At 45.6% G+C, this 62381-nt stretch overlaps 1 protein-coding gene across 1 annotated transcript; it reads right to left on the bottom strand.

Annotated features, from left to right (window-relative positions):
* Positions 1 to 10014: 10014 nt before the first annotated feature.
* LOC124692339 (DNA repair protein RAD5A) lies at positions 10015 to 19562 on the bottom strand. The gene is made up of 20 exons (XM_047225690.1): positions 18869 to 19562; positions 18644 to 18777; positions 18416 to 18551; positions 17889 to 17942; positions 17669 to 17815; positions 17434 to 17585; positions 17259 to 17343; positions 16884 to 17153; positions 16547 to 16693; positions 15532 to 15687; positions 15289 to 15356; positions 14195 to 14317; positions 14033 to 14132; positions 13792 to 13904; positions 13340 to 13615; positions 13045 to 13245; positions 12310 to 12403; positions 11622 to 11693; positions 10618 to 10716; positions 10015 to 10521 (listed from the first exon to the last, which is right to left on the bottom strand). Exons 1-20 carry the CDS (start codon positions 19364 to 19366, stop codon positions 10399 to 10401), a joined length of 3048 nt encoding a protein of 1015 aa, XP_047081646.1. The 5' UTR covers positions 19367 to 19562; the 3' UTR covers positions 10015 to 10398.
* Between the last annotated feature and the right edge of the window lie 42819 nt (positions 19563 to 62381).

Genomic DNA, 62381 nt, shown 5'->3' with positions numbered 1-62381 from the left:
CATTGAGTCCTTTCCGTATGTAATCAAATACAAGAAGGGCAAGGACAATGTAGTGGCGGATGCTCTTTCCCGCAAAAACACCTTTTGCTTACTCGTTTGGATTTTCATGTCTTGGGACTTGAGGAGATCAAAGAACTCTATCCTTCCGATTCTTTCTTTGCACCAATATTTGAGAAGTGTTCCGTTGAACGAGGATTCAATGACTTCTACTTGCACGATGGCTACTTGTTTAAAGCTAACAAAATTTGCATACCTGAGTCTTCTCTTCGAAAGTTACTTTTGCAAGAGTCACATGGTGGTGGCCTCATGGGACACTTTGGACGAGAGAAGACATATGCAATGCTTTCAACCCACTACTATTGGCCAAGAATGTACCGCGACGTGGAACGCCTTTGCCGACGGTGCACTACTTGCTTACAAGCTAAGTCTACCTCCAATCCCTATGGCCTTTATACACCGTTGCCTATTCCTTGTGCACCTTGGTCGGATATAAGTATGGATTTCGTACTAGGATTACCTCGCACAAAACATGGTCATGATTCAATCTTTGTGGTAGTGGATAGGTTCTCTAAAATGGCTCATTTCATGCCATGCCATAAGACCGATGATGCTTCACACATTGCTTCGTTGTTTTTAGGGAAATTGTTCGCCTACACGGAATACCGACAAGCATTGTGTCGGATCGAGACGTTAAGTTCATGAGCTATCTATGGTAGTCGCTCATGGCAAAGTTTGGAGTAAAGCTCTTGTTCTCATCATCCTTGCACCCGCAAACGGACGGACAAACGGAAGTGGTCAATCGAAGCCTCTCCACTCTTCTACGCACACTAGTGAAGAAAAACTTGAAGTCATGGGAAGAGTGCCTTCCGCATGCGGAGTTCGCCTACAATCGAGCCACACACTCTACAACATCACGGAGTCCCTTCATGATCGTCTACGGCTTCGACCCTCCCACGGCACTCGACATCCTCCCACTCCCCCTTCATGAGAGGACAAACATGGACTTCGACAAGCGCACCACCGCCATGAATAAACTACATGAAGAAACAAGAGCAACCATCCAAGAACATGTGTTTCGTCAAGCTACCCGCCTCAACGCCAAGAAAAAGGAAAGGATATTTGAAGAAGGAGACCTCGTTTGGATTCACCTTCGCAAAGAGCGGTTCCCTCTTGAACGCAACTCCAAGCTAAAGCCCCGAGGAGATGGACCTTTCAAAGTCCTCAAACGCATCAACAACAACGCTTACGTCATCGACATACCAACCTCAAAGTACTTGGTGAGCAACACGTTCAACATCTCGGATCTCTCCCCCTATCATGGAGATGAGGAGGAACAAGAGTCGAGGACGACTCTCTCCCAAGGGGGGGGAGATGATGCGGGGTGGCCTTTAGACACCTCCTCCTCAAGACCGTCAAGCCCTCCTCGTGGTCCAATGACACGAGCTCGGGCCAAAGCCATACACCAAGAGGTGAACTCGCTCCTCTCTACACTTACCTTGAACTCTTCATTGGATGGAATGCTACCTCATGCCGATATGCTTTGTGTCATTAGGTACGAGGTGCGTCAAGGCCCCGGAGAGGAGGACACACCATGGTCAAGAGAAGGAGAGGAGCAGCTGGACGTGAATATGGGCATGGAGCTGGACTCGACGTCATCCGAAGCGCGCGAAGGAAGGAAGGGAGCCAGCCGGCCCAGGACCCGGCCGACCGGGCCACCCGGTCCCAGACCCGGCCAACCGGGCGGCACACCGGACCCCCTCGACGTCAACCGGGCGGCGCACCGGGGCCAACCGGACGGACATCTGCGACACTTCCGGTTGGCGCCCGGTCCCCGGCCCGGTTTGGACCGGACACGCCGGCCCCAGGTCCAGTCTGACCGGACCCCTGACCGGATTCGTCGACCTGTCTCTACCAAACCTGCCTAAGTCGTTCACTTATGTACCTTTCCGACCTGCGGGCCATGTAGACCTATATAAGTACACAGGACGCCCCCTTTTACTCTTCAGACATAATTTGAGCTTAAAACTACTTTTGAGCTTTGTCTCCCTAGGGTTAGATCCCCTTTGTAACCAAGGCTACTCTTGTTGAGGATTTGGATGCTTGTGAGTGAGTGAGATTCTAGTGTGCTCCACTCTCTCTCCCTCACCGGTCTTCGTCTCCAACCCCAATCTCTCATCCGGAATTCTACCTCACGTCTCTTCCGGTTGATTCTATTGGCGTGGTCCATCGAGCCACGAGAGTAAGAATTCGATTGTATCGGGTTGGTGTGCGTGTGCTTGTTCTTCTTGTTCTTCGCGTTCTTCATCTTCTCCCTCTTTTCCCCTTTTGGATTTGGGTCAATCGCGAGATCGGGCCACAACCTAGGTCTTAGACCTCATCATATATAGTCTCCCATTAAGATTTTGCATGATTGTAGGATACATCACTTTTTACTACATCAAAAAAATCAGGGTTTTTTAACCTGTAAATATAACTCTAAATTTTAAAAAATAAAAAGCTCCCTACATGTGGGCTCCATTTGATTGCCATGAGAATGTGGCATATCTTGGCATGTGTGATTCCTAGGACAGGAAAACCTAGAAATAGGAAAAATGTGAAGATTACAATGTCATGCCCACTCCAATTCTATAGAAATTTACATCAACCAAAATTTGTTCAATTCCACAGAAAAAGCAAAGGATTCTGAAAGAAGGTATGAGTGGATGTTAGATTTCCTATAAAATCTAGTACAAATGATTTCTTAGAAATTATTTATAGGAATCAACCCTACAAATCAAACAACCATTATAGAAATAAAATCTATAAAATTTAAATTTCCTAAGCAAATCCTTTGCATCAAACAAGCCATAACTTTGTGAGCTCTCGAGAATGTAGCATCATGGCATATCTTGTTTTGCATATCTTCTTTGCTAGTAAAAGTGTGGCATGCGCAAGGTCTGCACGGCGCTGATACCTCTGGACTCATTTGGAGCTAGCCAAGTAATAATGCTTATGTAATATCGTGCATTGTTGATCTTGTAGTAACCCACTTGTATATATTTTACCTCCTCCGATATATAATAAATATTGAGGTTTTAGTTTAAATTTTATGGACTAGAGGGAGTATACTTGAATTTTTTTTGAGATGATTTTTACTTGAGTTATTGAGACTAGTTGGTTGAAATTGTGCAAGTGACCAGGCCCATGTAAGTCATGTATATAAGGCTGGTCTGTGACCTAAAGGCTCTGTGAAAAAGATAGAGAGCACGAGTTGCTCCTGTGAGCAGCCGCCAGGAACAAGAAGCTACAGGTACCTTCCCTTGAACAACATAGTATCAGAGCTAGTGGCGATGGTGGCGGCTGTGGAGGTGCTGGTGTAGCTGTCGGCGACAGGGCGACGTAGAGGGGGGCAGCTGCGCGTCAGGGGGAGAAGAAGCTCGGGATGGGCTGCTGTTGCTGCTCACCAGGGAGAGGAGAAGCTAGGGAAGCCCGAGCTGAGCAGGGAAGAAGAAGAAGGGAGGCGGAGAGAGAGCTGCTACCTGCTGGAGGAGCTGCTCTGTGGCTGCTGGTTGTGGAGAGAGCTTCCGCTGCTACTGATTGAGAAGGACAGAGGAGGAAGAGGTGGAGGCTGTCATGGGGACTGACATTACCTCTTTGCTAGAGAAACTTGCGGATCTCATGACCGCAAAAGCAGGGTCATCTCCTGTAGGTGGCGAAATTGTTGCGCCCCAAGAAGATCCGGTGTTCAAGATTGAGCTCATGCCAAATGAGGTCAAGTTGAATGGCGTGAGTAGTTACCTGAGTTGGTCGAGGCGGGCTTTGCTGATCCTGAAGACAAAGGGCCTGACGGGATATGTTCTCGGAACGATTGAAGAACCGACTGACAAGGAGAGCTCGGAATGGAAGAAGTGGAGTGTCACTGACTCCATGATATTGGCCTGGTTGTTGACCTCTTTGATTCCAGCCATTGCGGCGTCCGTTGAGGCATTGCCGTGTGCCTCGGCTGTGTGGACCATGTTGTCCAAGAGATACTCTGGTAAGGGAAACCTGATGCTCATTTCACAAATCAAAGACAAGATACATGATGTTCGTCAAGGGGACAAGAGTGTGTTGGTATATGTCAATGAGCTACAACACCTTTGGGCAGAACTGGATCAGTGTGATCCTCTTGAGCTTCCAGATGCAGAGTCCATGGAAATTGCAAGGAACTGGGTTGAGCGTAGATCGCGTGATGCAGTTTTTGAAGGGCCTCAATCAAGGCCTGGAGAGCAGACATGTTGCACTACTACATCTGACAACACTTGTGTCTCTAGATGAGGCCATTGCTGCAATGTCTCAGGAAGAGGTACGCTTGCAGTCTAGAGGAGGAGATGGAAATGAATCTGCTTACAGAGTGGCTGATCAGCGTGGTTCTAGGGATTGCTATAATTGTGGTAACCCAGGACATATCAGTCGGTTTTGTACTGAACAACCCCGAAGAGGCAGAGGCTGAGGGTATAGTCGTGGCAGTAGCTACAGAGGTGGTCGGAATGGGTGTTGTGGTTATTGGAATGCTCCTCATTGGAATGCTCCCAGGGCAAATGTTGCTGCCTCAGCTGAGGGGAAGCAACCTGCAAGTGGGCAGGAGCCTGCTACCAGTTATGCGAACTTTGTCAACACAAATGAAGGTAACATTGAACACGCGTCAATAGCAGTCCATAAACAAAATTCAGAATGGGTGCTTGACTCTGGAGCATCACAACATGTTGCTGGAGACTTTAATGAGTTTACATCATATACTCCACACCCTCTCACACGTCCGAAAACCATTTACACAGTAGATGGCACAGCCCAGCCTATCATAGGTGTGGGGACAGTCAGCTGCACACCGAGTATTAAATTATCCTCAGTGTTACATGTGCCATCTTTTCCCGCCAACTTACTATCCTTGAGTGCTTTGGTTGACCAGATTGATTGCTGACTCATTGTTGATAGATTTGTGTTCTTGATCCAGGGCAAGAGTCTTGGGACTGGAGCGAGGCGTAGGGGCTTGTGGTACATGGACCGCAGCATGACAGACCAGGAAGGGATGCACATGCTGGCTGCAGCCGCTGAGGATAAGGAGACTAGAGCCATAATCCATCACTGTAGGATGGGGCATGTGCCTTTTGAAAAAATGTATCAAGTATTTCCTGATGTAATGAGTGGTGTGGACAAGAGCAAGCTAAGTTGTGATGCGTGCGAGTTTGTTAAACATACCAGAAGCTCATATGTGAGCAAGGGGATCAGGAACATAACCCCCTTTGTCTTAATTCATTCTGATGTATGGACATGTCCAGTGTTATCTATCAGTGGTATGAAGTACTTCGTTACCTTCATTGACTGCCATTCTCGAATGACTTGGGTCTATCTTCTGAGACATAAAGATGAAGTGTTTCGGTGTTTCAAAACATTTTATGCACTTGTTGAAACTCAATTCAATGTGAAAATTCAAGCACTCGGATCATACAATGGCACTGAGTATGTTAGTAGGGACATGGGTGCTTTTATGTCGAACAAGGGCATCTTGCATCAAACATCTTGTCCGGACACACCTCCTCAAAATGGGGTAGCAGGGAGGAAAAATCGCCACCTACTGGAGGTGGCTCAGGCATTGATGTTCACCATGAATGTGCCCAAGTTCATGTGGAGTGAAGCTGTCATGATGGCCACCTTCCTGATCAACCGCACGCCATCTCGGGTGATAGGTATGAAATCACCTTGTGAGCTGATTTTCACAGAAAATAAATTTCCAGTTCCTCCCAAGGTGTTCGGGTGTGCTTGTTTTGTTCGTGATCATAGGCCATCGGTCAACAAATTGGATCCTCGAGCAGTCAAGTGTATCTTTATCGGGTACTCTTCAGGACAAAGAGGGTACAAATACTGGAGTCCATCTGAAAGGAGGAAATTTGTGAGCATGGATGTCACATTTCGTGAATCGGAACCATTTTATGGTGAGAAAACTGATCTTAGTGACGTGTTTGAGGGACTTGACCAATCACCAGCTGATGACGTTGGTCAAGAGGCGGAAGGACACTTCTTGAGAACTCGTGTGGCTCTCACATTGATGTGCAGGTTGTTGACTCTCACATTGGTGTGCAGGTTGGTGCACCTAGTGCATCCACTCAAATTGATGCAAAGGTTGGTGCACGGCCGAAAAATGGTAGTGTTCCAAGATGGACTGCAGCTCAAGAAGAACAGTTAAAGGTGTATACACGGAAGAGAGGCATTGGTGTTGCACATCAGGGGGAGAAACTAGAACAGCCACATATAGAACAACAGAGTAGTACTGATGTGATATCAGTTTCCTTAGATGGGGATCAGGTTGAACATGAGTCAGTGGCTACAGAAGGGTCAATTGATTTGCCAATTGCCTTGAGAAAAGGCGCTCGAGCAGCAACAACAAGACCGGTTGACCGGTATGGGTTCAATGTGAATGATATTGGAAATTATGTCTCCTATGAATCATTATCTCCATCCTACAAAGCATTTGTTGCTTCTCTTCAGTCCGTGGTAATTCCGACTGATTGGAAGAAGGCAAAGGATGACTCAAAATGGTGCATGGCCATGGTGGAAGAGCTGGAAGCTCTGTGTAAGAACAAGACATGGGTTCTAACCCATCTTCCAACAGGAAAGAAGGCAACTCCACACACGTGGGATACACCGTAGCAGCGGAATGCGAAGCGAAAGATTGAAAGGTACAAAGCAAGGCTTGTGGCGAGGGGATACAGCCAGACCTACGGCATTGACTATGATGAGACATTTGCTCCAGTAGCAAAGATGAGCACGGTAAGGATTCTGATCTCTTGTGCTACAAATTTTGGATGGTCTTTACATCAACTCGATGTGAAGAATGCTTTCTTGCATGGGGACCTACATGAGGAGGTCTACATGGAGATCCCACCTGGATTCTCCACTTCTGAGACTGCTGGCAAAGTATGCAGGTTAAAGAAAGCTCTTTATGGTCTGAAACAATCTCCAAGAGCATGGTTTGACAAGTTTAGACGCGCCGTATGCGGTATGGGGTATGGGCAGTGAAATGGTGATCATACATTGTTCTATATGCATAAAAAGGGGGAAATCACTATACTTGTTATTACAGGAGATGATAAAGAAGAAATAGCAAGACTGAAAGAGTGCTTAGGTAAAGCATTTGAAGTCAAAGATCTTGGCCGACTCAAATACTTTCTGGGCATAGAAGTGGCAAGGTCTGCCAAGGGGCAGGCTCAACCCCAATTGATAAAAACCACAAATTGACAGCCCAGTCAGGAGAACTAGTAGATAAAGAGAGATATCAAAGACTAGTTGGGAGGTTACTGTACTTATGTCATACTCGCCCAGACATTGCTTTTGCAGTTAGTGTGGTAAGCAGATACATGCATGAACCTAAGAGTGGTCATCTTGAAGCAGTGTATATGATTTTGAGGTACTTGAAGGGGACTCCAGGAAAGGGGTTGTTATTTGAGAATAACAAGCATCTCGTGATAGATGGGTACTATGATGCAGATTGGGCAAGTTGCCTAGATGATCGTAGATCCACCTCAGGTTTTGTGTCTTCGTGGGTGGGAACTTAAGAAGCAGAATGTTGTGTCGAGGTCGACTGCTGAGGCAGAATATAGAGCTATGGCTCAAGGACTAAGTGAGATGTTGTGGACAAGAAATTTACTTGACGAATTGAAGATATTGAAGACTAGTTGTGTGAATGTGTGGTGTGATAACAAATCAGCAATCAACATAGCAAACAATCCAGTGCAGCATGATAGAACCAAGCATGTGGAGATAGACATGTTTTTCATCAAAGAAAGACTGGATGCTCAGATTATCAAGATAGAGCATGTGAGTTCAGGGCAACAAATTGCGGACTGCTTGACTAAAGGTTTGGGGACTAAGGAATGCAGTCTAGCAGTGTGTCAAGATGGGAATGATAGATATCTATCACCCCTCTTGAGGGGGAGTGTTGTATGTGAGGCCCATATAGCTCAGGCCCATGTAAGCTATGTATATAAGGCTGGTATGTGACCTAAAGGCTGTGTGAAAAAGATAGAGAGCACGAGCTGCTCCTGTGAGTAGCCGCCAGGAACAAGAAGCTACAGGTACCTTCCCTTGAACAACATGACGCGACTACGAAACAGTATATTTTAGATTTGTTTGGAAAGCTTACATTAAGATATGAGGAAATAGATGGTGAGATTTGTTTGGAAAGCCTACACTAAGATACGGGGAAATGGATGGTGTGATTTTGAGTGTGTGACGGTGTGCAACGGGATAGGTGAGATAATGCTTTTGTAATTAGTAACACATGTGTGACACCAACTAAGCTGTCAAGCAGGATCTTGTGAAAATCTCACATATAGGTCACTTGAAAAAAAAATAGTTCAAATTGGATCAAAATTTAAACTAAAAAACACCAAATCTGCTATAAGTAGATTTTTAATGGGATCTTGCTTGCATATCTAACACCAACTCCACTATGATACTCTCTCGGTCCTAATCAATATGGGACCGAGGGAGTATCAAATAAACAATGTTATTACCAAACTATATTGATGTGGTAGTACTTTTATTTTGTTTTAGGCAGTATGTGGATGTTTAGTAAAAGTGTGTTAGGAAGCCACCCCTAATCCCACAACAAGTGTGATACTAGTTTACATCTCATGATTTTCCTAAGCCTCTGCATGGGTCATCAATTTTTCTCCTCTACATATTGATCCCTAGAACGATTGCGTTCACTGGACACCTAATGCCTTCTGGAATCCACTAGGACTAGGTGTCTATAGGTTTGGAAATATCATTCTTCTGCTTAGGGCGTGTTCGGCAATCGCCTGGCTTCTCCGAAATCCTGAAATCTAGCTTCCTGACCCTGTGCCAGCTTCGCCTGCGGCGCTGAGAATGTTCGGCAGCGATGGATCGCTCCGCTCCCGCTCGGCTGGGCTGAGGCCCGTTTAATAGCGAGGCGATTTTCAAGCCCAGATCGATTCGGTCCCTTTTGAGGAAAACAACCAACCCAGCCCAACATGTACCAGCCGCTTACAAGCAGACGGTGCAGACCACATCCATCAGGAACGTCTTCCCCAAAAAAATCCCCATCCACGCATGCTGCACTCACCAAATCCCCACCGATTCCGGCCGACCGGGATCCCAATCGCCGGCGGCGATGTATCACGCGGGTTCCTCCCTCTCCGCCACCCCTTTTGTCCCCGGATTCACCCTCCCGTCGTGCACTAGTCGTCGTGGATGTGCCCGGCGCGATGTCTACAGCGTTCGGTGGTGGTTCTGACGAGAAGAGATCTGGAAGGCGGCGGGGCACAGGCGGGTTCCTCCCTCTCCGCCATCCCCATCCGTTTGGGAGGCGGCGGCGGGGCACAGGCGAGATCTGGGAGGCGGCGGGGCACATGGTCGATTGGGATGGGGAGGAGAGAATAGAGAGCGAGCGAGGGAGAAAGGAACCGTTTTTCTCACTACGCGGTGGCATGTCCGTGTAATTTCGAGCTGCTCCACGGTTTGCTGATCCGCGAAACGCCGAAAGTGGTGCTCCCTGATTTGTACATGAAAATGGTTTGGCTCGCGGATCTGGCTTCGCGGAGTTGGAGTGTTCGGCTCAGCTTCTGCGCGGATCTGAAGAAGCTGGGAGCCGGAGAGCTACCGAACACGCCCGCTTAAAGAGAATCGGCCATGTAGCTCCGCAAATAACCGATATCAGTTAGCAACGAATTAGTCAAGTATAAGTATCAAACAACTCCGGTTTTGAACTCCACAGCCTTAGCAATACGTGAAAAACTTGCAAAAAAAAATCAAACATCTACAGCCACGGCCTTGACCAACGATGGTTATTGTTTGCAAATTAAACTGCTGATAGATTAATATTTGAGGAATCAGTAATTGGTACCTCTTTTTTATTAGCAATTTTTTGTGTCTACGACTGTACAGTCCTGACCACATGGTCTACTCTATGCGTTCTTGAACTAGGAACATATGTATTTCATCTGCCAACAACTTCAGCGTTGGAATGCGTGAAAATACGAGTATGACTACAGCTGGACTTGGAATATGTGGCGTTTTGGTTATTCATATACAGTTATATGTAGAACCTTTTCTCTTGTCAACTCTCAATTTCTTTCAAATCCATCAGCATATATACACAAAATCAAGCCTACATGAACTCAGATTAAATTTTCTTTTGTAGAGCAGAAGAGCTACATTGGGTTGTAAGAATTTCCATACAAAAATACATGGACGGCAACCTGCAGGATTTTCTTACCGCCTCGTTCTTGCCTTCCTCTCTTGACATCTGGGCAAAAAATCAGCAAGCATCCCATGTTACTGTGTTAGGTTGTCAGATATGGATGCAAACGCCCCAAGACGTGTGGATATAGAATGCTCATGGGTAACCCTTGTGTTTCCTTAAGAGAAAAGCATCTTCAGTTCTTCTAGACGTGAAGTGCGGAATTCGTCATCCGTCAACGCTCCAGAAATCATTCGCTGCTTACGAGCCTGCACAGATTCCATTCGTTCCTCAACAGTGCCCTGTGCAATGGTAGGAAAATTAATACAGTATGATGAAAATTTTCACATAAGGTTGCCAGCTGCCTTCTATTCCAATAACACCCTCTTATAATGTACCTTGACAATAAACCTTTTGATAGAAACGCTCTTTGTTTGACCAATTCGATGGATGCGCATGACAGCTTGTTCTTCCACAGCAGGATTCCACCAAGGGTCCTGAAGGAAAAAAAGATTGCACTAAGAAAATAGGATGAAAATGCATAGATTAATGTGCCAGTATAGCATCACAAAACAGTAATGCCAGCACCCCATCTAGGCTACATGCAAACCCATAAATAAGGAGCTTCACCCCCAGACTGCTGGTAAGTTGTATTGTTTTCTACCTATGCTAACTTAAGTACATTACAACAGGAAGATAGCTTCTCTATTTCATACCACGTGTAACGTTTACAAGGATCATAAGTTTCGTACTTTTTGTGTGCCCATCAGAAAAGGAACATATTATCAACGCATTACTAAAAAATTGTCAGATTTTCTTATGCATTAATGAGTATATGCATTAAGTTCCACGAATCTATACAGATCTAGAGAAGCGATTCTATTCTTTTACACAGAATCTATAGTAATAAGGCAGTAGTAAGAAATAGGCGTTGATTGGCTCGCTGTACTTTTCCTTTTTGTTTTAACAACTTTCCTTACTTTCCTAGCTGTGCTTCAATGGTATTGTTTTTGCAGGCTTAATCTGTACAAAGTGTGAAGTCTGCATTAACTTTGCATAGTCACTGATAGCCTAGAACCAACTGCTATAAGAAACAATAGTACTATTCAAAAATGGATAGCACTGAATTAATGGTCCTTATTAGTGTAATTGCACCATAAAATGCCCCCATGCTCATTAATAGTGGCCTTTCCTCCAAGATTCATGAACTTCTAATAAAAGGGTGTACCAAAGCAAAACTTTTAGTAAACTATAAACAGTGAAGATAGGCATACAAAAACAATGGATTAGAACCTGAAGGATTAAAAACTTGGACCCCTCTTATGAAGGATGTTATAACTAGGCAATGTAGTGAAAAATGTTGCAATCTATAAGTTCAGACAATAGTTTGATGGAAATATACCATGACAAATGCATTAGATGCAGCAGTAAGGTTTATCCCAACACCACCGGCCTTCAGGGACATTAGTAAAACCTGTATACATTAAAAGCACGATGTCTTAACATTTTTAGACTAGCCATAGACTATCCACAATGGGGGTATCGTAGGCATGCATGCAAAAAAGCTGATGTATCAATTAATGATGAGAGAGATCATAGTGGTATCATAGGTACTTCCTCCATCTCGGTTTAATAGGCGTGCACATTGTTCAAAAAATTAGTTTAACCATTATTTTGGTCAATTAAATATGAAATATATGTTAAAAAAGTTATATTATTCAAAACCTTTTTTGAATATGAATCTAATGGTATAGATTTTGCAGACATATAATTTATATTTTGTTGACCAAATTAATCATCAAACTTTGTCTTAAACTACATGCGCTCCTGTTAAACCGAGACAGAGGGAGTAGATAGTGTATCCACACGTAGAACTAGAAAAATAAATATCCAATATATTGCATTGAGATTCTACAAATTAATAAATACAAGGAGACTGATACTACTACATGATACCATGCGTTATAGAGGTGGTATAATATACTAGCTTCATTGCATGATACTACTATATGATACTGCCCATACATTTCAATTTATCACGAAAAACTTATATAGAAAGGACCAAGGTCAAGAAACAGAAAAGAACATACCAGAATGCTCTTGTCATTAGAAAACTCATTGATTACTTTCTCTCTCTGCTGAAGAGTTAAGGTCCCATCCAGTCTAGTAAACGAGAAGCCATGCCTGTCATACAAAAGCTTCGTGAATAAATCCTACAGTAAAGACAGAACTGAAAAATCTGCAACAGATCATGAGCACGTTAACCCTAAGTAATCCACAACTGCATGCAGCACCGTAATGCAGATCAACACCTTTAAGAAACATGTCTTACAACGGCTGATGATTGTTTAGTTCAGGCAAACCTTTGAAGTCTGAACCTTTCCTGTAATTGGTTGAAGCTGATCATTAACCCTATAATTTACAATCCAATTACAGCATCCAAGGACCATATCCTAAAATATGTAGTGTTGTACAGTACACTAACATCATATATATAGTTGATACTCCAATGAGTTTTTAAAGCAGGGAGACGTGATTGTGCCAAACTACAGGAAACTAGGTCTTTAGCAGCCCAGAATAGATAATCTGCATAATAGACACCAGCAGAAGAACTCAGGGTTGTTGGCCTGACCAAATTTCATGATCTTTATAAGTAAACAGTAACACCAACTCATTTCTTTGTGAGTAATTGCTGAATATTTCTTGCTTTCAGAAACATGCATAAGACTTGCATGTCTTTGGGTTCAGATTATGAGAAGATTAAGTATATCCAATTATCCATACTACAATCCCTGGGAAAATTAAAAGGCAAACAACAATCTTACCTGGAAAGTGGAATTTGCAAGAGATCTAGAAATGCAGTCCACTGGCTAAACACAATGCTCTTGGCACCTGAACTGCGAAGAGATTCTAGTTCCTGTAGAAGAAAGGATATCTTGGAAGATTCAACCCAGTTCTTCTCGACATCAATTTGAAAGCGACTATTTGTTGGAGCAGTTATAAGATCTTGCTTGCTCATCGACTTTCTGCAAGTAAAATCAAAGAGACAGACAATATGAAGCACGTTCAGGAAAATAAAAATGCGTCGGAGGGACAACTGAAGAGTGAACAGTAAACTACCTACAGACAGGACAAAGACCTGCTGCCGGACTCTGCCAACTAGAAAAAATACACTCTCGGCATAAACGGTGAGCACAGGGAGTTAACACAGCATCCTCAAAGGCTTCCAGGCAAATAGGGCACTCCCCTTCACCCTTCCGCAGTTCTTGGACAACCTCTTCAATGTAAGCCTTCGAGGGAAGGGATGAAGAATCCCCGTTAGCAGCATTATTACCACCATGCAGGAAACGCTTTGCAAGCTTATTGAGATCCGCAAACTCCTGTGTATCTCCGCGACTGATAACAACAAAACTCCATCATCAAAGGAGACCAATGGTAAATGAATAAATTAAATAAGAAACCAAATGCCAAATGTTAGATGAAACTATTTGCTCTCATTTGGGGCCTTTTTTTTTTTTGCTGAAAGACAGGTTGAAAACAGGATAGATATGATTATGCTTCCACAAACTAACCTCATAACAAGAAACGGATGGTCACAACATTGCCTAAGGCGTAAAAGCAACTCCAGAATTGAAGCGTAATTATGCAGGACTTTTCCTTGCTCCACAAACTGATCAAATTTCACCTATAAAAAGAGCGCATGCAATCAGTTAGTCCCTCTGAACGAACATGTTCCTTGATCAAGTTTTACCAGAAGCTGGAAATTTGCCTCACTACATGGACATGATTATTCTTAAACTGAAAGCAGAGTACCTTAGATCGTCGAAATAGAGCTTCATAGAAATCCTTCTCAGTCTCTGATAGATCACAATATTTCACTTCAATATTCACAGGAGGTAAAGTGAGGATTGGTCTGCACAAAAACCACGGTCAGTTAATCACCTAAGATGCTCCATAAGTTAAAGTTGAGCGTACCTGCCCTCCTTGTCTGTGCTATTTTTTGTTCTCCTCAACATTACTGGCTTTAAAATGGTCTGCACTAGCTTTAAGCCTCTTTCATCACCTTCTTCAAATGGTTTTTGTACAAGTTTATTCCACCTATTGAACATATGGCCAACAAAAATTAATATAGAGGAAAACAATAACCTTTCAAATTTGTCACGGAAATAGTCAACTCTGATAGTTTCCCCGAAAAATAGTCAACTCTGATAGCATCATCATTCACATGGTTGATTTGCACAAAAATGGAAGATCCAGCTGAGCAGAACAATACTGAATTGCATAGCCATCTTACTACCCCCACTCCTACTTCATAAATACATAACAATTTAGAAAAAGTAAACTTCCAAATTTTGACCAATGATATACACAAAGTATTTAGATTGAAACGATATTCTGAATTTTCATCACTATCTAAAACAATTATGAATTTTCATCACAAGTACTTCATAGCTTCTCAGAGCAAGGAGCAATTTCATGGGTCCATATAAACATGTTTTTTAGTAAATTTTGAATAACATGTTTAGAAATACTCCCTCCGTCCCATGAAACATGTCAAAAGTTTGTCAAAATTTTGAATAACATGTAATTAGAAAATACTCCCTAGATACATTAAAATAGACAAACTTCCGACATGTTCCACGGGACAGAGGGAGTACAATGGATATATATCTGGGAGCATGTCGATGTTGTATTTTTAAGGAAGAGTGTCAATCACTGAAACAACAGAAAAAGAGAATAGAAGTGGTAACAGATCCAAACATACTGCGCTGCATCTTGCACGGATAAATTCTCACAACTGAACTAGGATGACGACATTATTGAACAAAAGAATTATGTACACATTAGACAACAGATGAACCACTACTATGTGATTTACAGGAATTTGACGGTAAAACATGTTAAAATCCTTGATTTTCACTCTGCAGCAGTCCAACAACTTCTATCCGGTTAGATGATTTTCAATTTGGAATGGTTTTTTAAATGATTCTAAGCTTTACCAGATCTGCACAATTATACCAAAAATAGAACAAGAGGGCAAACGAAAGTAAGTGGATGATAAAACTTACAAAGCCCAGTTCCTCCAAGGTTCAACCCTCAGAAACCTAAAAAGGCTGTATATGTCCTCCAATTTGTTCTGCCATTAAAGTAGAGCTCATAAACTAAATGCATAACTTATATGGATTTGTGCAGGAAAACTAGGAGTGCACATTCTTAAAATTTATCTGACCAAACATACTGGTTTGGTAGGGACAAAGTGTTTGGTTCAATTAATTAATACAATGTAACATTAGATCTACAATAAAACTCACCTGAATTGGTGTACCAGTAAGACACCAGCGCCGATCAGCAGTGAGGGCAGCAGCAGCTTGGGATATTAAACTTTTTGATGATTTTATCATGTGTGCCTCGTCAAGCACAATCCTAAACCAGTGAACAGAGTAGAGGCCACCCTTTTCCGTAGAACCCTAGTAGTAGGTATCCATTGCTCAGTAAAGAATATATTGCATAATGAGACCAAAGATAAAATGGCAATAGTGTGAGCTAGTGGTGGTAAATATCTGTCATTCACATGCCAATATGGTCCATGTGGTTTGCACATTCTTTATACTTCATGCAATTTTTTACCAAGTGACACTTTATATTAAGAATGCAATCATAACGTGACCAAACAACATGCACTCAGTCATGACAGGAACTTAGCACGAGGAACATAAATGAAAGGTGGTATTTGTCAGTGTTGATGTACTATTTATAAAACAGGACACAAGATATAAATACTGAACAGTAAAATATACCAAATTCCAACAAGGAGACACGATGGAAAAAACATTCAAATAAGTTGTGTACCACATGGACAGATTCTATTTACAAACATAGTTTAAAATTAGGATCGCAACAGCACTACGACCAGGAAAACTTGGAGCCAGAACCGTATCTAGTTTTATAAGATCACAAGATTGACTTGGCAGAAAACCAGAACCAAAAACTACATAAATACCTCAACCCACCAGCAAGGCAGCAAGCAGCACCAGCTAAAGGACCAACACCAACTGGGCCGACCTAATTTTGTGGTATATTGATGGAGTTGAACTTATATAATGTGTACACGTCAGAAATCAGGCCATTTTTTCAATCTACCTTGTAATACAACGGGTATTGTTCGCACTGAACCGGCGATCCGATGGATGAACCACTGAACCATGGCCTCAGCGATTCAATCACCGGTCTGGATTTTCAAACTATGCTTACAAGTTACAGCCAATAGAGTAAAGTACCAGTAATGCACTGAAAGACAGGTGAATCCTACTAGTTCTCAGAGTTCACCTCAGTCGAAAATTCTGATGCCACAACACCATAGGTGGTCAGGACAATTTCATTCTGAGCAATAAAGTTTGCTTCTTTTGGTCTGCTTTGGCCGTAATGAACATATATATTCACAGAATTCGGTTCAGTATGAGCTTCAATCTCTGCCTGTTATTCAAATATCAAATACAGTATTATTAACATCACTTATAGTATTGCACTTAAAAAGGAAATTAGCAAAATAAATTTGAAATGTGCTAACTCTGCTCATCTTCCAAGTTATCACAAACACTAAATGTGTATACTTGAAATGATACAACATAGAAAAAAGTATGTGATGCCACTGTTAAAACCATACCTTCCACTGACTAAGTAGCGTCATTGGGCAGATAATTAGACTTCCACCTCCAATCAGTGGGGCCTTGGGTTTCCTGAGCTTGCTAAAAGAGAAAGGGCTAGCTAGATTCTTGACAGAATCATGAGACTGGGCAGAAATTTCACCCAACCCATTAGCTTCTCCAGAGATCTGACTACTATGCTGAGATGTGATGCATCCTTTGCCCGAATCAGAAAGAAGAAGAGCTATCGTCATAATAGTCTTCCCTAGACCCATTGCATCTGCCAGGATCTTGTAATTTACTGACTCAGTTAATAAAATGCATCACAAATTGAATTCTATAAACTAGGATTGCCGACAGACATGGCAAAGATGGAGTATTTATATTATCCTTACCCCTCCTCTAGCAAGCTGCAATGTACTAGGAAATTCAGTGGTGGCATCCCCTGAAAATACATTCAAGTATAAAACAAGCTCCCTCCTGAAACAGATGAGTAGGATTATAATGTAAATTTAAAATTTGAACAGTCATAATAAAACGAAATGGCACATGCATATAGGCCAGCTATACTTGTCCTCAAGTTTATATGCCTCCCAGCAAGGGTGAAGGGTTGTAGCTGCATCCTGGGAGGAGCTGCCTTTCTCAAGCTGCAGCATCCAGTGAAGGGCCTGCTTCTGGTAAGGGCGTAGATCGCACTGCAGAGCGTCAGGTGGAGCCCTCTCCTTCATGGATAAATGGAGCATTAATGAAGTCAAGACAAGCCAACTTATATCTGAACTGGAAAAACATAAGGTTGTTGAACTACCTCCAGTGCAGAACTATCTGAGATTCCAATTATATCATCCAAATCAGTATCTGAAACAGTCTCTTCACCATGGTCATCTTCATTTCCACCAGAAGACAATTTCAATTTCTCAGATGTCAACTTTGTGGCTGTCTCGCCAGTACTGCTCTGTTTAGGCAGATGTGAGGCCAGCATTTACTATGATAATAGCAGTGTGGAGTATAAACCACTAATAGTTTACCTTTCTATCAATTGGTCTCTTTCTGGAATAGAGATCTTCTGGAGTAAATGCTGCCTGGTATTCACGTAGAATGAAATAAAAACAGAATATGAACATGCGATTCTGGCACAGAAAATATTTGAACACAGGTAAGACAATAGCCTAATTTCATATGAAACTCCTTTTGTTTTCGCTATTGATGCCTTCACATTCTGTATCTCTACAATTCTATGATACATGGTTATGAGGTAAAATATATCAGTTCTACTTTATTGTGCAGCATTCGTTGACGTTTATTTTATCCAAGGCCTACTGATGATATTTCACAATACAATTTGTGCTGGAATAAACAAGAGATCATACCAGCTTGCAAATGATCATACTAGGTGTGCGCACCATTTAATGTAATTGTGTTTGTGTATAATTGATGTGGTTACTCGTACTAATCGACTCGTGTGCTTGTAAGTAGAAGTTTCATCTTATCCTTTTGTGTTTTCTTGAAAAGCAAAAGGAACGAGGAAGAGATACAACAAAATGAGACCACTCACCTTCTTAAAAGGGGAAAGCCCAATGACCTTGAGAAGTGCAGGCAGTGGATGGAATGTGGAATCCTCACTAGCAACACGCGCTGCCTTGAGCAATGATTGCTTTTGATCTCGGAACATTGCGCTGTCAATATATACACTGCAAAGGACACAACCACACTGAATGTAATGTACATCGACCAACAGAAATGGGTATGAAAGAGATTTTCTTATGGGTGAAAAATCAAACACCTTACAGACAGGAGGACGGTGTCCATGATGCTAAGAACCTCGGGAGCAGATTTGCACAGGCCTTCAACTTTTACCTTCCCCTCCTTGAGAAGGGGTAGCAGGCACCGCGCCCACTCGTTGGGGATGCGACCCACCTGAAAAACAAGAACATGCTGTTACACCACTATATACATGGAGCGACCACGATGCGAGAACCAGCGAAGGGATAGTGATGCCATGATGTACCTCCCCCTGCTGCGGTGTTGAGAAACGCATAATCTCCGAGGTGCAGGAAGCGAGGGCGAAGCGACCAGGACGGCCCTTGCCTGAGGCGGCCGCGGCCGCGGAGTTGGGGATCGAGAAGCTGACGGGTTCCCCGGCGGCGATGCGCCTGCCCTTGCAGGTGGACAGCCCCGCCATCTCGGCGCTCCCCACCAGCCACCAGTGGTCGCGGCCGCCGATGGTCGCGGGATTGGGCCTAGGTTTCTCTGCCGCCGGCTTCGACTGCGCAGGGGTTTTGGGTGGCCGGATCGATTCGGCGGTGGGTTTGACCGGCGGGGGCGACGGCGACGGGGAGGGCGGCGGCGGCAGCTTGTGGTGGAAGTCGAGGAGGATGTTGATGGCCTTTGTGGGGTCGTCGCCGGCCATGTGGAGGGCGCGGATGATGTCCATCTCCGGCGTCTCCTCGCCGAGCACCGCGCGCACCGTCGCCACCTGCTCCCCTCTCCCAATCTCCTTCCCCATCTCCCCGTGACTCGGCTTGCTCGCGAAAAATTCCCGCAAATGAGTCTTCCCCGCTTCGCGCCGCCTATACAGCTTTCGCGGGAAGAGGAGCCAAATTGCCGCCTTTTCTTTGCCCCTCTCCTTTGTGCCCGTGCTTTGGATCTGCTCTTCTCTGCTACTGCTACCTCTTTTTTTTATGAAGCTTTTTTTTTTGTTTTGAAGGAGCTACTGCTACCTACAACACGATGGAAGGACGGCCCAGTTGCATCCCCAAACCGGTTAAAGCGCTACGCCGCACCTTGTGTGTGTTTGGCGTGCGTTCCGTTTCCACTCCCATCCATCCACCAGACAGAAATTTAAAAAAAAAAATTGAACGGAACACTCTAATTCATTCAAATTTGTTATGTATTACAAGGATTTGAATAAAATTTGACTAAATTAAACTAAAATAAACTAATGGCGCCTATGGCGGCTGGAGCTATCGCAATACCGGAAGTTGTAGTCCTCGTCGACGAGCGGCTTGCCGCGAGGGTCGGCAGGCTCGTCCTTCACCGCGTCGTTGGGACCAGCTTCATCGTCGTCGTGCGTGAGGTCGACGAGCGGCCTGCAGCTGTCACGGATGGAGAGGGCGATCACACCCTCGATGTTGCCCTCCCATGCGGTGTGGTCGTTCAGCGACGACATGAACGCCGCGTTGAATTCCGGCGTGTTGTCGGGGTCGCTGCTTGCGATGAGGCGTTGTTGGCGGAGGAGCGACGTCATCTCATCCTCTTCCTCCTTCACCTTCGGCTTGGGGACGAGGAGAGCAACACGGCCACGGGTAGCAGTCTCGCGGATCGAGATGTCGTCGTTGGCACGCCTGCGCTGGGCGCTGGCATATGGTACCCCTCATTCACCTTGTGCTTCGGCATGTGGTCATGGTTTTAAAGGTGTCGCTAAGTGCCGCATTAGCGTCGGGGTGCTCGGGAACCTCAAGGCGTCGTGCTCGTCTTGGACTACGGTCGAAGGCGTTCAGATTGGACAGCCTATGTGTCCAGGTCATCGCTTAGGTGAGGAAGGCGTCGCTCTAGGCGATTTTGGACGTTCTGGTAATACGTGTATTTTGCATCATCATTATTGCTACATATAGGGTTAGTTTTCATTGTTATTTGCCTTCATACATTATTATTTATGCATTTTTAGATGATTTTCGGGATTTTCCTACAAAGTCTCCTTCTTTGGTATTTAATTCCTGGGAGGCAGAAAACCTCATATCTTGTATTTTATTTGTTTCAGAACTTTCTGGATCGCAAAATTCAAGGAAAAAATACCTAACCAGTTTTTCACCCGAAGAAAGGTCGTGAGCGAAAGAAGCACGCGAGAGGGGTCACGAGGTGCAAATGGCACCAGGTGGCGCGACCAGGAAGTCAGGTCGTACCACCCGGGCCCGTTCGCACCTCGCATCGTTTCGGCCGCACCTTTTATTCCAGACGCTCCGTTTCGCCAAAAAACCTAAGCCATATTTTTCCCGAGATTTATTGAGGCGGCGGCAGAGGCGAAAGTCCTATCCTACTCCGGGAGAGGGCAGATCATGTTGCACCAGTGCTTCCGGTGAAGGGGAAAGCGACGCCATCGACATCTCCACTCCTCCTTGGCTTGGGAGGAGGCATCTCCATCAACATCTCCACCAGCACCATCATCACCACCATCTCCATCTACGAGATCGACGTCATCCCTCTCATAATTTGTGTTGAACTGAACCCCGGATATTGTTTTTAGTGCTATTGCATGTTCGTGATTGGTACTTTGTCATTATTTGGTGGGGAGATTATATATTCAGATTGTGTTGGAACCATTATGCCTCTGGTCCATATCACGTTTGATACTTGTAAGTAGTTCCCCACGTTCCTGGGAGCATAGGATGATTTGGATATGATTCTATATGATGTGCAATGAGTATTTGGTCAAGTTGTCTATATTTTATGTTGTTCTATGGTGGTTTTATGCGAACGTCGACTGTATAATACTTCACCTATATGGGCTCATAGGGCTGCACTTTGATGTAATGCATTAGTGTTGGAGGGGTCGGAATGACAGAACCCGTCTTCCAACACTATGGGTTGCATTAGAGGGGTTTATGTCGGGAACCCTAAATCTTATGGCTATGATGAGAGATTTATGTCTTAATGATTCCTATACCTACACATGAAAATGGCTCTAGGACCCATCATAAGGGGTGTATTTGCACTTGAGGGCTGCATGTAACTAAGGCTCCGCCCCTAATTGAATAAATCTTGACGAGATATTTACCATGTTGTCTAGAACTCAGATGCTAGTGACTCATGCCGCCCTCGGGAATTTTAGTCTCATATAAACACGCACACACTTGAGCTTGTCCTCTTGCTGCATAGAGGATTGGGCTTTTCTCTCATCAAGAGTTTTTACTTATTTGCTATTTACTTTCCGCACTTTATTTTTATTGCAAACTATATACCCAAAATACTTTATTATTATTGCTTTATTTTTATTTTTGTTAACCAATACCTTTAGCTCCTCGTGGGTTCGACAACCTTTCTTAATTGAAAAGTACTACAATTTATCTCATGCACTTGGGAGCCATCACATGGCTTGGTCGAGCGGGACACATAGCAGCCCGAGCAGGAATCCAAAATTGGAGAGGGAATTGGAGAAATTGGTCGCATGAAGTGAGGGGAATAGAGAGAGAAGACAAGGTGGAACCGAGTACTCATAATAATCGACTGACTGAGAGAGAAGAGAGATACTTGGGAGCATGGAGGGAAATTGGGGGCCGCGGACAAGGGAATGAGAGGGGAACATACCAGGGGAATTAGATTAGGGGAGAAGAGAGAGGAGGGAGCTGCTCTCAACCTTCTAGCGACTCCTCCCCCTGGCGCAACCCTCTCAAAGGCGTCGCCTTGCAACCCGCCTTGAGCGCCTAGGCGTTTAGGCGCCCCCAGCGCCTTAGGCCGTCTGGCCGCCTTTAAAACCATGCATGACGTAGGGGACACGCGGTGCGACGAGGAGGACGGTGTCGAGCGTGTCGGGCATGAGGAAGAAGAATGCGAGGATTACAAACGCGAGGTCGTCCCCCTCGGAAGCCAGCACGCCGGAGACGACGGTATCTCCAACGGGGAGGCGCTGCTGCAGATTCCCTCGAGGACGGCGGAGATGGTCCGCCCTAGAATCGGGCATGTTCGTCCTTGTTTCAGGACGTGAGCGGCCTGATGAGACAGTCGGTGTTGTGCAGCTCTTCATCGCGGCGCGCGGCGAAGAAGTCCACCCACCAACCGTCGTTGTCGTTGGCGGCCCAGGTTGTGTAAGGGTATTTTACCCTTATCCATTATTTTGGTAACAATGACACCGTGCTAGGGTGTTTGGTCTAATACATGTTTATAAGGTTAATCCCATGTATTAGCCAAAGAGGCATAAATGGTGTATCAATGGAACAAGAAGGCTAAAGGAGACCCCCCACTTCGACAACAATCAAAAGGGGTTCTTCTGCAACCTGCCGGTCATGGACCCGGTCGGACCGGCCCCTGCGCCGGCCACGCCCGGCGCAGACCGGCCCCTGTGCCGGTGCCAGCCGGGGAGTGTACTGTGAGACACAGAGACTCCCCGGTCAGCCGCCCGGTTTGGACCGGCCGGTTCCGGTCAGGCGCCCAGTCGGACCGGGTGTAGGGCCGGGCACTCCGGCGCCAACCGGCTCCTGCGCTGATTCCCCCTTGTATTCATCAAGGAACTTGCTCTCTAGGGTTCCTTCGAAACCCTAGGTGGGCAAGATAGGTCCGGAAGCATCCGTGCTGTGGATTTTCTCCTGACAAGATTGTGAAGGTTCGGAGGCTACCTCAAATTCGACCACAAGTGAGTGAGCTATTCCTTCGTGGGATAGGCTCCGGAGAATAGGGTGAGCCTTCGTGGCGTGGGGAATCCTTCGTGGGACCTCCACCCCTCAAAATGTGACGTACCTTCTTGCAAAGGAAGGGAACACGGGAATAAACCCTCGTCTCCGCGTGCTATCGGTTATCTCTAACTGAACTCCTTACTTGTGATATAACTGCCTGTGAGAGCCTTCGTGCTTGAGTTACTTGTATCCTCATATAGGTTGCTTCACCTAGTTTGCATTAGGCTCATCTTTATATTCCGCAAAGCCTAATATTGCAAAGAAAGAATTAAAATCTGTAGAAACCTATTCACCCCCCCTCTAGGTTTACCATCTCTGAACTTTCAATTGGTATCAGAGCCTGAACTCTTATTAAGGGCTTCACAGCCTTAAGAGTAAGATGGATAAACTATTCGAGGGTCTGGACGAAGACTCTAACCTTTCGGTTAGAGAAATGAAATCCAGATTCTTGGCATATGATGCCGAGAAAAACAAAAAGGAGGATGAAGTACAAATCCAAATGGCACAAATGTCTGCCATGCTTAAGAACCTGACTAGTGGAACCTCTAGTGGGACTTCGGTTCCTCCGGAAGGTTTCCATCAAGTAAATCATGACTATCCCAAAAACACTTCACCCATGCCTCATATAAACCATAGTGGGAATGTTCCCCATTTTTTGGAAATCTTCTATGGAATCTCATATTCGCAGCTGCAGTGCGGAGCTATGGGAGATCATTGTTGATGGATACCGGAAGCCACAAGATCCCGCTCGGTTGACCTCCACCGAATTCTACAACCGTCAACTCAATGGCTCCGCACGTGACAAGATTAGAAGGGGCATCAACCGCAAGCTCCTTGATCAAGTCAATGACATTGACTCTGCTAAAGAGTTGTGGGATCGGATCGTAGTACTCCAAGAGGGAACCGATTTAATCCAATCAGCTCTTTACGAGTCCGCAAAGCAAGAGGCCACTATGTTCATGATTAGAGAAGGAGAATCTGTGGCCGATGCCTATGCAAGGCTTGGTGCTCTTAGAGTGAAGGTCAAGGGACTTGGATGTGAGAAGTACAATGACGGCTTTGAGATGAATGAAGCATTCATAAAGTCCAAGGTCATTGCCATGATTGCAACCAAGCAAGAAGACACCAACCTTGCACTCAACTTGCAAATCATTACCAAGAGTGCTGATTTGAACTCCGATGATCTAGTCTCCTATGTGGCAGCCAATGAAAACATGGCCAAGAAAGGAAAAAGGCTCATGGCAATGAACCGTGTTGATGAAGACTCACACAACCTTGCCCTCAAGGCTAGGCCTGTCCATGAAAGAGAAGAAGTCTATGAAACTGAAGAAGATGAAGAGATGACTTCAACTAGTGACATAGCTACAGACTTTGCTTTCTTTGCCAAGAAGTACAAGGCAAAGTTTCCAATGCTACTCAATGAGAAGAAGAAGAGAACCTGCTACAACTGTGATGAAGATGGTCACTTTGCAAATGAGTGCCCTTATGAGAAAAGGGTAGACAAGCCAAAGTTTGTCAAAGGGGTCAAGCCAAGATTGAAGCCAAACCCAATCAACGATCGATGCAAGAAGAACAAGGGAAGAGCCTTTGTTGGGGCCGAGTACATGTCCGATGAAGAAGAGGAAGATGAGGATAAGGAGGCCAGAGTGGCCGGTTTGGCTTTCTCCAAGCCCGGGTCACTCTTCACATATGACTACTCCAAGGATTACTCCATGGAGAATGATGTTGGTTCTTCCTTCATGGCAAGAACAACTCAAGATGATGACTCTGATGACTCTCCCTCCTCTACAATCGTTGGCTCTTGTCTAATTGAAAGAGAAACAAAGGTAATGGAATCCCCACCTTCCTTATCTAGTGTTCTTGATGATGAAACTGAAAATCAAGAAGAGTTAGCTATGCTTAAGGAACTTTACAAAGTAAGATGCACTCTTCGTGGTGATGCTCTCGTCAAGTTTGATTTCTTGATGGACCCCCTCAAAGAAAAGGATGAGTCCATTGAGGAATTAGAATATCATTTGAATGATAAAGAACGGAGATTCAATCTCCTAAGACAAGAGCTAAAAACCGAAAGGTGCATATCTCAAGGCCTTAAGCAACAAATTGAAACATTTGAACTTGATAAAGTTAAGGACCTAGAAACTATTGAAAGGGCTCAATTATTGGCCCAAGAGCTCGATGCTTCAAAGACGGAGCTTGAAGTTTCTCATGCTTCCCTCACTAGGGATCTTGACCACCTTGAAAGGCTAACAAGCTTGTCAAGGATGAGCTCAAGAAACTTGGAGAGAACCATGACATACTTCAAGAAACCTACAAGAAGGCTCTTGGATCAATGAATGATCCCATTGTTCTTGAAAAGGTTGCTAGTTCCTCCACCTCTTTTACTAGTGAGCATGCTAAGCTTGTTGCGGAACATGTTCGTTTACAAGAGGAACTATCTTTGCATGTTGAGACCAATGCATATCTTGAATCTTTGGTGACCAAATATGGTCTCAACTATCATCCTAATGAATCTTCTTGTGAGCAAGCAACTATTCTTGAGGAAAATGTTAGGTTAACAAAGGAACTTGCAAAGTTCACCACCGCCAAGAATAAGATGGGATTGGATGACCTCTTGAGTAAGCAAAGGTCAAACAATCAAAAGTTTGGACTTGGATATGTTCCCAAGTCCTACAAGAAGAACAACTACAAGAAGGAGAAGCCCGCTCAAGAAAAGAACAAGAAGGTCACTAATGATGGCAAAGCCTCAAAGGGCAAAGCCACTAATGGTGATCGCACGGGGCCAAACAATCACTATGCTTTATTTATTGATTATTATGGTGATGTTTATGCTAACTATGTTGGCCCTCGTAATGGCTATGCTTATAGAGGGTACTCAATTTGGGTACCAAAAGATATTGTTGCCATTGCAAAGGAACCCATTAATCAATGGGTTCCTAAATCCTCTACTTGATTTTGTAGGGGTATTCCTCCGGTGGTCCAAAATGGGTGTTTGATAGTGGATGCACCAATCATATGACCGGAGGAAGAGGTGTGCTTGACCAATTCATTGAAGATATAAACAAGAAGTCAAGCATCACCTTTGGTGACAATTCAAAGGGAAAGGTACTTGGGTATGGCAAGGTGGCAATCTCTAAGGACTTGTGCCTTGAGACGGTCATGCTTGTTGAATCCCTTGGCTATAATTTGCTTTCTATATATCACCTTGCGGATGCCGGTTATAATTCATATTTTACTAATTATTGTGTGAAAGTCTTTAGGAGTGACAATCTCAAATTGGTCCTTGTTGGATATGTGGAGAACAACCTTATGTGGTTGACCTCTTGAAAGAGAGCCCCTCTCCCTCTACATGTCTAATGGCGGCCAAACATGACGAAGGTTGGTTGTGGCATCACCGCCTTGGTCATGATAACATGAGAAATCTTAAACAACTCCTAAAGGGTGAGCACATTGTTGAACTAACCGGGATTTCTTTTGAGAAAGATCGTGTATGCAGTGCATGTGTAGCCGGAAAGCAACTCAAGAAGAAAAATCTTATCAAGAGCATCGTCACCACATCTAGGCCTTTGGAGCTCCTTCATTTGGATCTCTTTGGGCCATCACATTATGATACTCTTGGTGGGAGCAAGTATGGACTTGTCATTGTTGATGATTACTCAAGATACTCTTGGGTCTTTCTCCTTAAGTCTAAGGATGAGACCCATAGAGAGTTCATCACCTTCGCCAAGAAGGCTCAACGTATGTATGAATCCGAGATCAAGGCGATTAGGACCGGCAATGGCACCGAGTTCAAGAACTACACCATGCAAGAGTTTGTTGATGATGAGGGCATCAAGCATGAGTTTTCAGCGCCATACACCCTAAACAAAATGGTGTTGTTGAAAGGAAGAACCGGACTATCATTGAGATGGCAAGAACCACGTTGAGTGAATTCAACTCACTCCACAACTTTTGGGGAGAAGCCATCTCTACTGCTGTCCACTACTCCAACCGGCTCTTCCTCCGCCCCCTCCATAACAAAACTCCATACGAGCTTCTCACAGGTAACAAGCCTAATGTCATGTACATTCGTGTCTTTGTATGCAAATGTCTTGTTAAGAACAATAAATGGAAGCTCGGTAAATTTGAAACTAGAACCATTGAGGTCACATTTGTTGGATATGCGGAGAACTCCCATGCCTATAGATACTACAACAAGTCCACTGGGGCTATTGAAGTATCTTTGTTGGCGTCCGAAACCCACCGGCGAGTAGCGGCTGGCAACACGAAGAGCCGGGAGGCTCCCAGAACTGCGGCTGGCCCTGGTCCCTCGAGCGACGGCCCGCAAAGCCTCGGCACGCACGTCCGATGCTGGTGCAAGGGCGTGCCACCGACCTATACCTGGTCAGGAAGGTGATGGATTTGCTTCGCTTAGTTTCCTGCATGGCATACACGTAAACATTAAATACGAGCCTCGATCGGCTCTCAGGTTGTCCTGTGAATCAGCTCAAGGAGCCGATCCACCCATGATTCGTATGAGGTCTACGATCACATGGTGGTCCTGCTTGATCAAGATAAAGCTAAAACGACCTACGACGATTTAGGGTTTTCACCACATAATCGGAACATCCTACGCGTGATTGAGCCGGCAGCCACGCACGGTGATAATAAACCAACCCTAGACAAGGCCTAAAAACCAACATGAAGTTGATCCCGGAACATCTTATCTAGGGCTAGCAAACTACACCCTACGTGCTCTTGGATCCTTCAACCCGTTTGCAAGGCCTAACTATGCGAGATATTAAACTAATCCTTGAAGAACAAGGAGCAATCATAACGGATCGGATCTACTAAACAATGATCAAGCGAGGTGCCGCCCTTACACCTAAGATATGTGTAAGGGCGGCTAGACGTCTAAGGGTTGCATGGACAAAAGCATGTGACACGATGAAACAATGCTAACCCTAACACATCTATGATAACTACATTGCTCGCCATCAACAAGGCTTCAGCACGAGCAACGCATGAACAACGAATAAACGTATACTGCCTAGATCGCAAGGCAGCATGATGCTTACCCGGAAGAAACCCTCGAAACAAGGGGTTGGCGATGCGCCTAGATTGGTTTGTGATGAACGTGATTGTTGTCTTTCTCAATAACCCTAGATACATATTTATAGTCCGTAGACTTTCTAACGTGGGAATAATCCCAACCGTGCACGAGCCAAATTCTATCTAACCGAGCACGTATCCTACTATATTTACGAGATACACGGGCAAACTAGCCCAAACTTTGTATACAAGGCCGATTCATGTATATCTTCCGTGTATATTCTTCAAGCCCATCTTAATCGCGGCCCACCTCCGATCCGGTCAAATTCGGTGATAACACATGCCCCCCTGGTTTTGGAAATGATAATTCCAAAATCACTCACCTTTTCTTCGTCGGGTCATGTCGTGGCGGAAGCGGAGACCGTCGCAGTACCCTTCATCATGATGCCTTGCCTTCTCAACTTCTCCGCGTGACCTGGCAAATTTTTTCTTCCTTTGGGCACCACTTCCTCGGAAACTGCTGTGGCATTGAATCTCCACTATATCCCCTTTTATTTAACCGCTCCAAACAGTTCACCACTTCATCCCCTTGCTCTGTTCTGGCCATCGGCACCAAGAAACCCCAATCTCAGAGCAATGTCTTCCTCCTCTTCCTCCTCCGCCTCGTCGGATCTCTCCTCCCAATCCTTCTCCTCCTCCTCCTCCTCCTCCCGCGAACCCTCGCCAGAGTGGGATCCGATGGCGGCTCTGATGGCGGCGCACGACGAGCGCGCCCCAGAGGAGTGGGACCAGGAGGACCACGCCTCCTCCGTCTGGTCCGAGGACGACAAGTCCTTGACCGGCGGAGATGAAGACCTCCGGTTCCTCGCCGATGGGAGGCCGGAATCGGAGAGCGAGGACGACTCATTCTCCTGGGACGATTACACCTCCTCCGAGGAAGAGGAGGAGGAAGACGACGACGACTCCCTCGAGGATTACCCGCCGGCGAAGCGCTTCCGCGCCGGGTCCGACGACGACGACAACGACGATGATGAAGATGAGGAGGCCCCCAATGAGGGCCACTGGAGCAGCGACGAGGAGCCCGTCGGCAGCAGCGCCGACGAGAGCTCTGATGACGACGACGAGGGCAGCGACGGCCCGTAGACTAGGATCTACTAGTACAAGCCTAGTACTAGTAGTAGCAGATTGGTCAATAGACCTTTCTTTTGTTCTTCCTCCCTTGAGCAATCGACTCTTTCTTTGTAAGAAATCCTATTATTAATGAAGAAAATATTCCCCTATTAATTTTGCTTTCTTGTCAATTTCTGTCGATTGTCAAACGAAGTCGCTGCACAAAGAGCCGATGGCAGGGCATCGGCCTGCACTATAAACATGATTTGAGGCCAAACAGTTGCCTATTCACACGGTCAAACAGATCCAGTCCATGTCCAAACCATCCTCCAACCTCAAACGCGCAGATTCAACTCCTCAGCAAATCCACTGGGAGATTCATCTCAGATGTCATGATCTACGGCACTGAAACCGATCCGTTAACTCTGCTCAATTGAGCTTGTTCCTCTAGAGTCGATGGCAATGCATCGACTTTTGTTATTCGAAGTCGATGTCCATGCATCGGCTGTACTAGTATACTTATTTCTCAAGTCGATGTCCGCGCATCGGCTGTGATTTGTATAAAAAATTCTTTTCGCGGCGATTTCATGAATCGGCCCCCACATTTCATCGTTCGTCATCCCACATGCTTGGGAAATATTTCTTGAGATGTTGACCATTGACAGTCTGCTGGGAACTTAGCGCCAGTCCATTTGCTCCAGGCATGTATGCATTACCCTTCAAAACACAGGACGACTTTGTAAGGACCGTGCCAATTAGGAGACCATTTGCCATGTGCTTTATCCTTGGTTCCTAGTGGCAACACGGCTTCCCATACTAGATCACCAACTTGAAACTCCTTTGGTCTCACCTTCTTATTGTATGCACGAGCTACCCCGGCTTTGTTCTCTTTAATCTTCTCCAACGACCAAAGTCTAAGTTCCGTTGCATCCTCAATAGTGTCACTCATCGGGGCTGCATATTCTTCGAGCTGTCGGGTCATTCCGAAACGTGACACGTCTCGATCCAGCCGTAATTTCCCAAGGTAATACGGCTTCCCGCCCATAGACAAGCTGGTATGGCGAAGTCTTTATAGCTCCATGGCATGACATGCGATAGGCCCACAAAACTTCTGACAATGTCTCATGCCACACCCTAGGGTTCTCGTCAATCTTCCTCTTAATCAGCTTGATCAGGCTTTGATTGGACGCTTCAGCTTGCCCGTTGGCTTGAGCATAGTATGGAGATGATCGGATCGGCTTAATCCCCATGTCATCGCAGAACTTTCTGAATTCTTTAGAAATAAAGACCGAACCTCCATCGGTCGTGATGGTTTGGGGAATCCCGAACCTATGAATGACGTGTTCTTTGACAAATTTGATAACATCTTCCGATTTTACCTTCTTCATAGGAACGGCCTCCACCCATTTGGTGAAGTAATACGTAATGGCGAGAATCCACTCGTGGCCTTTGCTCGACGCAGGATGGATTTTGCCGATCATATCCATGCCCCAACCTCGAAATGGCCAAGGCTTGATGATGGGGTTCATCGCTGATTCGGGTACCATCTGAATCCTCCCGAACATCTGACACGCTTGGCATCCCTTGTAGTACTTGAAGCAGTCCTCAAGCATGGTGGGCCAATAAAACCCTGATCGCCTAATCAGCCACTTCATCTTATGAGCCGATTGGTGAGTTCCACGAGCGCCTTCATGCACCTCATGTAAGAGCCGATTAGACTCGGTTGGTCCCGGGCATTTGAGTAGTAACCCTTCCAACGTCCTGTAGAACATGTCATCTCCTATAAGGACATATTTCATAGCCTTGTATCTTATCCGTTTAGGTGCCCCCGAGCCGAATCCTTCAAGTAATTGAAGATATCGGCTCTCCGATCATCCTGTTCCGAGAACCGCACCGAACTTCGACCCGTCACGGTATGTCCTTGTATCCGGACGCCATCTGTGCGAGATCATTGGCGTCGGTATTCTGAGACCTTGGGACCCAATTGAAACTGATGTACCGAAAATGTGATATCAGCTCACGACATTCCATCCAATATGGGAAGAGTGACTCACTCTCGCACTTGTATTCGTCCGTGAGCTGGGAGATCACTGATGCGTGTAATTGACACGTCCGTTGGGAACCCCAAGAGGAAGGTGTGATGCGCACAGCGGCAAGTTTCCCTCAGTTAGAAACCAAGGTTTAATCGAACCAGTAGGAGTCAAGAAGCACGTTGAAGGTTGATGGCGGCGGGATGTAGTGCGGCGCAACACCGGAGATTCCGGCGCCAACGTGGAACCTGCACAACACAACCAAAGTACTTTGCCCCAACGAAACGAGTGAGGTTGTCAATCTCACCGGCTTGCTGTAACAAAGGATTAACCGTATTGTTTGGAAGATGATTGTTTGCAGAGAAAACGATAAAACAAGTATTACGAGCGATTTGTATTTCGAGTATAAAAGAATGGACCGGGGTCCACGAGTTCACTAGAGGTGTCTCTCCCATAAGATAAAAGCATGTTGGGTGAACAAATTACAGTCGGGCAATTGACAAATAGAGAGGGCATAACAATGCACATACATGTCATGATAAGTACGAGTGAGATTTAATTGGGCATTACGACAAAGTACATAGACCGCCATCCAACTGCATCTATGCCTAAAAAGTCCACCTTCGGGTTATCATCCGAACCCCTCCGGTATTAAGTTGCTAACAACGGACAATTGCATTAAGTATGGTGCGTAATGTAATCAATAACTACATCCTCGGACATAGCATCAATGTTTTATCCCTAGTGGCAACAACACAACACAACCTTAGGGGTTTCGTCACTCCCCAGGTGTCAATGCGGGCATGAACCCACTATCGAGCATAAATACTCCCTCTTGGAGTTACTAGCATCAACTTGGCCAGAGCCTCTACTAATAACGGAGAGCATGCAAGATCATAAACAACACATAGGTAATAACTTGATAATTAACATAACATGGTATTCTCTATCCATCGGATCCCGACAAACACAACATAGAGTATTACGGATAGATGATCTTGATCATGTTAGGCATCTCACAAGATCCAACAATGAAGCCGTTGCGGTCGAGAAACCCACCGGCGAGCGGCGGCGCGGCAACACCGTAGAGCCGGGAACAACTCGGGGCTGCGGCTGGCCCCGGTCCCTCGGAGCGACGGCCCGCAAAGCCTTCCGGTCACACGTCCGATCGCTGTCGCAAGGGCGTGCCACCCGACCTATACCTGGTCGGAAGGTGTTGGATGATGCCTCGCTTAGTTTCCCGCATGGCATACACATAAACGTTAAATACGAGCCTCGATCGGCTCTCGGGTTGTCTCGTGAATCGGCTCAAAGAGCCGATCCACCCATGATTCGTACGAGGTGTACGAATATATGGTGGTCCTGCTTGATCAAGATAAAGCTAAAAGCGATCTACGACGATTTAGGGTTTTCACCGCATAATCGGATCATCCTACTCACGATTGGGCCTCGCGCTCGCGTACGGTGATCGTAAGCCGATCCTAGACAGGGCCTAAAAACCAACACGAGGTTGATCCCCGGACCATCCTGTCTAGGGCTAGCAAACTACACCCTACACGCCGCTGGATCCTCCAACCCTTTGTAAGGCCTAACTATTGCGGATATTAAACTAATCCTTGAAGAACAAGGAGCAACCGTAACGGATCGGATCTACTAAACAATGATCAAGCGGGGTGCCGCCCCTACACCTAAGATAGGTGTAAGGGCGGCTAGATGTATAAGGGTTGCACTACGACGAGCATATGATACGAAGAACAATGCTAACCCTAACACATCTAAGATAACTACGTTGCTCGCCATCAAAAAGGCTTCGGCACGAGCAACGCATGAACAACGTAATAAGCTTGTGCTGCCTAGATCGCAAGATGCGATCTAGGCAGACATGGTGCTACCGGAAGAAACCCTCGAGACGAAGGAGTTGGCGATGCGCCGAGATTGGTTGTGTTGAACGTTGGTTGTTTATTCCATAAACCCTAGATACATATTTATAGTCCAAGGGACTTTCTAATTTAGGCGTGCACCTAACCGTGCACGGGTAAAACTCTACCTCCTAACCGACACGTAATCTAATATGTTACAGATACAAGGGCAAACTAGCCCAAACTTTGCATATAAGGCCGATTCACGTATTTCTTCCGTATATAATCTTCAAGCCCATTTTGATCGCGGCCCACCTCTAACTTGGTCAAATTCCGGTGATAACACATGCCCCCCTGGTTTTGGAATTGATAATTCCAAAATCACTGCTTTTTCTTCGTCGGGTCATGTCATGGCGGAGCGGAACCGTCGCGGCATTCCTCATCATGATGCCCTGCCTTCTCAACTATTCCGCGTGATTTGACCGCTGTCTTTGGGCACCGCCTCTCGGAAGCTGCTCTGTGGCATTGAATTTCTACTATAGCCCCTTTATTTAACCGCCTCGAAGCGGTTTGCCACTTCATCCCTTTGCTCTGTTCTGGCCATCGGCACCCAAAAAACCCCAATCTCCCGTAGCCATGTCTTCCTCTTCTTCCTCCTCCGCCTCGTCGGTCTTCTCTGACTCTTCCTCATCTCGCGAGCCGACGCCGGAGTGGGGCTCGTTGGCGGCGCACGACATTCTCGCCCCGACGACGTGGGACAAAGAAGAACATGATTCCTCCATCTGGTCTGAGGATGACAAATCCCTGACCGATGGAGAGGGCGACCTTCAATTCCTCGTCGAAGGGGAAGAGGAGGCGGAGAGCGAGGACGACCGCTTCTCCTGGGACGATTTCACCTCCTCCGAGGAAGAAGCGAGAGGAGGACGACGACGACTCCCTTGAAGGTTACCCACCGGCGAAGCGCCTCCGCACCCGGTGGGACGACGACGGCGATGACGATGATGAGGAAGATGAGGCTCCCGTAGAAGGCTACGGAAGCTCCGATGAGGAGCCTATCGGCGAGCTGCGCCGGAGGCGGCGACGACGAGGGCAGCAATGGCCCCTAGATTAGGGATCAGTAGTAGTAGTTGGCTTTTGCCCTCTTCTTCCCTGAGCAATCGGCTCTTTCTCTGTAAGAAATCCCTCTATTAATGAAGAAAATATTCCTCAATTAATTTCGCTTCCTTGTCGACTTTGCCGATCGTCGAATGGAGTCGCCGTACAAAGAGCCGATATCAGGACATCGGCTCGCCTTGTGATCTGAGGCCAAGCTGTTGCCTAACCACGCGGTCCAACAGGCCTCACTAGGCCTAATTCTCGTCCACACCATCAGATTGAACTCCTCAGCAACCCATTAGGAGATTCGTCTCACACATCATGACTCCTGGTCTGAACCGATTCCGTTAACTTGCTAATTTGAGTTTATTCCTCTAGAGTCGATATCAGCGTATCGGCTTTGTTATTCTGAAGTCGATGCCTGTGCATCGGCTGTATTTGCATACTGTTATCTCCGATGTCTGCGCATCGGCTGTGATTTTTTTTTTACTGGCCGATTTAAAATCGGCCTCCATACCTTACTGCCCATCATCCCACATGCTTGGTAAATAATTCTTGAGGTGTTGACCATTGATGGCTACTGGGAACTTCTCGCCGTCCAACTCTTCCAACATTTATGCATTACCCTTCAAGGCCTGGACGACTTTGTACGGACCGTGCCAATTAGGAGACCATTTGCCATATGCCTTGTCCCTGGTTCCTAACGGCAACACAGCTTCCCATACTAGATCACCAACTTGAAACTCCTTTGGTCTAACCTTCTTATTGTAGGCACGAGCCACCTCGGCTTTGTTCTCCTTAATCTTCTCCAACGACCAAAGCCTAAGTTCTGTTGCGTCCTCAATAGTGTCACTCATCAAAGCTGCATATTCTTCCGCTGTCAGATCATTCCGAAACGTGACACGTCTTGATCCAGTCGTAATTTCCCAAGGTAATACGGCTTCTGTCCATAGACAAGGCTGGTACGGCGAAGTCTTTATAGCTCCATGGCACGACATGCGGTAGGCCCATAACGCTTCGATAACTTCTCATGCCGGTCCCTAGGGTTCTCGTCAATCTTTCTCTTGATCAGCTTGATTAAGCTCGATTGGACGCTTCAGCTTGCCCATTAGCTTGAGCATAGTACGGAGATGATCGGATCAGTTTAATCCCCATGTCATCGCAGAACTTCCTGAATTCTTTAGAAACAAAGACCGAACCTCCATCGGTCGTGATAGTTTGGGGAATCCCGAACCTATGAATTACGTGTTCTTTCACAAACTTGATCACATCTTCTGATTTCACCTTGTTCATAGGGACGGCTTCCACCCACTTGGTGAAGTAATCTGTGATAACCAAAATCCATTCATGTTTTTTACTCGACGCCGGATGGATTTTGCCGATCATATCCATGCCCCACCCCGGAACGGCCAAGGCTTGATGATAGGGTTCATCGCTGATGCTGGTACCATCTGAATCTTCCCGAACATCTGGCACGCTTGGCACCCCTTGTAGTAATTGAAGCAATCTTCAAGCATGGTGGGCCAATAAAACCCTGATCGCCTGATTAGCCACTTCATCTTATGAGCTGACTGATGAGTTCCACAGGCGCCTTCATGCACCTCATGTAAGAGCCGATTAGACTCAGTTGGTCCCAGGCACTTGAGTAGCAACCCTTCCAACGTCCTGTAGAACATGTCGTCCCCTATGAGGACATACTTCATGGCTTTGTATCTTATCCGTTTAGGTGCCCCCCGAGCCGAATCTTTTAAGTAATTGAAGATTTCGGCTCTCCAATCATCATGTTCCAGGAATTGTACCTGAACTTCTGACCCGTCAGGTATATCTATGTAGCCTGACGCCATTTGTGCGAGATTGTTGGCCTCGGTGTTTTGGGATCTTGGGACCCAATTAAAGTTGACGTACCGAAATTGTGTCATCAACTCACGGCATTCCATCCAATATGGGAAAAGCGATTCACTCTCGCACTTATATTCATCCGTGAGCTGGTTAATCACCAACTTGGAGTCTCCAAAAAGCTCTACTGCCTCTGCCCCGGCTTCCAGTAGCAACTCCATCCCCTTGCGTACTGCCTCATATTCAACAACATTGTTGGTGCAAGGTGCAGCTAGCCTGATGGCGAAAGAATATGTTGCCCCCCGAGGCGACACGAGCAGAATGCCGATGCCACAACCATCGTCACAAGCCGATCCATCGAAGAACATAGCCCACGCACGTACGGATAGTGCCGCTATATTAGTATTAATCCGCTCAGCTATAAGATCGGCCAACGCTTGCCCCTTGATCGCTTTCGCGGGCTGATACCGAAGGTCGAACTCGCGTCAGCGCGAACATCCACTTACCAAGCCGGCCTTTCAACACAGGGGCCGACAGCATGTGCTTGACAACGTCCGACTTGCAGATGACGATGATTTCTGCCGTCAAAAGGATGTGGTGGAGATTGGTGCAGGTGAAGAACAAGCAAAGACAAAGCTTCTCGACCTCAGGATACCTTGTTTCCGCGTCCAACATCCTTCTGCTGAGGTAGAAGACGACCTTTTCAACACCCTCATAAAGTTGCACCACCACCGAAGCGATGGACGTGTCGGCCCTGCGACAAGTAGATATAGAACGGCATGTCTTGCCGGGGTGGGACTAGCACGAGCGGCGTTGTCGGATACCGCTTAATCTCGTCAAACGCCCTGCTGCCGTTCGCCCCCCAGCGAAACTCGTCATCAGATTTAATCTTCACCAACGCCATGAACGGCTCGATCCGTCCTGACAGGTTAGAGATGAATCGGCGTACGAAGTTGATCTTGCCGATAAGACGTTGGAGTTCCTTCTTCGTGGTGGGCGGCTGCATGGTACGCACTGCCTCCTGACTTTTCAGGCTGATCTCAATTCCTCGTTCATGAACCAAAAATCCTAGGAACTGACCGGCCGTCACACCAAAGGCACACTTCTTTGGATTCATTCTCAGTCCGAACTTCCGAGTTCGGTCTAGGACGCGTCGCAAATCTCCCAAGTGTCCCACTGGGCGTGCCAGAATGTGTTGCGGTCAGAAACCCACCGGCGAGCAGCAACTGGCAACACCGTAGAGCCGGGAACAACTCAGGGCTACGGATGGCCCCAGTCCCTCAGAGCGATGGCCCGCAAAGCCTTCTGGTCACACGTCCGATGCTGTCGCAATGGCGTGCCACCTGACCTATACCTGGTCAGGAAGGTGTTGGATGATGCCTCGCTTAGTTTCCGCATGGCATACACGTAAACGTTAAATACGAGCCTCGATCGGCTCTCAGGTTGTCCTGTGAATCGGCTCAAAGAGCCGATCCACACATGATTCGTACGAGGTGTACGAATATATGGTGGTCCTGCTTGATCAAGATAAAGCTAAAGCGATCTACGACGATTTAGGGTTTTCACCGCATAATCGGATCATCCTACTCACGATTGGGCCTCGCGCTCGCGTACGGTGATCGTAAGCCGATCCTAGACAAGGCCTAAAAACCAACACGAGGTTGATCCCCGGACCATCCTGTCTAGGGCTAGCAAACTACACCCTACACGCCGCTGGATCCTCCAACCCTTTGTAAGGCCTAACTATTGCGGATATTAAACTAATCCTTGAAGAACAAGGAGCAACCGTAATGGATCGGATCTACTAAACAATGATCAAGCGGGGTGCCGCCCCTACACCTAAGATAGGTGTAAGGGCGGCTAGATGTATAAGGGTTGCACTATGACGAGCATATGATACGAAGAACAATGCTAACCCTAACACATCTAAGATAACTACGTTGCTCGCCATCAAAAAGGCTTCAGCACGAGCAACGCATGAACAACGTAATAAGCTTGTGCTGCCTAGATCGCAAGATGCGATCTAGGCAACATGGTGCTTACCGGAAGAAACCCTCGAGACGAAGGAGTTGGCGATGCGCCGAGATTGGTTGTGTTGAACGTTGGTTGTTTATTCCATAAACCCTAGATACATATTTATAGTCCAAGGGACTTTCTAATTCAGGCGTGCACCTAACCATGCACGGGTAAAACTCTACCTCCTAACCGACACATAATCTAATATGTTACAGATACAAGGGCAAACTAGCCCAAACTTTGCATATAAGGCCGATTCACGTATTTCTTCCGTATATAATCTTCAAGCCCATTTTGATCGCGGCCCACCTCTAACTTGGTCAAATTCCGGTGATAACAGAAGCACAATGAGGAGAAGACAACCATCTAGCTACTGCTATGGACCCATAGTCCAGGGGTGAACTACTCACTCATCACTCCGGAGGCGACCATGGCGGTGTAGAGTCCTCCGGGAGATGAATCCCCTCTCCGGCAGGGTGCCGGAGGAGATCTCCGAATCCCCCGAGATGGGATTGGCGGCGGCGGCGTCTCGGTGAGGTTTTCCGTATCGTGGTTCTTCGCATCGGGGTTTCGCGACGGAGGCTTTAAGTAGGCGGAAGGGCAACGTGGGGGCCACACGAGGGCCCCACACCACGGGTCGGCGCGGCCAAGACTGGGCCGCGCCACCCTATGGTGGTGGCCCCTCGTGGCCCCACTTCGACTCCTCTTTGGTCTTCCGGAAGCTTCGTGGCAAAATAGGACCACGGGTCTTGATTTCGTCCAATTCCGAGAATATTTCGTTACTAGGATTTCGAAACCAAAAACAGCAGAAAACAACAAGCGGCTCTTCGGCATCTTGTTAATAGGTTAGTTCCGGAAAATGCACGAATATGACATAAAGTGTGCATAAAACATGTAGATATCATCAATAATGTGGCATGGAACATAAGAAATTATCGATACGTTGGAGACGTATCAGCATCCCCATGCTTAGTTACTGCTCGTCCCGAGCGAGGTAAAACGATAACAAAGATAATTTCCGAAGTGACATGCCATCATAACCTTGATCATACTATTTGTAAACATATGTAATGAATGCAGCGATCAAAACAATGGTAATGACATGAATAAACAAGTGAATCATAAAGCAAAGACTTTTCATGAATAGTACTTCAAGACAAGCATCAATAAGTCTTGCATAAGAGTTAACTCATAAAGCAATAAATCAAAGTAAAGGTATTGAAGCAACACAATGGAAGATTAAGTTTCAGCGGTTGCTTTCAACTTGTAACATGTATATCTCATGGATAATTGTAAACATAGAGTAATATAACAAGTGCAATATGCAAGTATGTTGGAATCAATGCACAATTCACACAAGTGTTTGCTTCTTGAGGTGGAGAGAGATAGGTGAACTGACTCAACATAAAGGTAAAAAAGAATGGTCCTTCAAAGAGGAAAGCATCGATTGCTATATTTGTGCTAGAGCTTTTATTTTGAAAACATGAAACAATTTTGTCAACGGTAGTAATAAAGCATATGAGTTATGTAAATTATATCTTACAAGTTGCAAGCCTCATGCATAGTATACTAATAGTGCCCGCACCTTGTTCTAATTAGCTTGGACTACCGGATCATTGCAATGCACATGTTTTAACCAAGTTTCACAATGGGGTACCTCCATGCCGCCTGTACAAAGGTCTAAGGAGAAAGCTCGCATTTCGGATTTCTCGCTTTTGATTATTCTCAACTTAGACATCCATACCGGGACAACATGGTCAACAGATAATGGACTCCTCTTTAATGCATAAGCATGTGGCAACAATTATTATTCTCATATGAGATTGAGGATATATGTCCAAAACTGAAACTTCCACCATGAATCATGGCTTTAGTTAGCGGCCCAATGTTCTTCTCTAACAATATGCATGCTCCAACCATTAAGGTGGTAGATCTCTCTTACTTCAGACAAGATGGACATGCATAGCAACTCACATAATATTCAAAAAAGAATAGTTGATGGCGTCCCCAGAAGCATGGTTATCGCACAACAAGCAACTTAATAAGAGATAAAGTGCATAAGTACATATTCAATACCACAATAGTTTTTAAGCTATTTGTCCCATGAGCTATATATTGCAAAGGTGAATGATGGAATTTTAAAGGTAGCACTCAAGCAATTTACTTTGGAATGGCGGATAAATACCATGTAGTAGGTAGGTATGGTGTACACAAATGACATAGTGGTTGGCTCAAGGATTTTGGATGCATGAGAATTATTCCCTCTCGATACAAGGTTTAGGCTAGCAAGGTTATTTGAAACAAACACAAGGATGAACGGTACAGCAAAACTCACATAAAAGACATATTGTAAACATTATAAGACTCCACACCGTCTTCCTTGTTGTTCAAAACTCAATACTAGATGTTATCTAGACTCTAGAGAAACCAAATATGCAAACCAAATTAGCAAGCTCTAAGTGTTTCTCCATTAATGGGTGCAAAGTATATGATGCAAGAGCTTAAACATGAGCACAACAATTGCCAAGTATCAAATTATCCAAGACATTTTAGAATTACTACATGTAGTATTTTCCAATTCCAACCATATAACAATTTAACGAAGAAGAAACTTCGCCATGAATACTATGAGTAGAGCCTAAGGACATACTTGTCCATATGCTACGGTGGAGCGTGTCTCTCTCCCACAAAGTGAATGCTAGGATCCATTTTATTCAAACAAAACAAAAACAAAAACAAACCGACGCTCCAAGCAAAGTGCATAAGATGTGACGGAATAAAAATATAGTTTCGGGGGAGGAACACTGATAATGTTGTCGATGAAGAAGGGGATGCCTTGGGCATCCCCAAGCTTAGACGCTTGAGTCTTCTTAGAATATGCAGGGGTGAACCACCGGGGCATCCCCAAGCTTAGAGCTTTCACTCTCCTTGATCATATTGTATCATACTCCTCTCTTGATCCTTGAAAACTTCCTCCACACCAAACTCGAAACAACTCATTAGAGGGTTAGTGCACAATAAAAATTAACATGTTCAGAGGTGACACAATCATTCTTAACACTTATGGACATTGCATAAAGCTACTGGACATTAATGGATCAAAGAAATTCATCCAACATAGCAAAAGAGGCAATGCGAAATAAAAAGTAGAATCTGTCAAAACAGAACAGTCCGTAAAGATGGATTTTATTAGGGCACCAGACTTGCTCAAATGAAAATGCCCAAATTGAATGAAAGTTGCGTACATATCTAAGGATCACTCACGTAAATTGGCTTAATTGTCTGAGTTACCTACAGAGAATTAGACCCAGATTCGTGACAGCAAAGAAATTTGTTTCTGCGCAGTAATCCAAATCTAGTATTTACTTTACTATCAAAGACTTTACTTGGCACAACAAAACTCAAAACTAAGATAAGGAGAGGTTGCTGCAGTAGTAAACAACTTCCAAGACTTAAATATAAAACAAAAATACTGTAGTAAAAACATGGGTTGTCTCCCATAAGCGCTTTTCTTTAACGCCTTTCAGCTAGGCGCAGAAAGTGTATCTCAAGTATTATCAAAGGGTGGTGCATCTACAGCGGGGTTTGGAGTTTTCTCAACCATGCATAGTATATTGGATACATAAGTTTCAGCGTCTCCCTTTTCATTAGTCTTGGGCTTGCTACTCTCATCGAACAAATTTTCAGGAACAAGCCAAGCATAGTTATTTTCTAGTGCATCATTCATAGCTAGGAGTTTACATGGTATTGGTGCTTTGATCTCCCCACCATCATTAGCATTATTAGTGTACCTTATTCTATCCATGTCCATTTTTTCAAGGAGACCAACAAAATTAGTATGAGAACCAAGCATATAAAATTTAGCAAAGACCTTTCTAGCCTCTCTTGCTAGACCACCAAATTCTCTAAGAAGGGTTTCTAAAACAAAATCTTTCTTTTCCCCTCTTCCATATCACCGAGTGTAAGAAACATGTGTTGGATTATAGGATTGAGATTAACAAATTTAGTTTCCAACATGCGGACTAAAGCAGACGACAGCAATTTCATAAGTAGGAGCAAGTTCTACCAAGTGTCTATCTTCAAAATCTTCAACGGTACTAACATGACTGAAGAATTCTTCTATATTGTTTCTCGCAATGATAGACCCGCGTCCTACCGGTATGTCTTTTGTGGTAAAATTAAAAGGAAACATGATGAAATAAGTAAAGTAAATGCAAGTAACTAATTTTTTTGTGTTTTTGATATAGCAAACAAGACAGTAAATTAAGTAAAACTAGCAACTAATTTTTTTGTGTTTTGATATAATGCAGCAAACAAAGTAGTAAATAAAATAAAGCAAGACAAAAACAAAGTAAAGAGATTGGGAAGTGGAGACTCCCTTGCAGCGTGTCTTGATCTCCCCGACAACGGCGCCGGAAATTTGCTTGATGCGTGTAATTGACACGTCCGTTGGGAACCCCAAGAGGAAGGTGTGATGCGCACAGCGGCAAGTTTCCCTCGAGTTAGAAACCAAGGTTTAATCGAACCGGTAGGAGTGAAGAAGCACGTTGAAGGTTGATGGCGGCGGGATGTAGTGCGGCGCAACACCGGAGATTCCGGCGCCAACGTGGAACCTGCACAACACAACCAAAGTACTTTGCCCCAACGAAACAGTTGAGGTTGTCAATCTCACTCGGCTTGCTGTAACAAAGGATTAACCGTATTGTTTGGAAGATGATTGTTTGCGAGAGAAAACGATAAAACAAGTATTGCAGACGATTTGTATTTCAGTATAAAAGAATGGACCGGGGTCCACAGTTCACTAGAGGTGTCTCTCCCATAAGATAAAAGCATGTTGGGTGAACAAATTACAGTCGGGCAATTGACAAATAGAGAGGGCATAACAATGCACATACATGTCATGATAAGTACAAGTGAGATTTAATTGGGCATTACGACAAAGTACATAGACCGCCATCCAACTGCATCTATGCCTAAAAAGTCCACCTTCAGGTTATCATCCGAACCCCCTCCAATATTAAGTTGCTAACAACAGACAATTGCATTAAGTATGGTGCGTAATGTAATCAATAACTACATCCTCGGACATAGCATCAATGTTTTATCCCTAGTGGCAACAGACACAACACAACCTTAGGGGTTTCGTCACTCCCCCAGGTGTCAATGCAGGCATGAACCCACTATCGAGCATAAATACTCCCTCTTGGAGTTACTAGCATCAACTTGGCCAGAGCCTCTACTAACAACGGAGAGCATGCAAGATCATAAACAACACATAGGTAATAACTTGATAATTAACATAACATGGTATTCTCTATCCATCGGATCCCGACAAACACAACATAGAGTATTACAGATAGATGATCTTGATCATGTTAGGCAGCTCACAAGATCCAACAATGAAGCACAATGAGGAGAAGACAACCATCTAGCTACTGCTATGGACCCATAGTCCGGGGGTGAACTACTCACTCATCACTCCGAGAGCGACCATGGCGGTGTAGAGTCCTCCGGGAGATGAATCCCCTCTCCGACAGGGTGCCGGAGGAGATCTCCGGAATCCCCCGAGATGGGATTGGCGGCGGCGGCGTCTCAGTAAGGTTTTCCGTATCGTGGTTCTTCGCATCAGGGGTTTCGCGACGGAGGCTTTAAGTAGGCGGAAGGGCAACGTGGGGGGCCACACGAGGGCCCCACACCACAGGTCGGCACGGCCAAGACCTGGGCCGCACCGCCCTATGGTGGCGGCCCCTCGTGGCCCCACTTCGACTCCTCTTCGGTCTTCCGAAAGCTTCGTGGCAAAATAGGACCCTGGGTCTTGATTTCGTCCAATTCCGAGAATATTTCGTTACTAGGATTTCTGAAACCAAAAACAGCAGAAAACAGCAACTGGCTCTTCGGCATCTTGTTAATAGGTTAGTTCCAGAAAATGCACGAATATGACATAAAGTGTGCATAAAACATGTAGATATCATCAATAATGTGGCATGGAACATAAGAAATTATCGATACGTTGGAGACGTATCAATCACCAACTTCGAGTCTCCAAAAAGCTCCACCGCCTCTGCCCCGGCTTCCAAAAGCAACTCCATTCCCTTGTGCACTGCCTCATACTCAGCGACATTGTTGGTGCAAGGGGTAGATAGCCTGATGGCGAAGGAATATGTTGCCCCCGAGGCGACACGAGCGAAATGCCGATGCCACAACCATCATCACAAGCCGATCCATCGAAGAACATAGCCCATGCATGTACAGATAGTGCTGCTATATTAGTATTAATCCGTTCAGCTATAAGATCGGCCAACGCTTGTCCTTTGAATGCTTTCGCATGCTAATACCAAAGATCGAACTCCGACAATGCAAACATCCACTTACCAAGTCGGCCTTTCAAAACAGGAGCCGACATCATGTGCTTGACAACGTCTGACTTGCATATGACGATGATCTCTGCCGTCAAAAGGATATGATGAAGCTTGGTGCAGGTGAAGAACGAGCAGAGGCATAGCTTCTCGACCTCAGGATACCTTGTCTCTGCATCCAACATCCTTCTGCTGAGGTAGAAAACGACCTTTTCAACACCCTCATAGAGTTGCACCACCACCGAAGCGATGGACGTGTCAGCTACTGATAAGTAGATATAGAACGACATGTCTTGTTGGGGTGGAACTAGCACAGGCGGCGTTGTTAGATACCGCTTAATCTCGTCAAATGCACTGCTGCATGTTCGCCCCCGGTGAAACTCGTCATCAGATTTAATCTTCACCAACGCCATGAACGGCTCAATTCGTCCTGACAGGTTAGAGATGAATCGTCGGACGAAGTTGATCTTGCCGATAAGACGTTGGAGCTCCTTCTTCGTGGTAGGTGGCTGCATGGTACGTACTGCCTCTTGACTTTTCAGGCCGATCTCAATTCCTCGTTCATGAACCAGAAAACCTAGGAACTGACCGGCCGTCACACCAAAGGCACACTTCTTTGGATTCATTCTCAGTCCGAATTTCCGAGTTCGGTCTAGGATGCGTCGCAAATCATCCAAGTGTCCCTCCATGGAGACAGACTTGACCACCACGTCATCGATGTAGATTTTCACCAACTTGCCGATCAGATCATGAAAAATATAATTCATGGCTCTTTGGTACGTTGCACCGAGCATTCTTCAACCCAAAGGTCATGACTACATATTCAAACAAGCCCACTGACCTCGGTACTCTCGAATGCGATCTTGTGTATATCTTCCGGAGCCATGAAGATTTGGTTATAGCCGGCATTGCCATCCATGAAGCTCAACACCTTGTGGCCAGCAGCTACATTGATCAACGTTTACGCCACGAGGCATTGGATATTCATCCTTTGGAGTGGCTCGTTGAGATCTCGGAAATCTATGGCCACACGCCATCGGCCGTCCTTCTTCTCTACGAGTACGATCTTGGAGATCCATTCAGCATACACCGCATGGCCTGATGAACCCGGCGACCAACATCTTCTTGATCTCTTTCTTGACCTCTTCCAGAATTTCGGCCTTCATCTGACGTGCTCGTTGTTGGAATGGCCGAAATCCTTTCTTAAGAGGGAGCCAATGCTCAATGATGCTCCTGTCTAACCCAGGCATCTCTGTGTAATCCCATGCAAAGCAATCTGGGTACTCTTTTAACAGAGCTATCATCTGGCTCCTGAGATGTGGATCTAACTTCTTGCTGATAAAAGTTGGTCGTGGCTTATCCCCAGGACCAATGTCGACTTCTTCTAGATCATCAGCCGATGTAAACCCATACCCTAGCTTTCCGTCACCTGTGGGATCGACACTGAATACAGGGAAAACGTATGGTAAGGATAAGATGGGCCGATTGCTGGAATCGGCCCCCATTTTGATTGTATTGCTCAATGAAGGTTTACATCTTGGTCTTGCTTTACTATAACTACGTGACATTCTTGAGACAAGATTATCCCTTTTTATTTTTTGGGGCCGATCACAAGGATCGGCCTTGCCACGTACGTCCATAGATTTTGCTCTTGTTACACGGTCAGGCCGGTGGATAAGACCAGCCTCACCCCGTTTTTTGTCACGTCGATGCGCTCGCGATCGTCCAAAGTGATGCTCGAGAGTGGCTCTTGGCCTGCCGTCTCCCAAACGTTCATGCCGGCCGTTGAAATCTCGGCTGAGTCATCTGCGTGGACGACCTCTACTTCATCTCCATCCCATTGTATTAAACATTGGTGCATCGTGGATGGAATGCAACGATTGGCGTGGATCCAATCTCTCCCTAGCGAGGACATCATAGGTGCTCTTGCTATCGACAATAAAGAACGTCGTAGGGATGGTTTTTCTTCCTACGGTCGGATCCACGTTCAGAACACCTTGTGCTTCAGATGCTTGGCCGTTGAAATCGCTCAGTGTAACGTTGGTCTTGATCAGATCCGAGCTAGAGCGTCCCAACCAACGTAGCATGGAGTATGGCATAATGTTGACTGCCGCTCCGGTGTCCACCAGCATCTTGTTGACAGGCTGCCCATTGATATAACCTCGTAAGTACAGGGCCTTCAGGTGTACGTAGCTCCTTTCTCGTGGCTTCTCAAAGATAACTGGCCGTGGGCCGCAGTCAAGTTGTGCCGCAGGTGCTTCGTCTAATCCTGGAGCACAAAACTCCGCTGGAAGGATGAACACCATGTTTGTGCCAGCCGATGTCTCATCGTCGGCTTTCCTTTGTTTGGGGCGCCACTCTTTCTTTTGTGGTCGACCTTCTTCGTCCAGAGTTCGCTGAATTTTCGCGGCCGGATCGAGCTGCGCCTTCCTTAACGTGTGCAGGTATAACCTTTCGGCTTCCTCCAAACCACGTAGTCGCTGAACCCTACGCTTTTGGGAACGGCTGAGTCCATCAGGGCACCACCTTGGCCGGTGGTACTTATCTTCTTCTTCTTCTTCTTCATCGTCGTCTTCTAACTCCTCGAGATCTTCCACCCGAGAGGACTCAGCGTGCTTGTTCCGAGATGGGAGAGGCCCTAGACGTTTGAATACTGACACGTCTCCTGCACCCTTCTTCTCGTCTACATTCTGGCGGTTGCCGATTGTAGGCAATCGGCTCATTCCTGAATCCCAGCAGTGTTCGAAGAAGGGACAGGTCCCGGTGCCTATCCACGTCGTCTTGCTCTCTTGACTTTTCCTTGGCATGGCGCTCATATCTCTCCTCGTCGCGATCATGCCGACGATGTCTCCCGAGCGTCCTCGCTAGCCGGACGATCTCTTTCGTCATCATCGTCGTATCGTCGGCGCTGGTCGTATTGACTCACGTATTTGTTGAGGAGGTGATCGCAGAGAGGTCGCCGATATCGCACATTCTTCACTTCTCCTCTCGTGATGTAGCGCTTGCCATCGTGCCGGAGCCGATCGCGTGGAACGGCTTCCTCTTTGTCCTTGTTATGAGAGCGGCTGCCCTTGTCTCTCGTCCTTACCGCAGTGGTGCCCAGTGTCCTACCATGTTGATGTTGAACGAGAAACCTGGCTGGCACCTCCCGGGGTAAGTGCACTCCACCATGTTAACGGCGGGGAAAGGGTGTGTGTCGACTTTCATGGCGTATCGGCTGAAAATTAGACGCCCTTGTTCTATCGCCATTTGGATCTGCCGACGCCACACCCTGCAGTCGTTGGTGGTATAGGTGAACGTGTTATGCCACTTGCGCATGGCTTTCCGTTCAGCTCCTGTGCCGTGGGGATTTTGTGGCCTTCGGGTACCTTTAGCTGCTTCTCCTTAAGTAAGAGGTCGAAAATTTGCTCAGCTTTGGTCACGTCGAAGTCAAGCCCTCTTGGAGGACCTTGTGGCTTAACCCATTTGCAGGACACGGGGCTTGCCCCCCGAGTCCATTCAGCCACTCGCTACCTCTTGATCTCCCCGCTGAGCCTTCATCTTCATCCGCCTCAACCAGGACTACCGCACGCTTGAATTTATCCTCGGTACAACCTGCGGGTGGCGCTGTTCATATAATGACAGCCTTCCGAATCATATGCGCCGGTGAAGGGTAGTCCGCTTGGGAAGCCATATCCTTGACCGGTGATGCGAGACCCACCACCGCCAACTCGACCGCTTCTTTTCGACCAAACGAGCCGAATAGCATCGATTCCTAACGGTCCTGAAGCGCTGGATGTATTCGACACTGTTTCTCCGCGCTTCGTCGTACTTGTGCTAGATCGGCAATGCCAGCCTCGGAAGCCTTCGAGTGATACCGCATGTGGAACTGTTCTTCCAACCGCTTCCAAGTCCGGATTGAGTCCGGTGGCAGCGATGTGTACCACCCGAAAGCCGATCTCGTGAGGGATCGTGCGAAGAACCTCACACGTAGTTCGTCCGATGCCGAGATCGTGCCAGCTGCGCCAAATATCGGCTCACATGCTCGATTGAACTGGGAGCCATCTCGACCCACTAAACTTGGAGAATTCGAGGAGCCGATATTTGGGTGGTAGTGGGATCAAATCGTACTCGTTGGGGTACGACTTGGAATAGCCGATTGCCCTCCTTTTCGGCACCATGCCGAACTGGTCTCTCAAGATTGTACTGATCTGATCCGCGGTGCCTGGCTGCAGGAGTCGAGCTCCGAAGATTCGCTGGAGTGGCGTACTTAGCCAGCCCACGCTTGCTTCTCAAGCTCCGAGCTAGCTGCGGGAGTTGAGCTTTGGAGGTTTGTTGGAGTGGCATACTTAGCTAGCCACGTCCGCTTCTCACGATCTCGAGCCAGCTGCAGGAGTTGAGCTCCGGAGGTTCGTCGGAGTGGCATACTTAGCTAGCCACGTCGCTTCTCAAGATCTGATCCAGAAGCTCCTCCTCGCTGTTCCCGAAGTCCCCGCTGTTGCGGCTCCGGTTCGTGAGTGCCCGATTCTGCAGTACTGGCACGTATGTGCACGTGTACCCGTGAGGGATCTCCTTAGGCGCCTCATACAAGAACCGGTAATCACTAGGGTCACCACCGATCTTGTAGACGATGAATGCCGGTGAACTCGGCACTTCGGTGCCGCCAACGCGAACGGCAGCGGTGGTCGGGACTGGAGTGGTATCTCTCCTTGGTGAGTCCCTAGAGCAGGTCCTCGACGGGAGAGTACTGATGCCTCATGATTTCCTTGATCACTCGAAGGGCGACACGCTCCAAAGTGTTCACCAGGCTCTCAGAATGGCGGTGCAGCGAATGAGCTACCATGAAATTAATCTCCCGACGCAGAGACCTGGTGTGTTCTTCTGAAGGGGTAGACAGGTCCACTCCATCGAGCGCGCCTCAGGTGAGAACCCTTTCCACCTAATGCCGTGTGAGCGGGTCCTTCGGAAAGAGCCGATGAGGTCGGCTTCGAGGATAACTTTGACCTCGTCATACTTCTTCTTGAGCTCCTCGGCCAGATCTTCGTACGTGACCGGAGTACCTTCCGCCATCTCAGATGTAGATGGCGATGCAGTTGATGTCGAAGACTGTCCCACCGGGCGTGCCAGAATGTGTTGGCGTCCGAAACCCACCGGCGAGTAGCGGCTGGCAACACGAAGGGCCGGGAGGCTCCCGGAACCGCGGGCTGGCCCTGGTCCCTCGAGCGACGGCCCGCAAAGCCTCGGCACGCATGTCCGATGCTGGTGCAAGGGCGTGCCACCTGACCTATACCTGGTCGGAAGGTGATGGATTTGCTTCGCTTAGTTTCCTGCATGGCATACACGTAAACATTAAATACGAGCCTCGATCGGCTCTCAGAGTTGTCCCGTGAATCGGCTCAAGGAGCCGATCCACCCATGATTCGTATGAGGTCTACGATCACATGGTGGTCCTGCTTGATCAATATAAAGCTAAAACGACCTACGACGATTTAGGGTTTTCACCACATAATCGGAACGTCCTACGCGTGATTGAGCCTCGGCAGCCACGCACGGTGATAATAAACCAACCCTAGACAAGGCCTAAAAACCAACATGAAGTTGATCCCCGAACATCTTATCTAGGGCTAGCAAACTACACCCTACGTGCTATCGGATCCTTCAACCCGTTTGCAAGGCCTAACTATGCAGATATTAAACTAATCCTTGAAGAACAAGGAGCAATCATAACGGATTGGATCTACTAAACAATGATCAAGCGAGGTGCCGCCCTTACACCTAAGATAGGTGTAAGGGCGGCTAGACGTCTAAGGGTTGCATGGACAAAAGCATGTGACATGATGAAACAATGCTAACCCTAACACCTCTATGATAACTACGTTGCTCGCCATCAACAAGGCTTCAGCACGAGCAACGCATGAACAACGAATAAACGTATACTGCCTAGATCGCAAGATGTGATCTAGGCAGCATGATGCTTACCCGGAAGAAACCCTCGAAACAAGGGGTTGGCGATGCGCCTAGATTGGTTTGTGATGAACGTGATTGTTGTCTTTCTCAATAACCCTAGATACATATTTATAGTCCGTAGACTTTCTAACATGGGAATAATCCCAACCGTGCACGAGCCAAATTCTATCTAACCGACACGTATCCTACTATATTTACAGATACACGGGCAAACTAGCCCAAACTTTGTATACAAGGCCGATTCATGTATATCTTCCGTGTATATTCTTCAAGCCCATCTTAATCGCGGCCCACCTCTGATCCGGTCAAATTCTGGTGATAACAATCTTGTGACATGGTGTTCTTGGAGGATAATGGCTCCCAAGTGGAGGAAGTTGTTCCATGTGTTGCAGGTAATGATGATCCTTCTAATGCCATCAAGCTTATGGGCATTGGACACATCCGGCCGACAGAAGTTCATACTGATGATCAAAGTGATGAAGTAGAAGTATCAAGCACAGCTCAAGTGGAGCCTAGCTCAACTCAAGCTGAACCATCAAGTGCAACTCAAGAACCATCCTCCACTCAAGTTGAGTCACATTCCGAAGAACAAGAAGAAAGTCCTCATTCCACTGAACAAGACCATGATGATGATCAAGAAACATCCTCAACTCATGATCAAGCTCAAGTGGTCCCTCATGATGAAGTACTAGCAGGAGATGAGTTCATTGATCATGAAGGAACCATTCGGAAGATCAAGGCTGCTACAAGGGCAAGTGATATGAAAGTAGATCAAGTCCTTGGTAGCATCTCAAAAGGAGTGGTAACTCGTAGACACCATGCATTACTTATCACTTATTGTCAACACCATGCTTTTGTGTCTAGTTTTGAACCACTCAAGGTACATGAAGCCTTGGTTGATCCGGATTGGGTAATTGCCATGCAAGAAGAATTGGAGTGTTTCACTCGCAATGAAGTATGGTCTCTAGTTGAGAGACCCAAGGATCATAGCAACAATGTCATCGGGACCAAATGGGTATTCAAGAACAAGCAAGATGAGAATGGCATTGTCATACGAAACAAAGCAATGTTAGTGGCGCAAGGGTTTGCCCAAATAGAAGGCATGGATTTTGAGGATACCTTTGCGCCGGCAACCCGCCTTGAAGCTATTCGTCTTTTGCTTGCATTTGCATCTTTCCACAATTTCAAACTATATCAAATGGATGTGAAAGGTGTATTTTTGAATGGTCCTCTAAAAGAAATTGCATATGTGGCTCAACCCCCGGGTTTCGAAGACCCACGCCGACCCAACCACGTGTATTTACTCCATAAGGCACTCTACGGTCTCAAGCAAGCTCCACGTGCTTGGTATGAGTTCTTTAGGGATTTCTTACTACTTGATGGGTTTTGCATGGGTACGGTCGATTCCACCCTTTTCACCAAACGGGTTCATCTCTCAATAAAAGTATGTGAGGACATGCTCAAGAAGTTCAACATGACCAATGCAAGCCCAATGAAGACACCCATGCCCGTAAAGGGGCAACTTGGCTCATGTGATGGTGAGAAGGATGTGGATATAAAGGTATACCGTTCCATGATAGGATCCTTGCTCTACCTTTGTGCCTCTAGGCCGGATATCATGCTAAGTGTAGGGATGTGTGCTCGTTTTCAATCTGATCCTAAGGAGAGCCATTCGATGGCGGTCAAACGGATTCTAAGATACCTTGTTCTTACTCCTACTCTCGGGCTGTGGTATCCAAAGGGGTCAACCTTTGAACTCATTGGCTATTCGGATTCCGATTGGGCCGGTGATAAGGTTGACCGGAAGTCTACCTTCGGGGCTTGCCAATTTATTGGCCGGTCATTGGTGAGTTGGTCATCCAAGAAACAAAACTCCACCGCTTTATCCACCGCCGAAGCCGAATATATATCCGCGACATCTTGTTGCACTCAGTTGTTATGGATGAAGCAAACCTTGAAATACTATGGTGTGTCTCTTGGTACGGTGCCTCTTTGACATAGGCATCCCAAATGGGCCTGCCGAAGATAGTACCCGGGGTTTACTGAAGGTCCATTACCCGAAGAATAAGAAGATTCGGAAGCCCAAGTTATTATTAAGGAAAGCTAGAGTTGTAATAGAAAGTCTTATTTGTAATCTTACGGGATGAGTTAGAAACCTTCCCGGACTTTGTAACTTGTACAACACGAATCCCTCGGCTCCGCCTCCTATATAAGGGGAGTCAAGGACGCAGAGATCATCGAATCATTGTTTACAAACCCTAGTTTTCATAATCGTCGAGTACTTTTCGGCTGAAACCTTCGAGATCTACTTGCCCTCTACTTCCAACTAAACCCTAGCCTACAATCCATAGGCATTGACAAGTTGATACCTTGTCAATTGGCGCCGTCTGTGGGAATTAGAGGCGTCAAGGATCCGATCTCGATGGCACGTTCAAGATCGTCGACTTCATCAACCGCAAACAACGCGATGGATCGAGGTAAACAGATCGCAACTGGTCTAGTCGATTTTGTTCCTCACCCACCCTCCCGTTTGGATGCATATGCACATCTGGAGGAGCATATGGAGGTGACGTTCGGAAGGTTTCACTTTCGCGTCGAGAAAGAAGGATCGTATCGTGTCGAAATTCCGATTTCGTCGGGATCGTCGGCGGTCGATTCCGATTTTTCAAGTTATACATCGTCAACCGAATCAGGCGAGGAAGAAACTTCGTCGTCACGCTTCATCAGCACTAGGGAAAGAGAAAAACTCGCCAAGATCTTCAACGACATATCGTTTGAGTCATCTGCGGACTCTTATATAAGCGATGGCTCAAGCAGTGTCGACGGCTACGGATTCATCGACAAATCTACTACAATGGGCAAGGTCTTCACCGAGTCTAAATGATGGTGTCACCAAACCCAACATAGATCTGAATACAAAGCATCATCAGATTTATGTTATCGGAGAGCCAAGCCGTGACCAGGAGGAAACATCTGAGGCTTTCGACGAGTTGGGAAATCCATACGTTGATCCCTCTAATCTAAGACAAGGTCTAGGCAGTAAATACGTCGGCCCTGAACCTCACGATAGAGTTCAGCTTCCGCAGGCAGCATGGGATAGAGCCGCAAGAGCTATGGACGGTTCAGAACCAATGGCTACAACAGCCACGCCAGCAGAGTTGCAAGCATATCAATATAGGCTCGCACGAGCTGCAAGGGAATTGCAAAAACAGACAGAAGCTTTAAATAGAAGAAATGTGTCACACCCCAACTTTTGCAACCTTGTTTAGTTGTCCATAGTACAAAAATCAGGGGGAACAAAAACTTTTTCTATAGGTTAATTAGATGAATTGTCTTGACATGTTTGTTGAGTTTTGTCTTGAGCTACCTCACAAAACAATACCTCTAGTGATAAAACAAGCAACTCACCAAATAAAACACATGTGTGGCTTAGGAAAATTTATTTTCCTTTTCACTACATCAAACCTCTCTCCTGATGACAACATGAGTGTGTCATCTTGATTTTCCTCTTTGTGGTGCCTATACCATTTCTTGTTTTCCCTCTTGCTTATTTTTACTTTTGAGAAAAACTCTACTTTACTTGAGAAAGTAAGTAGAATATTTTAAACTTCTATGTTCCAACTAGTTTTCTCTCAACATCTTCACAATTCCATTTCACTTGAGTTCATTCCCAATTGTCCCTAGACAATCGAGGTGTTTCAAATACTGTTCAATAAGTTCTATTTCAAATGACAACTCTTGCACATCTTGTGTACATCTCTCGATCTACCCCATAATGTTCCTTCATCCTCCAATTCTTGATCAAATGGATGATCATTTGATACTTTCAAACTACTCACAATTGACCTCTTATTTGTAGAACAACTTATATTCTTTTCCATCATCACCTTGACCTCTTGAATTCATAATTTATGTCACCATATTCATCATTGTGGGTATATGGTTACTTCTCCCACCATTTCTCTTAAACTTGCCCTATCATTGACTAAACCACTATCACCACCCCATCTACCTTGGCATGCTCATGCATTGTTGCATGTGGTCAATCCCAATCTTTTCAATTTTGAATTCAAATGAAAACTTCTATTCATCAACTCTACCTCGAGAATTATCTTCTTCATAAGTTGGTCTCAACCAAAGTGGTGGAGATTATTCTCATGGCACATGTCACCTTCATACTCCTTTTTATCTATATGTATCTACTCCTATTTTTATCATTATCAAAGTCACTCATTGACATTATCCTCTCCACATCATGCCTTGGTCTATACACATGAATGTTGTGCACCTCTCTCATTGTTCACTTGTGTTTGGCAAGAAAATGGAGCCGGCCATTGTGTTGGCAAGAATTTCGGCCAGCCATTGTGCTCCTCTTTTTCTTCTCTTGCAAGCATTGCCTCCCAACTACCCCAACAATTAAATGGGCAGCCACCCACCTTAGCCAATCAAAAGGAGGCAGCCACCCATCCTCCCTCTATATAAGAGCTTGGCCGGCCACTCCACCTCTCCTTTGGCTTCATTTCCTTCACTCCCCACCCCCTCACACCTCCCCCCTGCCCTCCACCACGAAATGCTGCTGCCCCTTGCTCCCATGGCCGGCCATGGCCATGGAAAGCCACCAAGATGAAGCTCCCCTCATTTCTCAAGCTTCCCCTCACCATGAGAGCATCCCTCTGACTCTCTTCTCCCCTAACCTTTGATGAATCCAGCTCTCTCTCTCCTTTCTCCTCTCACTAGATTGGATCTTGATGCAGGTGCATGTTGGTCCAAGCATGGAGAAGGTTGAGCAATCCTCAGATCTGAAACTCTTGACCAAAGTTCGTCCAAAACCTTGCAGTAATTTCTGCTATCTTGCTGTTTCAGATTCTGGTACGATTTTGTAAAATCCGTCAAAACTCGTGTGCAGGTTCAAATCGAGTGATTCAAAGTTCCGCAAATAGGTATTGAAAATATCTACAACTTGGCGTTGGTCTCATCCTCAAATTCGTTACGGATTGTCCGTGGTAAATAAAGTTCTGTAAACATGCAGATTCACTGTTTGTTAGATCTGTTCCGATTTACAAAACCCTTTTGAACAAACTCAACAGTAGGTGAAAGCCCTCTTCAATACCTTCATTTTTGCGGTGGTTTCACTTTGATTGACCTCCTGAAACTGAAATGGTTCACAGATCAAGATCTGGTCAGATCTGACTTTGTCGAATTAAACCAGGAGCTTGGGAATGAATTTTTGAATGAAACCAATTGGGTGAGAACCAGCTTCTCAATACCTTTCAGATGCAGCTGACCTCATATTTTTATGTTTTATGTAAGATTTGTGGTGAATGAAACTTGTTCTGTGTGTTTTGCAGACATGGCTGTTAGCTTTTAAATCACCAAAAATCCATTTTTGCACCTAATTGAGTGATTCCAGTCTGTAGGACTAATGAATGTTTTCTTAATCATCTCAAACAAGTTTCAAACCTTTATCTGTTCTGTAAATCCAGAGGTAAAGCAAATGGTAAATACATGCAGTAATCTTGTCAATCCATTTGTGAGAGTTTCAGAAATATTTTGAACCCAAATCCAATTGTGTGTGCATCTCTGTTTAAATATCTTTCAAATGCCAGTGGTCTCATATTTTTAGGATTTTTCTACGATTTATGGCTTACGGATCTTGTTTTCTCGTACAGTCAGATTCAAAGAAATTCCTAAAATAGTAGGTTTAATATATTTGGGTGATTCCAATTGGGTTAGTCTTGTATTAGTACTGGCCATCTAGGAAAAATACTGTTAGTCTCTGTTCAGGCATATTTGTTACTATTAGTAATGTATATGTGTGACATGCATTGTTGGAGCAAAACTTTTCGGTTTATTTAAAACCCTTGGCCAACTCTTTTTAGTAGAGATGGGCAACCTTTGTTTTATGCTTGCAAAACAAAACCTCTGCAATTTAACTTGAGCCCTATTGTTTTGCTTAAGTTTTCAAATGATGTGGAATATGGTTTGCTTCCTATTTTGGATGTTGTGTTATGTGAGCAAACTAAGTTAGGAAAAACTGTTTTCTACTTTTCCAAAAATGTTTGAAAATGTTTTGTGAATGTATTTGATGTCAAACTAATGCTCTTGTCCTCTTTATGATGTTATCTACCAGGGGATGTTTGGTTTATACCATGGTGATAACCGAGAGAGGCAATTGCTAAGTTGTGATACTCTCATACCTTTACTAGGTAAATAACATGGGTTCTCTTTAAGTTGTTTGTGGTATCTATAAGTCCTTTGTATGGTAGCTCTTTATTGAATGGTTAAATTATGGTTGTTGTATGTTTGTTTTGTTGGTGCAATGTGATTGATTGTGTTCCTTTTATATTTTCCGGCGATAGACGCGAACAATTCCGGAGAAGAAGAAGAAGTGGAATCGGACGAGGATTTTATATATGTTGTTGGAATTCTTGTATTGATGGAGTTGAAGAAGTCCAGGGACAAATAAGCCAAGGCAAGCCATCTCTTGATCTCTGAATGTTGAATCACATTTTGTGGTTACTTTGTTGTTATTCTGGTCTCTCGATATATTTTGTGTGGTATCTACTTATGTTTATGGAGCGTGCTCACCATGAGCATGTTGGATTCTCTTTGACATCTCACCTACCATCCCCTTTAGGGAAATGGTGGTCATTATCATGATCTTGGTGTACCCTCTAAGTGTGAGGGGTATGCCCACTTATCTTGTGTGTGTCGACCTCTTGGCACCCTTCTTGAACCCCTTGTTGATGTTCAGCATACTTACTCTCGAGTATGTTGAACCCCTTGTTGATCTTATGCATGCATACCCTGAGCATGTATGTCCCCTTGACCATCTATATTATCACCTTCTTAGCGGTATGATGATTAACATCTTGAACCTTGTTGAATCTTCCAACTTATGTTGTCCCTATACATGCTTATCCTAAGTATGTATGATCCCTTTAACACCTCAATTATCATCCCCTTAGTGGTATGATGGCTAGCATCATGTCATTGTGACTCTTAGTTCCTTCATAAAACTATGGGTTGGGAACCCCTTGGAAAAATACCTTGTTGAAAAGAATTTTTGAAAAACCTTGGGTGAGTTGGACTTACCTAAGTGTGTGTTTATGAAAGGAAAGGACTTTGGCAAAGGTGATTGGAAGGAGAAATCTTGTTTATGAAAACTTTGGCGCCTAATTACTCACCCATGACAATTAACCCGCGCAACCACATTACCCTGGAGTGGGACGGGGCTTAGCTCGTAGTTTGTTCTTCTTAACATGGGACACCGCACAACTATATAAGGGTAAGGTTACCCCTGAATCCGGATTGTCTGTAACATCCCAAATTTCAAATAAAGGAAGAAGAACAATTTCAATTATCCAAAATTTAGAACCAACAAAATTTTTTACTTGCATATAGTACCCTGCCTAGGACTTGTGCATTTTGAGTGATGTGCCATGATGATTGTTATCTTGTGTATGTGATAAAATCTAAAACCCTAGAGTGATCAAGTGATCATCATAATTTAAATACCTCAAAAAGAGAAAGAAATCAAATATCACAAAAACCCTAAAAACCCTAATAGGAGGTCTATGACATTTTTGGTAAATTTGATCCTAGACCCATTTGATCTTCACCAATAATGGTGTTATGTTATTAAAGAGTGAATACAACTTTGAGAATCAAAGATTTACATTTCAAACCATTTTCAAAATTGAAAACATGATCACATATGATAATGGTCATTTCTGACTTTTATAGTCTGGTACCTACTTTGAGCCTCTCTATTTCAATTTTTCCAAACCAAACAAATCCAACTCTTGGCATGTCATCCAAGTACTCAACAAGGTGAACAACTTCTGTAAAGATCATCACCCCAAATTCATCATGGATCAAGAGATAGGAGCAAGCCAAGATGAGACATTGAAACAAATGTAACAATCTCCATTTTTGAAATGTGATCAAACCAGGCCACCACTTGCTCACCACTTGCCTCAGCATTGACCCCTGGACCCTCCTACACCAAGCCCATGCCAGAGCACGCCATGGACACGACCAAAACATGGCCAGCCATGGCCATGCCGGTCACGTCGCACCTCGACACCTCCCCCTCTCTTTCCCTCCACGATCGGCCTCACCACCATGTCCAGGAGATCGCCAAGGATCCCAGAAGATCGCCAGTACCAGCCCTGGATCGCGAGGACGACGACAAGCACCGGACGACGCGCGCCCAGGACGCCCCAGGTACGCCGCCAACGGCATGGCGACGTCACCCAGTGCACGGACGCGCGCGACACGGGCACGCGTCGATCGACGTACCTCGCCGTACCCCCGACCACCTCCGCTCGCCACGGTACTCTGCGTCGCCACGCGGAGCTCGCCGGACACGCTCGCGTCACTCCCTAGCGTCTACCGCCGCCGGAGAGGAAGCTTCCTTCCGCCACGGCCGCGGCAGTACACGGACGCGCCCGACCGTCGTACGCCCCCATTTGCCGCGCCGTTGACGCTCGCAGTACCGCCTTGACGTGGTGAACACGACCCCGTCGTCGCTTAGCCCTCTAGCTCACCGGAGACGCCGCGCCCTTGTCGACTTGCCGCAGCACCCACGGCACCCCTCACGCATCTATAAAAGGAGACCTCCCCTTGATGATCCAAGCACACCACCATGACCACCTCTCACCACCGCTTCGTCTAGCACCAGTAGCCACTCCAATCGTCGCCGGAGCAAGGCCAATCGACGCCTCACTGCCGCGGAAGCCCTGCAGCAATCGCCGGAGAAGGAGGCCGCCCCTGACGACGCTGCTGCTACAGGCTGCTTCGCCGTCGTCTACAACGTCCCCAAGCACACTGCCCAACCCTAGCTGGAGCCACGGTGAGCCTCCGACCCCCTAGCGCCGCCGTGCCAGTGAACCCATCTCGCCGGAGACGACGATGGCCCAGTGCCGTCCGATCTCGTTCTAATCCAACGCACCGCATCGCTCGTACCGATTCGGTCGTTATGAGTGACTGACGGGTGGAGCCCACCGTCAGACAGCCCACGCGTGCGTGGACGCGTGGTGGGCTGGACTTGGGCTGTTTATTTCCGTTTCGGCCCAGTTAGCTTTCCCGCGTAGCCCAGTAATTCAAATTCGAATTATCCAAATCCATTTAATTTCCATACTGGTTCCAACTTTGAAATTCAATAGATTGAAATTGGCTAAACCAAATTTGATGAACTTTATGTTGTTGGAAAGATAAGAAAAAAATCTAACTAATGCCACTGGTCCCATGGTCAGATTCTTGGTAGAATAAATGTGATAAAAATAACAAGACAGGGACTTTTACTTATTCAAATAATTATTAAAAATCAACCAAAATAGATATGCAGATAATTCCAACTCTAATAGCTCACATTTGACCTGCATTAATTGATTATGCAATAAAATGGGGTGGTCACTGTGTATGATCATACCATGGTATAATTAATGGACAATTTGACTAGTTTAACTAGTTGATATTGTCCAAAACTATTAAAGTAAATCTTGTGAAGTTGTACATTTCATTTAAATTTGTCTCACATGAATTCATGGGATGTTTGAACCCCTGGTCTCAAACTCTCTTATATGAATTACTTGAGATTTAAATCAAATGTAGTGTTATTTAAATAGTATGAGGTGATCCACCTCATTTAAATTATTTTCTTCAATAATGATGATGAATGGTTGACTTGGGTCAACATATGATTCATGTATTGCTATTGAGAAATTAAATCTTAAGAAGATTTCAATGAGAGGAATTTATTCCCCAAACACCATATGAACATTACTTATCACATATGAATGATAGGAAATCATTTTCCTCAAGTCACCCACCAATACACTTACTTATTTTATGTGTGTGCTTAGTATAGTTTGTGTGAAGTAATAATGTGTGTAGAATAGCCTTTGAGCTTGTTTGGTGATTATACTTCGTATTCAAATTTAGACGCTAGTACCGGAGATTATCAAGAGGAAGGAGAATTCTACCCTGAAGAAGAAGGAGAAAACCTAGAGAACTACCAAGGCAAGATAATACTCTTGCAAAGTGCAAAGCTCACCTTGAGCAAGGCACCATGATTCTTACCTTTCTTTATACAAGCTTATTTTATGTACACTACCCAAGTTATACTTGTTGTGTTTTCCAAGGATGAACTAAAATTGGGATAGAGAACAAGATTACTAGATGAGTAGAGATAGCAAAGCAAAGTAGCACCCCTCATGGTTAGTGCTAGTGCTAAAGTACTAAAATTTGACTATATTAGATGGGAGCATGTGAATGGTTGATTTTGAAACCTTGGAATGATGAAGCATTCCATTGAAGAGTTTGAAGTTGAATGTGAACAAGAGAAGATGGTGATTTTTGATAAAAACCTGATATTGGTTTGAATGCGATACCTTTCCAATTTTTGAGTACCCCCACAATACCCGATTATGGGTAGGGCTTAATTGGAAGTTTATAGATTTTAGTATGAGTTCCCTCCGAACACACATCATAGGGGTTATGCTGAGGCTGCCTCCGTTGTTGAGAAAGGATGTGAATTGAGGTGAAATTGTACGGCCAAGCCTCGTGCAGTTCCCGGAGTTAACAGTTGGTTTTCACTGGGAGGCCAAGCTCATGGGGAGAGGTGCTCATACTAGGATGTGTAAGTGAAAGGTTATGGTTGATGATCCGCGTATCGTGTTACGGCGACTCGGAGTTATTCCGACGGATGAAATCAAATGTTGTGGCACAAGTGTGCAACCTCTGCAGAGTGTAAATCTATTCGAATAGCCGTGTCCACGGCTACGGACGGTTGGAAGGGCCATACAGTTTCCGGTGTCAGATTTTTGAAAGCTTTAGTAAATATGAATGGTGACTTGGTGACTCTTTGGGTATTGAACCAATGATGTGGGAATGACACTAATGTTCCCACTTAAGTTAGTTAGTACATGATCCAAGCTTGTGAACTAAAATATGGCTTATGCAAGTTAAATTAGAGCTTAGCTTCTTTAATGGGCATTTTACAATAGTATTAGTTTGCAAGTACTTGAAGTACTTACGGCTTTGTCCCTGGCTATTCAAATGGCCAGAGTACGAGGAGGAACAGAACTATCACGAGGATGACCAGCAGGACGCCTACGACAACTAGGGGTTTCGACGTCAAATGTAGGCCTCGTGGACTAGAGAGTCCCGTTACTATTACGCTTCCGCTATGTATGAACTTATGTATGTTGTTGACTGAAAGATCAACTATTTGTGTAATATGAATCATGTGATTCAAGATTGTAAGACATTATGGCTTGTAATAAATAATGAATGTTATATTCGACTATTATGCCTCGCAACAACATTATCCTGGGATTGCGATGAATGACATAATAGGCATCTGGACCTAAAAATCCGGGTGTTGACAAGTTGGTATCAGAGCCATTATTTGACCTTAGAAGACCCTAGTTAGAATGGACGTTCATGAAAACTTAACTTTGAAATCAAATGAAGTGAATATTTATAAAAATTTACTCGCATTCTTGCCTTTGAGACTATTTCGAAATTTGATGAATAATGTGCTCCTCTTAATTGAATCTACTTAAAATTTTGCCACACTTGTTCACTCTCTAACTTACTCAACCTTTTCGCTTTCAGATGGAGCCCAATGAACCCATCAACGCGAAGTTCTATCAGCTCGGGAACGGTGGGAGTCTCGTTTTCGAACACGATCTCACCGCTGTCTCAGCCTTTCCTTGGGCGACTTCCCCCGAGTTCCACGGAATTCGGGTGAACGATCAGCCCGGTGGAGAACTCCGGTGGATCATTACTCGCAGATCCGCGAGGCACGATGGAGTCTCCTAACCAGGGAGAGGATCCTCGTTTTCGTTC

The sequence above is a fragment of the Lolium rigidum genome, chromosome 2 (genome assembly GCF_022539505.1).
Source record: "Lolium rigidum isolate FL_2022 chromosome 2, APGP_CSIRO_Lrig_0.1, whole genome shotgun sequence".
In the NCBI taxonomy this organism is placed as follows: domain Eukaryota; kingdom Viridiplantae; phylum Streptophyta; class Magnoliopsida; order Poales; family Poaceae; genus Lolium; species Lolium rigidum.
The sequence above is the reverse complement of the archived record's forward strand: the minus strand, read 5'-3'. Positions and strand labels throughout refer to the sequence as shown.

Excerpts from the sequence above, each read along its gene's own strand:
- LOC124692339 (XM_047225690.1), bottom strand. The coding sequence starts at position 19,366 with ATGGGGAAGGAGATTGGGAGAGGGGAGCAGGTGGCGACGGTGCGCGCG. Across the intron at positions 17,943-18,415 it reads GGCTTTCCCCTTTTAAGAAG|GCAGCATTTACTCCAGAAGA; the intron begins GTGAGTGGTCTC and ends CGTGAATACCAG. Across the intron at positions 10,717-11,621 it reads CATCTAATGCATTTGTCATG|GACCCTTGGTGGAATCCTGC; the intron begins GTATATTTCCAT and ends TTTTTCCTTCAG.